Source organism: Saimiri boliviensis, chromosome 2 (assembly GCF_048565385.1).
Source record: "Saimiri boliviensis isolate mSaiBol1 chromosome 2, mSaiBol1.pri, whole genome shotgun sequence".
In the NCBI taxonomy this organism is placed as follows: domain Eukaryota; kingdom Metazoa; phylum Chordata; class Mammalia; order Primates; family Cebidae; genus Saimiri; species Saimiri boliviensis.
The window spans coordinates 231,705,560-231,777,648 of record NC_133450.1 but is presented as its reverse complement, the minus strand read 5'-3'; the positions used below and the strand labels follow the sequence as shown (position 1 = coordinate 231,777,648).

At 43.7% G+C, this 72,089-nt stretch overlaps 1 protein-coding gene across 2 annotated transcripts; it reads left to right on the top strand.

The window, feature by feature from the left end:
- The first annotated feature begins 24,393 nt into the window (after positions 1-24,393).
- Positions 24,394-60,879, top strand: FAM240B (family with sequence similarity 240 member B). 2 transcript variants are annotated; one of them, XM_039475194.2, is made up of 4 exons: positions 24,394-24,449; positions 34,183-34,276; positions 51,061-51,206; positions 60,273-60,879. In XM_039475194.2, exons 3-4 carry the CDS (start codon positions 51,064-51,066, stop codon positions 60,364-60,366), a joined length of 237 nt encoding a protein of 78 aa, XP_039331128.1. In that variant the 5' UTR covers positions 24,394-24,449; positions 34,183-34,276; positions 51,061-51,063; the 3' UTR covers positions 60,367-60,879. The 2 variants fall into 2 exon arrangements, with proteins under 2 accessions (XP_039331128.1, XP_074248550.1); XM_074392449.1 differs by lacking the exons at positions 24,394-24,449; positions 34,183-34,276 and adding an exon at positions 35,283-35,399.
- Positions 60,880-72,089: the final 11,210 nt, after the last annotated feature.

Below are 72,089 nucleotides of genomic sequence, written 5' to 3'. Positions count from 1 at the left end.
CTGTGTGCATCCCTGCAGAAATGTAATTGAATGAATGTAAAATCACTCCAGGTCACATCTTGTTGGGTTATTTTCATCTCAAATTGGGCCCTGTGAGGCTGCCTACCCACTCATCATACACCCATTTTCTTCTTCACCTTCAATCTTTTTGACCTTACCCTGCTGAAGTGAGCCCCATTCCTCCACTCCCAACCTTCCCATGAGCCCCCTCAAAAATCCCCATTCCAAGCCTTGGCCTTTCCCCACCTGTCCAATGGACCCTTTTGTATGTCAGGCAGGGGAGAAGAGCAAAAACGCCTGCTTAAACGTTGGCTAGTGGGGAGAGGTCAAGAAGAAAGACACCTTGTCTCTGCCTACATAGGGGAGGGAAGAGAAAAGAATGTCTCTCTTTCGGTGGGAAAGAGAACGTGGTTCCAAGACAGGGAATATGGCAAGGAAGGTATTCCGTTCCAGGAACTAAGACTGCCGCTAAGTGATTGGTGATCCACCATCCTCAATTCCTGGCAGTAAAATAGAAAATTTACTGTATTTCAGATCTATTTTGGATTAAGCAGGTTTCTGATGCTTAACAACTATTTCTTACATCCTTTCACTGGGGAAATGTGTTCCAGATTTTATACAAAACGCTAATAAATCAGGGACTTCCACACGGAGAAAACTGGCACTATAAAAACACCAACCAGCCCCGTCATTCATCAGCCACACATTGTGGAAATTTACTCCTACAAATAAACCAGTTATTCATAAATCTGAAGTTAAATCCAGCGGGTAGAGGGCTTACTGCTCCGCACTATAGCATCACTCTTTAGAATCTTATTACTGTGTATCCGGCATGTTGTTATTTAGCTTTTCCCATTTAGGGCTCAGCTGCTCGTTTAGTTCATGAGCACTTGAAGGCAACGGACCACAGCTTCACCGCAAGGTCTCCACAGCTGTCAGGACAGTGTCTTGCCTCTAGTGCAACTGTCTATTCACTTATCAATTAATTTCTTCTATGAAGCTGTTAATCAGTCCATGTTGTAGGTGGTGCAAAAACAAAATTCCTAGCAGCTCCCCATCTCGGCTCCCAGTTACTCACTCTGCATATTGAGACAAAAGGCAGAGCTCAGATGCAGACCGGGCTGATGCAGTCCTTCCAGACCCAGACATTCCCAACTCCAGGACGATGAACTTGCAGCCAAGCAGAAGACAATACAAAACCAACCTGCACAGATGCCAACCAGGGTCCCTGCAGGAACCAGGGCAGCACACAATTCTAGAGAAATCGTGGTAGGGCCTGACTGAGCGTAGAAGTTCCAGCCATTCACTGAAACAACCTGGACAGCTACTCAGGTTACACAGCAATGCTGAGGGATTCTTGGAGGGGTCTAAGGAGTCTGGAGTGGTGTGATACGAACCTGTACGGTGGGAATCTGGGAGCTGGTCATGGTGACTGGCTGTTTTTGAGAATCTGGGCAGGTGTAAAACACAGTGCAGGAAGCCCCAGGCACCCGACATGAGGTCTGCAGAGAGCATTCATGTGTTTCAGTGACGGCACATCAAGGGGAGAACGGCAGGGCCGTCCTTCGCCTCATCACCCATTCTGGCATTGCTGATGCTCAGAGCTCCGTGGGCTGTGTTCTTTAGCCATTAATGCTCACCTGGCCACAGTTTTATTGGCTTCCAACCCTGCATATCCTTTTCACCTGCTGGGCTCTCATCCCTAGTTCTTGGCTTACATTAGTCACAAATGCCAGTCTAATTAGATATTGCTTGTCCAGCCATGATTCTCAACCTTGACTGCACAATGGAAACACCTGGGGAGCTCTTTCCACATTCTCATCTCAGGCTGCACCAATTAAATCAGAATATCTGGTGGAGGGATCCAGATACCAATATATCTTTTTCATCTTCCCAAATAATGCATGTAGGATTGCTGTATTTAGTCAAGAAGAAAACAGAATGCCAAGCTAAATTTGAATTTCGGATGAACAAAACAAGAAATTTATTATACAACACACCCCGTGCTATTTCATGTTTTCCCAGGTTTAGATGTTTTTCTCATGATTGCACTATGGTGATACGTTTGGGGAAGGAAGACCACAGAAGTATATCCTATGCACTCTTTGGGTCATATTGAAACTAAAAATATTATCTGTTCTTTATCTGAAGTATAATTTACATGGGATTGCAGCATTTTATCTGCAAACCCTACAACGAGCAGCCAAACAGGAGAGCCACTGGAATTGAGGAGAGAGAGCCAGAGAGGAGATTAGAGGGATCAAGCTGCCCAGAAGCACTGCAGAAGACCTGGAGCTCAGCAACTGTCTCTTCTCAACATTTTACCAAACAGCACCTGAAGATGTCTAAGGATCTAAAGCTGTAATGCACGTTTTCTTTTTAAATCCTAGTAAAATGCTTTGTGGTCTGAATTTTTCACCGAATCAAAAGTTTGTTGATTCTGTGCTTAACAACACATCTAAGACACAATTTAATGTGAATATGCAGGAATGAGAAATAAGAATCTTTGCCCAAGGGAGCCAAATTTGGGAGTTCTGACTCACTGAGCAGGGGAGGAGCCAGTGAGAACAGAGGGAGTGTGAGGGACTGTTGATAATTCTGCAATGCCTGGCATACCTTACAAACTTTATGACTACACACAAATACAAATACACACACAGACATATGTGTCTTTATGTCTTCACAGACATATATATGTATATATTTTTTCACTTTCAAACTGATGAAACATCAGTGTAATTTTTTTTTTTTCTGTTGAGTTTGAAGCAGTTGTGGAGATTTGGGTAAATTCCTCACAAATCTGGAGAGGATGATGAATAGGAAAACCAACTCAGCAGTCAACTTAACAAAAATCTATTTGATAAGACAAAGTATAAGAGAAATATCTATAAGTCCACAATGATACAAATAAATGATCAAATAAATAAATTAATGGAGAAAAACAGGCAAGTGTTCCATTCAGAAGAATTCCAAATGGTTTGTATAGATATATACCCTCAAGAAGGACAAATATAATTCTCACTCCTTAAGAGTGAGTTCATCAAAACAATTTCCTTCCAAACGCACACAAAGGAAACAGGAAACTAGTAACGTTATAAGGGAGAAACCTGCCAATGCCACGTCAGCCAGGTTAACCTCCACAGTGATTCAGTCCTGTTGACAGAGTGTCCCCATGAAGTGATGTAATGAGAATGATGCTTTACTCTAAGGTCTTCCTCCTCAAAATTCATAGCCTTCATCTAATAATGAGAAAAACCTCAGACAAATTACGATAGAGGGGCATACTACAAAATTCCTGACTAGTACTCCTCAAAACCATGACAGTCATCAAAAGCAAGGAATGTGTGAGAAACACAGCTAAGAGGAGTCTTAAATGTCAGGAAGTATCCTTGGAAAGATCTTGGAGCAGAAAAAGGACGTTAGGCAAAAACCAAGAAACTGAATAAAGTATAGACTTTAATGATTCTTCCATGTTGGGTCATTAATTGTGGCAAATATACCATGCCAATGTCAGATAATAAAAGAGGAAAACAGGTACAGGGTAGACAGGCACGCTCTGTACTATCTTTACAACTTTCTGTAAACCTAAAACTATTCTACACACTAAAAGCCTAGTTTAAAAAATCTATTCAGCACGTAGTATATGCTCATGCTGCCCTACTCCTCGCCTCTCATTAACTCATGGATTTGGTATTTCCAGAGAATAAGTCACCACTCTGGAAACAAAGGTCCCCTTGCAAGGTGGGCCACAGGGCATGGGAGAGCAGAGCAGGTACACAGAGCATGCAGGAAAGAACATGGCCAAGATTATAACCAAGTACAAGTCCCTGTGGGAACATAGAGAGAAAGAGGAATTCCTGCTGTGGAGACCAGGGAGGAGCCCGTGGGGGAGATGGCCAGCATTTTCACTGCATCTGGGAGAATTGGTGTGATTTCAGCAGGCAGAGTTAGGCATCTGAATATCATTTAACCTAAGGAAGAGCTGAAGAAACTAGAGGTATTAGATACAAGTGAAGACCTCAAATTGAGCAATGACCTAAGAGCTGACTTTGAATCATTGTGGGATGCTCAAATGGAGGAAGAAAGCATATCTGTGATAGCTGCATTAAAAGACAATAACAGAATGGACCAAAGAATAATTCCAGAAGGCAGATTTGAGCTCCATAAAAGAAAGACATTTACAACAATTTAGCACCAAACCAAATTTTATTTGAAAAGATAAAGAAACCCTCCCTTTGAAAAATTAGGATGGATCCAACAGACCAATGAGAAATACAGAGTGTCTATACTGAACCAGAGATCTTGCTACATTTACACTCTTTAAAAACATGATGACTAAGTCAGAATTTTAAACGTTACAATGCGTATTTTAATTATAAAAATATTAAATATAAATGGTGCATAATAGTCTATAAAAACAATATATGAGGTTTCTCTTCAACGAGCAAGTGAAACATATGGAAGAGAAATTCAGCCAAAATGTATTCCAATAAGCATCAATCAATTGTGGAGTCTCATAAAAGAATAATGAGAAGGAAATCGAAGTCAGATGAATAACAACAGAACGGCCCACTGCTTTGATGACGAACTCCATAAAAGCGTGTCATGTAGTCATATGAGAATCCTGAGAGCAAGCCTGGCAGAGCAAATTAATGTCCATGTAAGTCAGAACATTCTACAGAGATCTTGGGGAGCAATATCTCATTGCCATCGATTAAGTACCATTGACAGGCATATTTCATAAGGATGACAAAGTCATTGACATGGGGGCAAAATGTATTGTGTCACCATGGTGTCACCATAAGGCTGTGATGTATTCTAAGCACAGGCCTTGCCCCCACTCTTTCCACAAAAGGCACGAACTCATTTTTCCAATGAATTAATACAGAGTCCCTCTCCAAGAAAGAGTGTAAATCTGCTGGCTTCTACATCCAGCTTATTCATCTCCTTCCCTTTCCTACAGGAGGGAGGGGAAGAGCCGGACACTGTCCCGCCAGGCCAACTGCCTTGGGCCTCTGGGTCTAGTTCCATGAGGTTGTCAGTTCCAAAGAGCAGGGTAGGACTGGACAGGTCAAGGTCCAGTCACAGTTTGGTGTGCTGAAGAACAAGATAGAATTGTTTTTTAGAGAATGTTGAGGAAAGAAAACATAATTCTAGAATTGCCCATGCCCGTATGATTTGAAGAAAATTCGTGTACAGCAGTGTTTCCCAACTAGGGGTGATTTTGCCTCCTGGGGAACACGGAGCAATGTTTAGGTTGTCACACCTTGAAGGAAGGAGTGTCACTCCTGGCATCTGAGTAGAGGTGAGGGTTACTGCAAAACATCCTGCAATGCACAGGACCCCCCAGCACAATCACACAATCTAAAATATCCATGCCACTGAGGCTGGGGAACCCTGCTTACAGGGAAAACATCCTACAGTGCACAGGACCAAACAATTACGCAATCTAAAATATCAAGAGGCTGGGGAACACTGCTTATAGGGAAAACACCTTACAAGGCACAGGACCCCCCAGAACAATTATCTAACCCGAATATCCATGCCACTGAGGCTGGGGAACCCTGCTTACAGGAAAAATATCTTACAAGGCACAGGACTCCCCAGCACAATTATACAACCTAAAATATCAGTGATGCTGAGGCTGGGGACCGCTGCTTACAGGACATCTCGGGCTTGGGCTTGAAAGCCAAACAAACAATATCGTTTCCCTGGACACATACCACCTGCAAGTCACGTACTAAGCAGCTGTTCATTATTACCTGGGTGTTTCCTCCTTCCTCAAATTCAGGGAAATTCTTTCCTGGCGGCGGCAACTTGTGCCCTCTGCAGCCACGGCCCCCTCCATCGAGCGCGCAGCACCTGAATGACGATCTTCCATCACTGGGTGGGGCTGACGTGTGACTCGGCCCCCGCGCACGCGAGCAGCCCTTCCACCGCCTCATCTCAGGCCCACGGCACGACCAGACAGGGGGTCCAGGGTAGGAAACACGGGGTAGGAACATCAAAAATGAAAGTCGTCAGTAAGTCGGCTCGTATCTCCAGAAAGGATCCCCAAGTCCTGCAAGAAAGATGCGTCTCAGATGCCAGACCGAGAAGTTCACCCCGCGTCATGGAAACACTGGGAAACCACGAGTCATTTCCAACAGGGGGAATAATACGGAGAAAAAGAGCAATTGTACGAAGAGTAACTAAGGTAGATTTATACTATTTTGGGTCACACTTCCTTCCACCCGCCCTCTCCTATTAACAAATATCCCAGGAAGATATAAATTATGCCTTTTCTTCAGTTACACTGAAATCTCAAACTTTAAAAGCTAAGAAAGAACATAGATTGATTTTTTTGTTTGTTTTTATTCATGGGAAGTCATTAAAACAAATACATTTTCTTCTCTTTATAGTTTTTCATCATCATAACTAAATATGAAGTTTTCCTTTGTATCCCCTTTAATAAGACTGCGTTAGGAAATCCAACATGTGAAACAGTGCTGTTGGGTTGTGTTGATTAAATCACTCGTGGTGCAAATAAAATGCCTCCCCTTAGGGAGCAAATGTGCAGTCATGGTGCCCTGGTGATGTAACTAGACCAGATTTTCCCATTTGATGGGAGACCCTCATTTTTAGGCAATGTTCAGTCACTTCTCTAATTTCTCCCTCTTAAATAATCTTATTTAATTCCGTCAAAATTACGTTCTTTATCACCAAATACAATCTTTAATGTGGATATCTATTTCACAGATCAATTTTGAGCAGAAAAAGTTAACACTACCTACCAACTGAAAGGGCATAAAGTCATTTCAAAATGAAAGCAGTTTCAGAGCGAGGTAAAGGTTTTGATTTATTTCAACAAAACTCTATCAACCCATTGTCCAAGCGTCTATCAGTTTCCAGTACATTAACATAGGAAACAAACCCACAAAATCTGGTATTCTCATTGTAATAATTATGACTTTTATTCAGGAATTATCTGGTGGGAGATGCCATGCGTGGTCCTAACGTTCCACATGCCAGGGTGTCCATATCACACCCTGACTGCTTACATGGTGGGGAGGAGAACCTCAAATTACCTGGTGAGTCACAGAAGTGGAGGCCATGTGGGAATCTTATGCATTAAATCAGGATGGCATTTTATTTATCTCAGACCCCCTGTGCTATGACGAAGCATCTGAAACAATTCCTCTGTAAGTACGGATATATTAAAAAAATAAAATATTTATGACTTAAGAAATGATTTGTGAATGCACCTATTATTTCCTCAAATTGCAAATTCCTCAAGGCTATGTAGCCAGCTCCTATAGTGTTTGCTGAAGTGATCTGAATTTTAACCAAAAACTCCTCCTTAAGTAAAATCGAGTCTCGTTAATAAGGGCAACCTCTTACAACAGAGCTGAAAACTCAATAAACCAGAAGCTTACATAAGTGGGTATTACAATTTCTTCTGACTGGAGATAGCGCCAGAAAACTCACTTTTAAAATCCTAGCTGAAACTATTTCTAAATGTGCACTTGCAGTCTGGAGGAGCCTAATTGTGCCTTTCTTTGGTAACACGTCTGCACAATAATGTTCTACAAGAGAAGAGAGCAGAGATTTCTCCATTCTTCTCCCACTGTCTCCCCTCTATCTAGCTGATAGAACATGAAGAAAACCTTAACTGGGAAATGGGAAGGAGCAGATGGGTGAGGAATTCTATGAATTCAGGTGAAACACAGCAATTAATAGAGTTTTAAAGTCCCCACCAGAGCCAATTGTGTTCGGCATTTTTCAAACTAAAATAAAGATATCTTGTAGGATGGCATTGATGTCTGGTGGGCAGAGTTAATTCCATTATTCATGGAGGTGGCTTCGGATCTGTGGATTGAGATGAAGTAAGATTTTTCTTGGCCTAAATTTGGGACTTGTGATCTGAAAAAGTCAAGTATAAATACAAGGACATCGGTTCTCTTCCCGGAGTATAGAAGCATTCCCAAGCCTACACATATATAGACATATTTATAAATATCTAAACCTGGGCCAAAAATAAAAAGTATCTCTGCACCCTGGAGCTCCTTTCATGTTTATTTTCTGTCATCTACCTATAAACTTTGTGGAAGAGTAGTCTAGTTCAGAGGTTTGCATATTCCCTAAGAGAATTTCTAACAGCTATAATCTGTCTCACATGGTTTAATTTAATATCTAAAAAATTCCATTACAAATTAAAATAGTTACAAGGAATGTAATTTCTCCTGGTCATATTGACATTTATAAATAAAAGATATATCACTCTTTTAAATGTATTCAGCTAAACATAAATACTACATGGAATCATATTTACCTTCACTTATTTTTTTAAAAAGGCATGAACAAGCCCTTTAACAATTAAAATATCATTCTTTTTTATTAATATATAATAGCTGTATGTGTTTTCTGTGATAATTTAATACATTTGTATAATCAAATCAAAGTAACTGGGACATCCATCACCATAAATATTTATCTTTTCTTTACGGTCAGAGCATTTAAATTATTCTATTCTAGCTATTTTGAAATGTACAATGGATTAATGTGTTAACTCTAATCACCCTACTGATCTGAAATTGTATTTTCCTTCCACTTCCTACATGGCATTTAACATTAATATTAATGTAATTTACTTTTATGCTTGAAAGTCTTTTATGTATAGCCCTATCACCCTCCTCTGCAACGAATATATAAAGTAGACACAATTTGAAATGTGTTGATTTTATTTTCTGTGACCATGGGTTCCAACTGTGAAGAACTTTTCTTCTGGATTACATTAATATTACATGTATTATTAGACCATAACCAATCGGTCTGAACAACATGAACACAATCTACATTGCAATTAGCAATCTTTAAACATAAAAAGTAAGTATTTATTTACTGGGAACACATCTCAATGAAGTGAAGGGTGACTGCACTAAAGGAGATACTGAATTTCCTTTGGTTGCCAGGAAGATTTTGTCAGCTGGGGCGGTGTACCAGAGCAAGACTCTGGATGGGTCAGGGGGATTAGGAAAGTAGAGTAAGAGAGGAGAACCTTCAAGCAGAAGTACCTTATTTTGCAGGTAACTATTAAAAGGTATCAATTTTAGTACCTGCAGAAATTGAGGATAGGGAAGTTAATTTCTTGCAAATGATCTGTCTCTGTGTCTCCCATGAAAAGCTCTGCAACTCCCCAGGGAATGCATACCCCAGTTTGACGACAACTGGTCTAAACCAGAGAATCTCCAGCAGCATGAGGTTTTCAACCCAATGCATTCTAGGAACAACATATTAGAACTTCTCGTTGAATTTATCTTTATCAAAAAATGAGGTAATAATTTTACTTTACTAACGTTTAATATGGATTGACACTGGCTCTACATGTCAGAAGGACTCTGGTTTTCTGAAGAAGAGAGTGGAATTCACATCACTTGTTCACTCTTAGCATTTTAACATGCTAACCTGTGCCTAATTAAGTGGATTAATACACCTTATTATTTAGTTTAACTAAACATGAACATGAACAAGTAAGCTTAAAGAGATATTTGAAAGAAACCAGGGATTGAAGATAATTCTAATACGGCAAGCACAAGCAACTAAAAAGAAGTTGAAGCAGTAATGTTTCACTGCCCTTGAAGCCCTGAGACTGTGCCAAGCCCAATTTCCCATCCATCTGCTCCTAATTCCCAGTCCAAAAGCTCATCAGCCTAAGGGGAAGGCAGCTTAAGTGATTTCTACCTTCACATCTGGCCAGCTCCCTCCATCCCTAACACCAGATTCAGGTGCCTGACTCCGATCACTCACTTTCCTGTTCCACTACAGTATTTGGTGTCTCCTAGCACAGAAAACAGCACTTTACCTTCTCGCCACCTACCCAGGGGCCTCTTCAACCAGGTCACAGGTGATGTTCCTAGAAGGTGGTCTCTTCCAACTGCCTAGGAATCACACTACCTGACCCTCCACTAAATGGGCACTTTACCATTTCTCCTCTCTCTGCAGGCCTCCAGCTCCTCCTACTCATCCCCATGTTCAGCTCAGGGCCTTACTTCCTAACCACTCAACGCTGAAGTAGTCAGAAGAGGGTGTGCACATATTCCCCACTTCCCGTCCACTCACATGCTACCTTCCTGCTGACCCCTGCACATGGAGTCCCCATGCTGTAATCTAAATCCAGCCCTGCCCCCATGCCCTAGATCCCATTTTTTTTCTTGCCCACTCAAGTACAGTCATGCACTCAGTCAAAAATGGGCTTCATATATGACAGTGGTCCCGTAAGATCATCATCCTTTATAATTACTGTACCTTTTCTGTTTGGATACACAAGTACTTGCCATTGTGTTATAATTGCCTACACTATCCAACATTCTAGACGGATTTATAGCCTATGAGCACTAGGCTGTACCACATAGCCTAGGTGTGTAGTAGGTTTGTGTAGGTCCACTCTGCAATGTTTCCACAATGAAGAAATTGCCTAACAATGCACTTCTCAGAATATGTCGCTGTTGTAAAGTAATATATGACTATGTATTATTTTACCTCTCTCCTTCTTATCCCCCCGCACACACACACAATGATTGCTATTGACAAAGATGCCTTTCATTTTTCCCACTATTTTTTGAAGCTTCACTGGGTTTGGGAAGGATGCTGTTTGCCCTCTGCCCTTACCTCTTCAGTGCATATGGACCCTACTTCCCCCTGTCAGCCACTATTCTTCAGCTAAGGGTTTGCTTTCTTCTGCCTCAATTTTGTGCCAGCCACCCACTGCAGGCCAAAAGTGCCAGTAAATTCACATTCCCTGGAACACCCTCCAATCAGCAGCTGACAGGTGTTGGTATATAAACACCAGATCTCCAATTCCCCTCAGCTTGGACAACATGGCCGGCATTGGGGGTGTCCCATTCCCAAAGCTTCCCTGCAGGATTAAGCACCATTACCCAAAATGAGAGCTGGCGTGGTAAATCCTCCTTATAAAGAATGCTGTTTCCCTACTCCAACTTCCTACTCCCCTGTCGATGTTCCCTAAATATCCCAAATGAGCCCAGACAGGAATAGGATCCCAGATCCCTCTCCAGATACGGTTCCAATTTTCCATTCCCCTTTACAACAAAACTCCTCAAAATCGTGGTCTCTTGCCGGTGCCCACTACTCCTCTCTTCCAACTCTCTCTTAAACCCACAGCAACCAGGCTTTCCTTCTCACGTCCCACTGAAATGGTTCATGTAGAGGTAACAATGGCTGCCATGTTACTGAATCCAGTGGTCCACTCTCTGGCCTCATCTTAGCTGGCCAGTCAGCAGCATGTGACCTAGATGATTCTTCCCAAAGCATTTTGTTCAGTTGGCTTCCTGGACACCAGGGCTCCTGGTTTGCTGCCTTCCTCACTGGACGCACTTCCTCCATCTTTTTTCTTGGTTTCTCATCTTCCTGACCTCTTAGATTGGAACCCCCAGGGCTCAGCGCTGAGTCTTCTTTCCTTTACCTATATATCTACCTTCAAGTGTTTAACTACATTCTACACACTGAAGACTCCTGGAAATTAGATCTTCAGACATGATTCCTACTCAACATTCACTGGATGCCCAATAGATATTTTGAACGTAGCAGTTCCAAAACTGAACCATTCCTCAAGACCAACTGTGGTCTTTCCCACCTCAGCGGATGAACGCTCCCTTCATTCCAAGGCCCACACCAAAACTCTTCAATTCAGCTTTGGATTACTCCTTTTCTTACATGCAACACATCCTGATCAGTCCTTCACAATATTTACAAAATGTGACTCCTTCCAATTCAGCATTATTCGTTACCTGGGTTATTACACCAGCCTCCGAAGCATTTTCTCTGCTTCTACTCTGTCTTCCCTAAAGTCTGTTCTCAACACAGCAGCAAGAATGATCCGTTTATACTTAAGTCAGATCATGCCACTCTTCTGGTCAAAGATCCTCCAGCAGCTCCTCTTCTCATTCAGAATAAAAGCCAAACCCCTATCGTGGTCTTCAAGGCTCAACGCAGTTGAGTCTCTCTGATTTAATCTCCAACTACTCTCATGCCCTTGAACTTCATTCTAGCCATTGACCACCTTCCCTCTGTGAACACAACAGCCTGTTCCTGCCCCAAGGGTCTGCATTTGTTGTTCTTTCTGCCAGAGATGCTCTTCCATTAGATTCTGCTTCTGTTATGCTATGATATTTACTTATTTATGCTGCTTACAATCTGTCTCTCCTGACGAGAATGTTGGTTTGCGTTTTCACAGCTACAGGAGGGCACCTGGAAAAATATCTGATATAGAGCTGATATTCAATAACAAGAATATGGGGTGAACGGATTTTTCACCTCTTTTATTCCCCAACATCCTAATTTCCACTTAAAATCTATTACTCCACTGCCTCAAACATGCCATCAACCTGTTCACACTCTTGCCTTCGCTCATACAATTTTCACCATTTCTGAAATCCAAACCATCACCTCATTAATATAGAATCCAAGTTCACATCCTTTGTGAAGCCCAAGCAGAAGTCGTCTCTCTCCTTTGGCTTCTAAAGTCCTTTTACTTTGTTTCTCTCTCATGTACAGCAATTATTTATAACTGTTGTAAAGTCCTCAACAGTCTTATTTGCTATTGCTTGAGTGTGTGTGTAGTTTTTGTTGTGTATGCAGCGCCCGGCACAGGTTCTAGTGTCTAAAGTGTATTAACAGATGTTTGAAGAAACAGTGGCTCAGAGAGGTGAAGTGGCTTGCCCAGTATCACTGAGCCACGTCAGACAATTTTGAGACCTCTGTTCGAGTGTCCTAACTCTAAATTCAGTGGCCTTTTTACCTCCCCCAGCTTACATAATCTTTTTTTTTTTTTTTTTTTTTTTTTTTTTGAGACAGAGTTTCGCTCTTGTTACCCAGGCTGGAGTGCAATGGCGCGATCTCGGCTTACCGCAACCTCTGCGTCCTGGGTTCAGGCAATTCTCCTGCCTCAGCCTCCTGAGTAGCTGGGATTACAGGCACGCGCCACCATGCCCAGCTAATGTTTTGTATTTTTAGTAGAGACGGGGTTTCACCATGTTGACCAGGATGGTCTCGATCTCTTGACCTCATGATCCACCCACCTCGGCCTCCCAAAGTGCTGGGATTACAGGCTTGAGCCACCGGGCCCGGCACATAATCTTATTACCTTCAAAAAGAGAACACACTGCTAAAACCTTTCCATTGCACGGGATGTTAATAACCATCGTCTGGACTTTTGCAGTAGAAGGAAAGGACCTGAATTTTTTCTGTTTAACCTCAGAGAACCCATGAATACCTAAGAACTTTCCAGAATTCCCAAACTTTAATATGCATACAAATCACCCGGGCATCTGTTAAACTGAAGAATCTTCAGTAGATCTGGGACAGGGCCTGAAACGCTACAAGTTCATAGTTAATGTCACTGCTGTTGATGAGAGTGAAGTTATACACAACCATTCGTAAAGCTCAATTCCCCAGTTTTCCTAAGGAACAAAGAAATTAAGCCAACAGTTTACAATCTTGGCTGTGTGTTGGAATTAGAAGGAAGCTTTAAAAAACCACCGATGTAGAGGCTGGGCGCGGTGGCTCAAGCCTGTAATCCCAGCACTTTGGGAGGCCGAGGCGGGTGGATCACGAGGTCAAGAGATCGAGACCATCCTGGTAAACATGGTGAAACCCCATCTCTACTAAAAATACAAAAAATTAGCTGGGCACGGTGGCATGTGCCTGTAATCCCAGCTACTCAGGAGGCTGAGGCAGGAGAATTGCTTGAACCCAGGAGGCGGAGGTTGCAGTGAGCCGAGATCGCGCCATTGCACTCCAGCCTGGGTAACAAGAGTGAAACTCTCTCTAAAAAAAAAAAAAAAAAAAAAAAAACCACCGATGTCTGAGTTCTGCCTCCTCGGATTCCAATTTAGTTGGACTGGGAAGCAGTCTGGACGTTGGAATTTTTTAAAACTCTCAGATGATTTTAGTCTGCAGCCAAGGTTGAAGACCACTGTCACAAGTGATTTGCTTTATGACTGCAGCGGGAACGCTGAGGGCAGACATTGGGACCACATAATTCACTGGCCAGTGTCCACCTGAGACCAGGGTAGACTCACCTTCAGAGTTGCTACCCCTCTGCCAAAAGTGATGATAATTTAAAAAAAATACTCTCCTCTACAGCTGCTATGAATCAGGCAGTATTCTGAATACTTTTTAAATATTATTTTATTAACCCCCCATAACATGCAGTACAAACTATTATTATCCTCATTTCACATTGAGGAATAGAGAGATTAATTAGAGAACATAATTCAAGATTCCAAACCAAGTAGTATGACTCTTGGGCTCACACATTTAACCAGGAAACTCTACTGCCTCCCCACCAAGAATATTCTGTAGATTCTATTAAAAGCTGAACTGAGTTCTGCGCCCCCTCCAACCCCTTTAAATTCATATGCTGAAGCCCTAAACCCTAATACTTTAAAATTTGACTATATTTGGAAATTGGGCATTTGTAGAGGTGATTAGGATAAAATGAGGTCATTAAGGTGGGCCGTAATCCAATACGACTGATGTCCTTATAAGAAGAAGTTTGGAAGCAGGATGCATGCGTTGAGGAAAGATCACCTGAGAACGTGACGGCAAGGCAGCCATCTGTAAGCAAGGAGAGAGCTTGAGAAGAAAACAAACTGGCTGACTCCTTGATCTGGGACTTCCAGCCTTTAGAACTTTGAGAAATGTATCTCTGTTGTTTTAGCCAACCAGTCCGTGATATGTTGCTATAGCATCCCCAGAAAATGAGAGCCCTAACCTACTGCAGTTTGCTAAGTACAAAAGTTATATGGCTGATGTAGTAACTGAATCAGTCCCTTTCTTTTCATTTGCACCTGGCAGAGCACGGAAGTACTGCAGATATCCTGAGTGCTTCACAACCCCCGTCTGATCACTCACCTGCTGGGTGGGCTATTTGAAGAGCCTCCAGTTGGCATACCAAGCCCGGCCTTCTCTCCTCTAATTCTCCCTTCTCTCAGGGCTGATGGTGTCATCCATCTTTTACAGATCTCCAGTGGGTTCCCATGGCTGCAGAGGATACGTGATACCATAGCTCAACATCCAAGACCTTCGCAATGTGGCTGACCTGCCTTTTATGCCTCCTCTCCTCCCTACCTCTTCCCCACTATCCTCCCTTCATCTACCCCCCAAACGAAGACTCCATGTTCCAGCCAAAACGCACACTCACTGTCCACTGCCATCCTGGAGTGCTCCTCCCTGACCTCTTCACTTCTTTGGTCAAAATCTTACTTTTCTTACAAGACCAAACTCACACATGCCTCACCACATGAAACACAGAGCACCGTATTTCACCAGCATCCCTCTCTCCTCCCCTGTCCTCCAAGGCACCCTGTGGAGACCTCATGACATCACCTGTCACAGAGAGACTTGGGATTCTAACAGTTGTTCCATATGAGCTCTCTAGGGTCAAGGATGCATCTTATTTCTCTCTGCTTCATGGGCACTGGGAACAGTGCCTCACACAGGTGTTTGGTAAACATTTATGGACCCAAATTTACTAGGTATAATGCACAATTATGTTGCTGAAACACTGTCCTTTTGCAATGCCTGCAGAATGCTCAATATAGCCTTTAATGAGAGTTGTGTGAACCATTTACTGATTCACTAATCAAATCTCAAAAATAACTAAAGCAGCCAAAGCACAAGATAAGAATATAAGCAAATTATCCAATAACCAAGACTTTCCCTCTCACTCTTGTACGAGCTGAGAATTGATTATGGCACATCTCTTTTAGAATCTACAAACTGGCCCAAGGGGACAATGAACCCGTAAAAAAATATGAGGAAGGCAAGTGTTTGTGAAGCCATTCCAGCACAGGACTGGACACATTTCACACCAGGAATGCAGGATGTGTTCTCTCTCGAGATCATGTCATTTCTGAGTGTAGCCAAGGCCTGGAATCCCTGCCTCCCTTCTTCACTTTGCATTTTCTCAATTTCAGGCCATTAAGAGCTGAGAAAGGGGTTCGAATATCACCAAATGCAAAATGTACTGAAGAAGCGGTTTACAATGATGTATGTTCTCAAGAAATGCAGCCTCCGCTTTTGAAGGAACTTCTTCCGTGGTATTTGTCTGTCTGCAGGCCTCCAGACGTTTTGACCTTGACTAAATCAGTGCTGGCTGTCTAGAAGTGACCCCTCCCTCCCGAGCATTTCAGCTGCTCTAGTCAATTTTCCCTCCTCACTTTGCCATGAGCTATTGTGTTTTTGACCTATCAGGGAGGACAGGACGGCCTTAGAGATCTTTATGGTCCCCTCTGTGTTTAGCATCTAGTAATTAATTAGTGAATATCTGTTGAATTTAAAAGGAAAAAATGCATCTAGATGAGAAAGAGTTCTAAATTGCCATCATGCCTGTAAGTCAAAAATCAGGCTTTCCCCACCCTGACAAGCCTCTGCTTCTTCAAACAGGCCAAAGGCCCCAGCCAGAGACTAGGATCAGCAGCAGGAATTATTATTAGAAAATGTGTCAATGCAGATTGCTTGTATATGATGGCTGCTTCAAAAAATCAATCAGCTTCCAAAATATCAACAGCAGCTTTGAATATTTTGTTGGGATTTTGCCTTTATTTCCTCTGTGATCATTCTGAGCTGAGCAGAGAGGAAGGGAAAAGGGATTGCTGGGTTTTTTTGCTCTCAGAGTTTTTTTTTTTTAGATTTCATATTCTTCTCAGTGACTATGCACTTCCGAAAGCAAAGTTAAACCATGATACATTAATTCCTCTTTTTTTCAATTTCTCCCAAATACTGCAGGTGAATTTATACTTAGGCAAAAGGAAGCCAACAAGTACCCGAAACTGTGCTGGGCTCTGGGGAAACAGTGGGAAGGCTAGTGTCTACCGTTTTCCAGAGGACAGAGAAGAAAAGCAGTGAACACGAAGGAATGCTTTGGAATCTAGTTGAAAAGTACAGTGAAAAGGGGTCAAAAGAAATGCAGATAGAAATCTGAGAGAGTATTTTTACAGACACTTTAGCCCAGTGGGAGAGAGGAGATTGGAAAAAGTGTCAGGAAGAGGATTCCTCAAGGAAATTACATCTGGGCAGAGCGGAATTAATTCTACATTCAAGTTCAGCAGATCATCTGGCCAAGACATTGAAAGAGAAATATAAAGAGCTAATAAACATATGGAGAAAATGACTAATTATACTGACAAATGTCAATCAAAGTATCAACAAGATATTATTTATTGCAAATATGATATTAACAAAATGAAGCTCTTTAGTGATAGCCAGAGTTCACATAAATATGAGAAATGAACCCTCCTATACATTGGCAGTCAGTCAGGGTACACATTGGGCAAACCGTTGTCAAGAACCATGTGGTAATTTTCTGTTTCTGGCATTTGTTGTCTTTCTGGGGTAATGAATTAACAAAAGTGGGGGTTACATAGGTATATGTGCTTATCAGACTCAACAAGCTGTATACGTAAGATGTGTGCGTTTCACTGCTTATAAATTATACTTCAATAATAAAAAGTAAAGAAATCATACATTAACGGATTCGCCAAGCTAAATGTACTTGGGCATTCACTACCACATTATTTGTAATAGCCGAAAGGTGCAGATAACTCAGGTGTTGGCCAACATGGACCTAGTATAATAAATACAATTTATCTATTGAATGAAATAGTAGGCAGTGGGTTAAACGAATGGCAACGAAGAGGGTACACGTAAATATCAATGAGAGCAGTAGTCTCTCAAGTGTAGCACGCATCAAATCGCCCAGAGCGCTTGTGAAAACATGGATTGCTGGGCCCCATCGCTAGAATGCCTCATTCAGTATGTTTCGGATGGGAACCAGGAATTTGCTTTTCCATTAAGTACCCAGGTGATACTGATGCTGTGGGTTCAGGGAGCACATTTTGAGGACCCCCGGGGTTAGAGGAATTCCTACGGGGTATTACTTCATCAGAACAGGCTCATAAAGCCTTCCTCGTCTCTCACTCCCTCTTCTTCCTCCGTATTATAAGATTTGCCATCATCATCATTATCATCACTGCCATCGCCACCACCACTGATAGAGCAGGTGCAGGGAGAGGCAGAGTGTGGCTCATGCACACACCCCTCTAAGGAGAAGCCTTATCTGTCTCTTTCACAAACCTAAATGACTTTGTTTCTAACTAAGCCCTGAAATCATCTGTTTATGCACAAAATATCTTAAGTGTATAAATCTATTCTTTGTAACCACAGAGTCAACCGCCCTTTCCAGGAGACCTGCACCCCCGCCAGCTGCCTGTCAGTGACTCCTTCCTGGACCCAGGATGCAGGACCCGCTATTCTAACCTGACCAACAGGACCCTGTACGGAGGGCCAGGCCTCTTGACAGCTTCTCCACTGGACTCGACTGAAGCTGCTCACCGCGCCCATCTTCCCTAAGAGCTTCCAGGACTGCATGTTCTCATCTCCTCTTGGAGAGTAATGACTACCAGGCAGGGACCCTCCTTCCTGCCTTACTCCTTCACCTTCATGTCTTCTTAGCTTCAGACTTCAACTCCTTCAGAGACCTCCCATGACCGAGCCTCACTTTCCCACATGTGCACACACTAGTCCCCCTCTTGCAAAAAGATCTCCTCTTTTTAACACACTAACACACTAACAGCATTTAACACACTAAATGTTACTTCAATTTGTGTGTCTGTCTGAATTCCCCCTAAAACATAAACTCCATGAGGGCAAAAAATCCCATTTTTTAGCTGACCATAGTATTCCAAGAGCCCAAGACTGATGTTCCACAGCCCTTTCTTTAAAAATAAAGTAGAATAAATATTTCCTCTTATTTTGAGACAGAATCTCACTCTTGCACAGGCTGCAATGCCATGGCATGACCACAGCTCACTGCAGCCTCAACCTCCCAGGCTCTCAAGTGACTCTCTCACCTCAGCTTCCCAAGTGGCTGGGAAGTGCATGCCATCGTACCTGACTAATTTTTGTATTTTTTGTAGAGGTGGAGTCTCACCATGTCGCCCAGACTGGTCTCGAACTCCTGAGCTCAAGTGTTCCACCCGCCTCAACTTCCCGAAAGTGCTGGGATTACAGGCATGAGCCATGACACACAGTCAAGAAATATTTCAAGAAGAAAAATCTGGCACTGAAATAAAAAAATGCAGTAAAAGCTTCAAATAGTGCCTAAGGAGTCCTGATTAAATGTCTACTTTCTACCTCTCCTTTAATCTTGATTCACAAATTTTATATTTTTACAGACACCAAAAATGCCAATCTTTTGATTATTGATTAATGTTAAGAGGCTTTGGCTGGTCAGAGTGTCAAAGGTTTTATCCGACATCACAGTAAGATCTAAGTCTTTTTCATTATTTCACAATGCATTTCAGACCCCTGCACCAGATGACGGAGGAGATTCTGTCTGGAATTCCCACACCTTTGGTTTCACGTCCATCTCTTCGGTGCTTCGCATCACGGGGGGCCATCTAGCTCCTGAAGGATTCTGCCTTGGATTCCTTCCTCGGAACTAGAATCCCCGAAAACACTGCAGCAACTTACAAAATCATACCATGAATTAGCAGATCCGCTGCAGCCCTGATCATCTGAAAAGCAGCATCTTTGCGACATATATTCTACCTTCCGGTGAAAATTTCTGAAAAAAAAAAATCATCTAATTTGATATGTTCTGCATTACATTTCCATTTTCCTTTCATACAATGTAATCTACTTTCCTTTGGTTTTTAATGTCGATGTTCAATTCTTACATATTCATTCTAATGGGTTTTTTTCTCCACTGAATTATTAAGAGCTGTGAGCTGTAGAGGGACACACCGTACGTATATACCACATTTTGTTTATCCATTCGCCCATATATAGTTGGAGACTTAATTGGCTTCCACCTTTTGGCTGTTGTGAACAGTGCTGCTATAAACATGGGTAAAAGTATTATTTTTAAACTGCTAATTTCCACCAAGGCAGGTAAGAACCAGCGTACATCCATTTCAGTTGGAGAACTCAGAACAAAAGAAACACCTGATTACCAAAGATTGTACTTTAGGTGAAAAAGTCAAAAGGTTTCTGTCTTCCTATGACCCCCTTTAGATGGCTCTACCCTTCCTCATATTCCAGCCTCCTGCGTACACCCCAACAACTGTGGGTTCCACCTTTTCCTCTGGCTCCCTCACGCCTTCTACCAGAACTCTTCATTCAGGAATCTGTATTTCTGAAACCCAGACAGCCTCAGTTCCAGAGCAGCCCGAGGTGATATAAGCAGTGGGGATGGCCGTGCCCAGAAGCTTTCAGACACAGCTCCTGTGACTGCTGACACAGCCCAGGGCTCCTGTGTCATCTGTCCCGGCCTCGCTCCCGACACTCACTTACTTCCAGTTAACTCCAACTAACTGATGACATCCAGTATCCAGTGACTAGAAATAACCTGAGCTATGGATTGGAAGCCAAGCAAAGGCAGTGTTTATATGGGGAGAAAGTGGTTGCCTGGAGAGGAAAAGCTATTGGGTGACTTTTATTAAATTTCTTCTATTTTTAGAAAGATTAAAGGAAATAAATCATGACCTTCACAAAATCCTTTCTCCTGAAATCTCTTATTATGTTGACATCCTATAATCCTATTACAAATTACAAACGAGGTGTTTGGGTGCAGAGCAGGCCTGGGCCCAGATCTGTGGGTGGCGGTGCTCAGCTGCATCCCAGGCTACAGGCAGAGGGTAGCTTGTGTCCAGGCTCTTGGCCTTTCCCATCTTGTTTCTTGATGCCTTGAGCCCAGTCTAGGGCAAAGAGACCTTCAGATACAAGAAATGTGTGGCTGCAGCTGCCTTGGAAATCGTTCCTCAAATGCACTGATGAAAGGAAAAAATATATATATATCTCATACTGTGGTAGCGATGGGAATGTGTCCTGAAGCTACCACGTCAGGTGACGAACACAGATCACTCAGCTAGGGAGGACCACGTGCAACTGTGAGACTGGATTGCAACACGCTAATCAGTGTTCCTCCGAACTAAAGAAAATGTGTAATTTTTCCGTCTCATTGATAAATATTTCTAACACTTTCAACGTTAAGTGGAATTGACAAGTGATGAGTGGAGTATGCTCTTCCATTAGTTTTAATATTTTTTGAAGATAAGTTTTACGCCTATGTGAATTGCTGCTAATATATTTATTTTAGGTTGTGAACTTCAGTCATAAAAAAATAATAAAAATTTTTATGTTCCAGGCTTCTGTTTATGATGAATTTGCCATTATAGAAGACCCACTGGGAAACTGTAAAAGATATTTTATTTATATTTTTGTGGAGGTATTACATATTCTTAAAATATTTTGGTCCTCAATCATTTTCAGGCTCAGTAATTTTTTTAAAGCTGGCGAGAAGAGAATTGCAAAGATGATGAAGGAAAAATCAGCAATACTATGGCCCAAAAGCTTCAGCTGAAAACCCCCATCTGGGCCTCAGATATGGTCACTGATACAGATAGGAGCTGGGGCTGGAAAGTCACCTCCTTCCAAGGCCTGGGGGCTGGACCCTGTCTCTTGTGTCAAGAGGGTCCCAGTGCAGTCCGGGGAAGCTGCTTCATGAAAGACAGTCAGTCTTATCCAAGATCAGGATCCAAAAGGTTTATGGATTTAAAAATAAAAGTGAGAAGCTGAATAGACAATATCTGTCATTATTTTCAAATAGATATAAACTATAAAGAAGAGAATATTGCCTAGAGGCATTTAGGGGGAAAAGATAAGTTTGTATTTCACTGGAGAAATAGTTTATTTGTTCCCAAATGGGGTTTTTTTCCTGTGGGCTAGGCTAATATTATGGTTAAATTGTAATTAAAAAAAAAAACACAAAACAGGCAAAAAGATGATTCTAGCAGATGCCTGTTTGGTTGTAGTATGCTTTCAAATCTGCTAGCATCTGTTACATGTCACAACCCCGGCAATGTTCTTTTTCCTGGTGACACTAGCCTTTTAAAACACTTGCGTTAAACATTTTGTTAAACCATAATTGTTGGAGTTGAAATCACACAGAAGGACAAAACAAAGAAGGAAGCGAGGGAGGGAGGAACGGTGGGAGGGAGGAAGGTCTCTCACTATACGCTTTAAAATTCTACCTACCGGGTTTATTAAGGCTCACTTTGTGACCAGCCAGTTTCCCTGGTATTTTATCTTTTAATCTCTAAATAAACAAATGAGACTTAACTGAGCAACACTATTAAAACACTGTCAGGCTCCAAGGCAGTAAGACTGTAGCCTCTCAGATCTCATGGCAATTTAGAGATGATGGCCAGGAGGCATCGAGGGGCTGGGCATGGCTATTCTTGGTCACAGCATCACTGCCTGGGTCCCTGAAGATGCCAGCAGCAGTGAGCTCCGTGTCCTTGGGCAGTTTCTAGTCTGCCCAGCCCTCATCACAAGCCAGGACCATGAGCACCATGATCGGCGAGATAAGAGAGGGAGGTCGTGAGCCTTTCTGGAACAGAACATGCCAGAACTGATGCCTATGTCCTCAGGAGCTGGAGGTCGGTGTGCATGGAGCCTGAAGCCACAGGGACTGTGACTCTAGAGGTGTGTGTAGGTCCCTGCCCATCTCCACGCTGGCTAACAGCATCTGTGCTCCAAGGACCTCCCTGGGATTGTCTATCATTAGCTGACAAACTCATGCCATGATCATTATTTTATTATTTGCCCATTCAATAAACATTTAGAGAGCACGTGCTAAGTAGTTAATAAAACAAAGTCCTTACCCCTGTGGAGCCTTCACTAGTGAACGCATTCGTTTTATTTTTGACGTTATTACCATCATGATTATTACTGAGACTCCCTAATCTGAGGATGCTGGTGTCAGTTCTACACCTGAGTGAGGCCCTTATGTGTCACTCACTGTAAGTCAGAGGACTGGGAGTTCGTGCTCCCCTCCTAAGCAGGACGAAGCCCCCACAGATAGCGGCTGTTTCCTTCATACCCATGTGACTTCTGTTTCCTGTCTGTAAACCAGAGAGAAGGTGCTGGTCAGGGAGGCGCACCGGTTTCCCTCTGGTTTCGTGGGTAGTGTCTTCCCACGGGGCTGTGGTGAGAGAGAGGCTCGGGCCACACATCCAGCTTCTGTGGTCCAGCGTGTCTTGGACACACCAGGACAGGGTGACTGCAGAGGATCATTTGGTGCTGTCTTCTGTCAATCTAGTGGAAATGTGTCACATATCAGGCACAAACCCCAAATGTGAAGAACCAGCGTAGAATTCATGAGAATTCAAAACACAAGTATCAGCCTTGGCCGATACACCAGATAGAAGTTCGTTCATTCCTTCCCTTTGTGAGGCAGCCCTCAAGAAGGCAGACCCCACGCAGCGCAGAGTAAGCCAGCCAGAGAGGAAGGAGGATTCGCAGCATCAGAAGCAAGGTTGAGACTTCCCTATTCCAGCTTCAGTAAGAGCTGAGAACCAATAGGTAGCCCCCTGGATGAGACGAGGCCTTTCTGCCAGGCAGCTGGTGAGCAGGACCACTCCTCGCCACTGCTCTTCCATTTTTGCATAGGACCAGCAGTGCTGGCCCTCGGGAGAGAAGGCAGGACCTTTAAACAGAGCATGTTGCAAAAACACTTCCTCCCTTGCTCCTATAGACATTACCCAAAGCTTATCCTACTGGAGTGGTCCATAGGGTTGCAGCCTCTGCACCTCTGATTCACTGGCTCCTGAAGCTGTATTGCCCTAAAATATAGCAAAGGCAGAGCAGGACAAAGCTCTGCACAGCAGAGAAGGCATTCTCGGTGGCCTTTTTCTCCCCCACAGCAAGAAGCAGCCAGAGTTCAGGCATAGCAGAGATTATGGTTTTGCACTAAAAAATGTGCAAACAAGCCCCAAGGCTCCCACCCCTCAGCAAGATCCAGGACGGGGATTGATGGACCCCAAGAGACATGAAATCAGCAGCCCTGTTAATAGCTGCTCCAGACCCCAGGGCAGCCGGGACCACTCTCAAAGCAATCTGCCCCTGCTTCACTGGCTGGGTGCTGAGGGTATAAATCAGCACAATCTTTTACAAGCAGTTTCAAGTGCATATCAAGAGCTATCGTGCTTCTCAAAGGCATAAGAATGATACAATGGACTCTGGGGACTCAGGAGGGAAGAACAGGAAGGGTGAGGGCAAAGACTACAAATCTGGGTCAGTGTATACTGCTCAGGTGATATGTGCACCAAAATCTCACATATTGCCGCTAAAGAACTTACTTATGTAACCAAATGCCACCTGAATCCCAATAACTTAAGGAAAAAATAAAAAAAAAACAATTTCTAATTTTTTTTATTTTCTTGAGACAGAGTCTCACTCTCTCGCCCAGGCTGGAGTGCAGTGGTGAGATCTCGGCTCACTGCAACCTCCACCTCCCAGGTTCAAGCAATTCTCCTGCCTTAGCCTCCTGAGTAGCTGGGACTACAGGCGTCTGCCACTACTCTTGGCTAATTTTTGTATTTTTAGTAGAGACAGGGTTTTACCACGTTGGCCAGGATGGTTTCCATCTCGTGACCTTGTGATCCACCCTCCCCGGCCTCCCAAAGTGTTGGGATTACAGACACAGACATGAGCCACTGCGCCTGGCCTAAAAAATTTTTGAAAAGCGCTATTGCACTTCTCTGCTCCTCGGCCCAGGGACCCCACTAGAAGGATGGTGAGGATGGTGGAGTGTACCGCTGAGCGTGCGGTGACCATCTTTCCCTGGGATCTTACTGTGAGTCGTGACTTACAGACACCCAGCCACTAGCTTGCTTCCCATTCAGGACCTTGTGTGTAAAGGTTTATTTGATTGAAATTATGGCTTTATGCTCTACTTAGTTTAGTCTAAATTAAGTATTCCCAGGCAGTGGGTCTCATCAAGGATGCCCTTTAGAATCAACAGAGAAGCTTTCAAAATCTTTCTTTTCCTGGAACCCATTCTCCCAGAAGGTGATCATTCAATTTGTTTGGGGATGGGACCCAGAAATGAATTTTAAAAGGTCCTCATGTATTCTGTGTAGCCAGGACCGAGTCCCTGTTCCATCTACAGTTAAGCTGCTGTGTTAAGGGCACTGGGGTCAGATCTAAGGAATGAGGCTCTGTGAGGTGAGCATCAATTTTCTCAACCACAAGGGGAAAAGAAGCAGAAATGGTGGTATGCAGATCCTAAGGTCATTGCGAGGGTGACATTAAGTAATGCCAGGCATTGCTGAGCTCAGTGCCCATCTTATAGGAAGTGTTCAGTAGAGGCTTGACAAATAATTATAATTTCTACTTAGGAACATGAGTCATTTCTTCAGGGATAAGTTTAATAAGGATATTTCCCTTCATAGAAATATTACCAGGACTAACTTATGTGAAGGTAAGGTTGTTTGACCTTCCCAGGGGCTGACGGTTCCTGAATGTGAACTGTTCTTTACTCAGAGTTTCCCACCGTGGATGCCCAAGTGATTGGAGTTGCTCTCTCTTCAAAACATGGTTGTTCTCTGTCAAGGCTACACACTAGAATCACCTTGGGTGTCTTAAAAAACAAAAACGAAAACAAAGTGGGGACTGCCCAAACAGTGGAGTCAAAAGGTCATCAAATCCTCTCCCCAAAAAAACAACGATGAAACTGGACACAACTGTAAAAAGAACTATCATTTGAGGAGCCTGGACATCAGTCAACAACATCAATCAAATTGAGAAGCATTTATTCAAGAAAAACTACTAAATGTAAGGAAAGGGCAATGGGAGTCTGTGACCTTCTCCAGCTCTACCCACACAGAGCGTTTGGGGGAAGCCAGCAACTTTGCTGCCAGAGGGCACTCCTTTGATTTCAAGTGGAGCTCCGAAAATTCAAAACAGAAGCAATCTTGGTTGCAAATCAGCAGGGAAGACCAACAGTACAACTAATCTGAGATTGCAGTGCCGGGAGGGGCAAACGAAAGAATGCCAGACTAGGAGGAAATTAACAGTGAGATCCAGCAAGGCGCCAGCCATAGGGGACTTTGGTGAGCTCAGACGGTCCCCGATGGTCTGGAGGCATGAACACAGCCAGATCCTGGAGCAGGACACCAGAAAGAAAACCAGCTGTCCATTTATCCATGGCTCATGCTGGGGCCATGTGGATACCAAAAGAGACATGAGTAATGTGGCAAAAATCAAAAGCCGGAGAAACACCTGTGGACTGCTTTGATTCTGAATGCATTCTTCAACCACACACAGATCCTTCAGCAAACAGTGCAACATTTACTGGCTCAAGGTGTCTGAGCACAAACCATGCCCTATCATTGGCTGACCACTAAGCTATGCAGACAGAAGAGCAACCTGTATAAAGCCAGGCTTAAAAATAAAAGCAAGAATGAAAATTAAAACCTGAGCCTAGGCATTAGCAATCACACACCATAGGAAAGAAAGACTCCACAGATTAGCCCAAGCTAGTTAGTAAACAAACATGAACACGGTCTCAGCCAGGTGGGGTGCGGTGGCTCACACCTATAATTCTAGCACTTTGGGAGGCTGAGGGAGGAGGATTGCTTGAGGGTAGGAGTTTGAGACCAGTCTAGGCAGTGTAGCAAGACCTCATCTCTAAAAGAAAAAAAAAAAATTACTTTAAAAAAATTAGCCTGCCGTGATGGTATGCCCCTGTAGTCCTAGCTACTTGGGAGACTGAGGTGAAAGAATCACTTGAGCCCAGTAGTTTGAGGCTGCAGTGAGTTGTGATTATGCCACTGCGCACCAGCCTGGGTGACAGAGTAAGACCCTGTCACTAAAAATAAATAATATTTTTTTTGAGATGGAGTCTCACTTTGTCACCCAGGCTGGAGTGCAGTGGTGTGATCTTGGCTCACTGCACCCTCTGCCACCTGGCTTCAAGTGATTCTCCTGCCTCAGCCTCCTGAGTAGCTAGGATTACAGGTGCATGCCACCACACCCTAATTTTTGTATTTTTAGTAGAGACAGGTTTCACCATGTTGGACAGGCTGGTCTCGAACTCCTGACCTCAAGTGATCCACCCGCCTCAGTCTCCCAAAGTGCTGAGATTACAGCCATGAGCCACCGCACCTGGCCTAAAAATAAATAAATTTTAACTAAAGAACACAATTTTATAACTCCCCACGTCAACGCTGGGGACAGAGATTCTGCATCCCCAGAACCTTGCACAGTGACCAGCACAACCCAGGTTCACAGAGAAAACGTTTGTTTAATGAAAATGAAATCCTAATTGCTTCAACCCTAATGTCCACTCCACCAGGCAGCAGTCCCAGTTAAGACTTGACCACCTCCCCTCTTTTCCAAGACCAGACCTGAGACCGCCTTCTCTTCTTCAGCATCTCTCTCTCCCACAAACACTCTTCTTTCAAATCCAGATAATTTATGGTTTTCATTTCCCTGCTTCTATTCAATTTCCCTTTAGAGTATGTCACCTCTGATTAATAATCCCTATTTGTCATCATTATTACCTGTCTTACAAGATCCGTTTCTCAACCATCACTTCTCATCCTCTTCATTTTGTCCTGCTTGAGAACACTTTCCTGATTTAAAAGCTGTTTATTTACAAGATTTCGTTTACAATTTTTTCAGGTAGGGCAATGGATACGCACACTCTGAGGATCTGCATGTTCAGAAATGGGGATCTTTTGCCATGACGGGTATAGGATTTCTGGATCCTGGTTCATTTCCCTCAATGAGCTAAAAAGTCTAGCCAGATTTATTTTCTCTTCTAAGTAACCTGTTCTTTCTCTTCAGAATCTTAGCCAGTTTTTTCCTTTGTCCTTATACTTCAGAAATTTCACCAGGATGTTTCTAAGTGAGTTTCTTTGGTTTTGTTTTTCATTGATTCTACCCTGGGGATCAGTGGTTTTATTCAATCTAAATCACGATTTTCTTAGATTAGAAAAAGTTGCTTCTAATATATGCTGAACAATTACTTTACTTCTATCTGTTCCTTTTTCACCTTCTGATTCTCCCACTATTCACAGATCTCAATTTTCACTCACGCTTTCCTTCCTATCATTGGTCAGTTTTATCCTCCAAAATAGCTCTTTGGATCTCCTCAGTTACCATGCACATTTTTTTTTTTTGGTTTGTATACTAATTTCTTTAAGATTCCAGAAATCATGCTTTGTAAATGCCAGATTTTTTTCTACAGCTGTGTCTTCTGGAGAGGTCTTTTTACTCTTTTGCACGGAGTCTCCTCAGGCTCTGGTAGCTGCCCACCTGTCCCGCACGCAGGCGGTTTCACTATGTCTGTATTAGAATTGACTAGCAGCAGCAGTAGTTAGAAAGGAATGGTTGGGATTTGCATTTAAAACTCACTTTCACAACAAGCACACAGCTCTTATCTTGGAAGCTGGGTGGCAGTAACAGCAGTTGGCTGAAGTTGGTACAACCTTGGCAGGTCTGCTGAATGGGCTTGCTCAGCTTAGTCTTCCTCCCACAAGCTGCTGAGTCCGTTTGAATAGGCTGTTACTTCATTTGGTGGACTAGTTTACCACCTCTATGAACGCCAGGCTGTTTGTGCCCCAGAATGTAGCAGACCAACTCTGCCTTCTAGCGGCTTCATGGCCCCGGGGAACCATGCATTCATTCAACCCTGACAACCCCCCTTACCCCAGCATCACTGACGTCCAGCCAGTCCTTGGGCTGATGGGGTCCAGACACCTGGGAATATCTCATTTGCCCCTACTTTTTCTTACATGCCTTCAGGGATGTTAAATATAACTGAAAATTGCACACTACCAACTCTCTAAAAATATTTTATTAACTTATATTTTCACAGCCTAATGTGGTAGTATTTTTCATTTATTTCTTTCTAGGGTCAAAGCTATGGACTTTTTTCCCTCATTTTTTTTCCAATCACAAAAGCAATATATGCCTATCAAAAGAAAAAGCAATACACTTTTATACAAAGAAAAGATTAAAATTCTCCTATTTGCCCATACCTTTGAGATAATCACCATTAACAAACTTGGAATAGAAAAAGAAACTTTCCATTTTTATACACATATACACATTTCATATATACATATATAATGTATATATATCATTTGTATTGATGTGCATATAAATACATTCATTTTACCAAGGCAAGTTCATATAACTTATATACACATGAATATTCTTTTATTTTTAGTAGAGAAATAATAATTATACATATTTATAGGATATAGAGTGATATTACACATGTATACAATGTGTAATAATCGTATCAGGTCAATTAGCATACCTATCCCCTTGAATATTTATCACTTCTTTGTGTTGTGAACATTCAAAATCTTCCCAAAATAAGATGTTTTATTTGGTAATCCCTAAGCCTCTTCTAGTCCTGATGTTATAATTCTATTCTGCTGTTGCCCTAAAGTCTGTGTAAGGGTGATGGGAATAAGTAAGGTAACAGGAATAATGAGTCCAGTGGTTCTCACTCACAAAAGGGGCTGATCCTGTGGCTTTCCAGCGCTAGAGCTGGGCCAAACCACTGGGAGTGTCTGGGCGCCAGACAGAACCCTTGAGTTAATATTATGAAATCTATTTTCTATCACCCTCTTCCTAGGTCTCATCTGTTAGGGAAAGCTGAAAGTCAGTGCCAACGAGACTCAGAGGCAGCTGGGAGTTGTGGAGCTACAAGCATTAGGCTTTGAAATGTTTTATGGCTTTAAACACACCCAGTAGCGACAGGCCCACTTGACATGTCTTATCTTTCTACATCAACACATTGTTAAGTTTGCATAATTCCTTTCACCAACATCCTGTCATGAGACACTGGTTGGTTTCCAATTCTTTGCTATGATGAACAATGTTGTTCCGACCACCCTTAGACCTATATCCATATCCACTTATTGATCAGTTCCATAGGATTAATTGTCAGAGATGAGACTCCAATGTTAACTTGCTATGTGAAATATTGATATATATTGCCAAGTTATCCTCTGGAAAATAGCTTCTTTAATTACAAAAGAGTGAAAGAATAACTGGATATGGCCTTTCTGGAGGGCCATCTGATGTCATTGCCCAAAATGTGAGGGGCCACACTCATTGATGCAGCAATTACACTTTGGGGAATTAGTCCTACAGAAATAATTGCTCCAGAGGCTATTTACTAAGGAGTGACTGATGCTGAAGCTACAGGGTCACTCACTTGTATGAACCTGTCAAAAGAAAGGCCGGGCACGGTGGCTCAAGCCTGTAATCCCAGCACTTTGGGAGGCAGAGGTGGGTGGATCATGAGGTCAAGAGATCGAGACCATCCTGGTCAACATGGTGAAACCCCGTCTCTACTAAAAATACAAAAAATTAGCTGGGCGTGGTGGCGCGTGCCTGTAATCCCAGCTACTCAGGAAGCTGAGGCAGGAGAATTGCCTGAACCCAGGAGGCGGAGGTTGTGGTGAGCCGAGATCGCGCCATTGCACTCCAGCCTGGGTAACAAGAGCGAAACTCCGTCTCAAAAAAAAAAAAAAAAAAGAAAAAAGAAAAGAAAAGAAAAGAAAAACTTTAGACAAATTAAATTTAACAGAGTTTAACTGAGCAGAAAATGATTCATAGACCAGGCAGCTCCCCCACCACTCCCTGCATGCCCCTCCAAACCAGAATAGGTTCAGAGCGGCTGTGAAGCTGTGTGTGGTCAAAGAGGATTTATGGACAGAAAGAGGAAGCGAAGTACAGAAACAGCTGGATTGGTTACAGCTTGCTGTTTGCCGTATTTGAACACGGTTTGAACAGTTGGCCACCTGTGATTTGCCAAAACACAGTGTTTGGTACGAGAGTAGTTTACAATCTGTTTACACATCCAGTTAGTAAACAGTTCACTGTATACGAAGAAATACTTAGGTCCAATTTAAAATAGGCAAGGAGACAGCTTTAGACTAAACTTACTTTTAAGAGATCACACCCAATTTATATTTTTAATTACCAAAAGAATGATACTCTCGTATATGCTACAACACAAATGAACCTTGACAACATTCTGCTAAGTGAAAGAAGCCAGAAACAAAAGGTTTTATGATTCCATATATATGAAATATCCAGAATAGGTAAATCCATAGAGACAGAAGGCAGATTAGTAATTGCCGGGGACTGGGAAAAAAGTGGGTCAGGTCTAACCTGAGGGCTACAGTCGCTGCTCCCTGGTCTGCAGCCACACTGCTGATCTGTGTGACCGCAGGTTTCTTCGCCTCACTGTGCCTCAGAAGAGGTTGTGTGAGGATGAGAAGAGTTAATACTTGCAAAGGGCTTAGTGTTTGGAACATGGTACATGCGCAAGAGATGGTAGGTGTTACTGTTACTGTTGTTGTTAATAGTACACTTGTTAGAGGCATGGAGCCCTTTGAGGATTTAAGGAAAATTATGAACCTTCTAAGGAAAAACAATGCACCTGTGCACACATGAGAAAGTTCCACGAGGTTACAAGCCGAGGCAGAGCCAGGGGCCTACCTAGAACCTCTAGACACCTGTGTCACCCAGCTGACACCATCAACAGGGTGCAGTAGCTGAGAGAGGAAAGTCTCCACCTGGGAAGGCTCAGCCATCAGGTGGAGGCCAGAAGAAACAAAAATGAAGGTGGGGGAGCCCTGAGAAGAGGACAGGAGGGTCTCAGAGTCAGACTCTGCCCAGGTGGAGTTTTATCTATGGCTGGATTTCCCTGGCCATTCACAGTGGCCCACTGCACCCAGGACACAGCAGGTTAGGGGGCCAGGGCTGGCGCCCTTTGCCTTAGACAGAGCTGGCATGACAGTGAGGTGACAGGGATATGGAAATGCTATCCCCTGTTCCTCCTTCCAGAAGAAGGGTCCTGCAGGGGCTCTGACCTGAGCACATGTTCTACATTTTCCACATTCTGGATGCACTGGCATTTGGAGCCCTGATTCTGGAGAACCTGCCCTCCAGGGCAAGCTCATTCCTGGAGATAGCTCATGCCTCCCTGCAAGCATGCCTGTGACATGCAAATCAACCAGTGCAGAGCCCACACCCCACTATCTCCTTCCCCAAACTCTCCACGCCATGCCAGTATTTCTCCTAAACCACCCAGGACCAAAAAACAGGCAACAGAGGCCACCCTATGGCCCAGAGCCCACCAAAGTTGTTCAAAGTTGTCAATCCTAAGGTCACCATACCCATCCCTTCCTGCAAAAACCCCAAAAAAGGCTCTGGCCCACACTCTCCCCTCTCGCCCCTCTCTGCCTCCTGACCAACCCTGGTGCTTGTCGTGTGGCCCTGCATGGCATGATATGGCCCTACCTCCTCTTCCTAGGGATCTGTGAATATCAGCTTCTCCCCTCATGACAGATATTTCCGCATCTGCATGTCTTACTCCGTCTGATTAAGACAAATCCCGGGCGCAGATGTTAATACACATTCCTCATAGTTATACTGGAACTGGTCATCATACACACAAAGGAACTGGACTCAGGCTAGCTCCGTGATGATGTAAATAAAGGGCTGGATGGTCAAGTGCTATCCACCTGTCACACGTGTTTAGGCCACGGTCACTAAGCCACTGGTATTATATCTTGCAATGCACGATGTGAAAACAGGAAGTTTGGCATGAAACATTCGGCGAGAGACCCCCAGTTCTCCACTTCCTGGTTCCTGTTTCTTCCCTCCCTGCACAGACCTCAAGTGCATCATTATCAACCCCTCTCACCACCCCCAGACCCTCTGCTCCCGGACGGACTCTTCCAGGGGCTCAGCTGTGAACGAAGATTGGAGCTGGAAATTCCCAGGGCTATGTACTCGGGAGAAGGGTTAGGTTTCTCATTTATAGCAGTGCCTATCACTGGGGAGGCTTTCCTTGGCCTGTTTGGCACACAACGTTTTCAAATAAATATAGACCCGAATCTCTTCTAGAAGCTATTTCTCTCTGTGTGCTATCTTTTTCTTTTTTTCTCTTCTTTACATCTAATCTTTTGGGTTCCAGAGCCCAGTTGGTGTGTGCACCTCTACTAAATGTAGAAGATTCTCAGTCACCCCTGAGGCTCCCCTTCTCTTTGTAGGGGGCAACCTCAGGAAGAACAAAATAAAATTCATAAAAATGAAGTGGCATAAATTCCCTGTTTCAGAATAAGGAGGAAGAAGAAAGGCCTGGGATAGTAATAGCTGTATTGACAATGGTAGTAACAGCTGCCACTGAGTAGGTGTGCTTTTGTCTTAAAAGCTATGTGGCAGGGAGGTGGGGAGTTATCTCTATTTAAATTTTTGAAATCAGCTCCCTGGTGGGATCTGAGAGGCTTCTCTTACCTGGGCTCCCCGCTCTGCTCCTGCCTTCTTTGTGACCCTGCCTGGGCCACAGGCAGCTCTTGCAGCCCCTACTCCTCCTTCCAGAAGGGTCCTGCAGGGGCTCTGACCTGAGCACGTGTTGTATTGTCTCCGGTTCTTTCGGGTAAACTCCTTTTATTAGTAGGGAAATGAATAGTGGAAGTGCTTGGGGCTTGGACAGACACATGTGCTGAACATCTCACTTTAGTAAGAGCTTGAGTCAGACAGCCTGGGTTCAAATCCTGCCACTTCTTGGCCACATGGCCTTACCTTTCTGTGCCTCTGTCTTCCCAATCAAATCAAAGATAAAATCAAGATCAGAATGTGGACACCCCTATACTTATAGATTAAAACCTTTGTTGAACTGGGAAGAGCGTAAATGCTCATTCTTTAAAGTGGAAGGAATTGCTAATTGTGCAAGATTCTATATTAGCAGATTTAGTAAGGGTTGACAGAATTGTTATAAGCCAAGTGACGTACCAGCACGTAAGAAATACTTTGATAACATTTTTCTTGGAGTCTTGCTAATGGCTTCAATAAAGACTGAGACATTGCATGTAGCCAAAATAACTTTCAAAGGAGAGAAAGAAAAGGAGGAAGGAGGGAGAGATGAAGGGAGGGAGGAAAATAAGGAAGAAGGAAGGAAGAAGGAAAGAAGGAAGGAAGACTAACATCTAGTCATCTAGTGATCTGTTACCTGATAATTATTCAAGTTTCACTATATTTTCTTAAGTGAAAATATACAGATATGTATATAACTTCACTTCTGAGATTTCATTATACTCCTCGGAAACTTTTTTTTTTTTTTTTTTTTTTTTGAGACGGAGTTTCGCTCTTGTTACCCAGGCTGGAGTGCAATGGCGCGATCTCGGCTCACCGCAACCTCCGCCTCCTGGGTTCAGGCAATTCTCCTGCCTCATCCTCCTGAGTAGCTGGGATTACAGGCACGCGCCACCATGCCCCGCTAATTTTTTGCACCTTTAGTAGAGACGGGGTTTCACCATGTTGACCAGGATGGTCTCGATCTCTTGACCTCGTGATCCACCCGCCTCGGCCTCCCAAAGTGCTGGGATTACAGGCTTGAGCCACAGCACCTGGCCGGAAACATTTTTGTTGAGTTTTTTCTCTTTAAATTGTTGCTTTTATATAGGTAGGACCCTGCATGGTAATTTCAGAATTAACTCTTCTCTTTCCTTGCCAAAAAAAAAAAAAAAAATTTATAAAATTTGGTTCTGCTATTAAATAAAGCATCCAGCTTAATGTAAATGGGCTTATTAAAACACTTTCACAGACTCAACATTAAATATCACTACAGCAGGATAAAATCTGAACATCTCTATTAGAGGAGGTTATCACGTATAATGTAAGTTGTAAATTTATAATCCACTGAACCAAGTAATGGGCATGCAATTAGTAGCATAGTCAAAGGATTTGATGAAAACCAAAGCTATTTCTGTTATCAGATGAGTGAGGATTCTAAATGTTTTTCCTAAGGACAAAATGTGCTCCTCCATCATGGGATAAGAGCCACTCTAAAATGAGAAGTCGATCTCACTTGGATGCATTTTATTGGAAAACACTCACCAGGGTCAATTCCTGCTCCAACTGGTAGAGAACTCAGCAGACCGTGATATGTCATCACCAGATTCCATTCAAGGATTAATGGCTCCAAAGAACCAGATGCCTCTCTAAGTCTTCCTGTAATGTTACACCCAAGTGTGACTCGTCCCACCATTCCAGTCCCCTTTACACACCAAGGTGCAGAGACTGGGTTTTCACAAGTCACAGGGGAATAGGGCACATGGATAATCCAGCCCATGCTCTAAATCGTCTCTCTCCGTTCAGGCCAAGTCATAGTACTCACGGGAACTGCCAAAACAGAAGCTTGCCTTCTCTGGGACGGGTGGGGCAGTAAGAGAGATGGGATTTGTTTAGAGCCATCTCTCACCACGAGGGAAGGCTACAATGTCCCAGGAAAGATATTGTCTGATTCTGGTACTAATTTGGCTCAAATGACCTTGAAAGGTTACGGGATTTCTGTAACTCTTCCACTCCATATATAAGGACTGCAACAATGTGATTTCAGGACAGCATCCGTGGCCTTCCCAAGCCAGAGCTGAGGAATCAAGAGCGGGCCTGGGAGTCTTGCCCTCCTTTGCACCTGAGCCGGGTATCAGTTCACCTGCAAATTCATCTTTAAGGTACAGTGCCTTGAGCTTGTGTTGTCAAGTGTGGGAACATCTCGCAACTTGGGCTGAAAATTGAAACAGATATCACCCCTTATATGTGTGTCATTTACTGACCACTTGAATTCATTTTCTCTTCACCATGAACACCTACCCTGTACCAGTTGGGAATAACTTAGATGAGCCAAAAGATTTTTTTTCCATCTCTGATGCTTTCCTTCTTTTCCTAAATGTCAATGATGCAGAAATTTCATGTTAAAGAGCGTGGGAAAAGCCAGAAATTAGTGTCAATCTCACAGAGCAAGGCTCTTTTAAGATTAACCAAAATAAAGATATGTTTCATTTTGGTTGATGGATAATTTAGTCCCAAGGAATGTTCATTGTAGGTGCCAAATCATGGAAGCTTCTCAGAGAGCTGATGGTGGGAGGATTAATCACTAATTTGGGGCTTTTACTTGACTAACCTGAGACTTGGGAAATTCAACTATAGAATTCCCTTTCATCTGACTTGATATAGTTAGCTCTTCCCTGGCCCCTCATCAGATAGATTCAAGTACATGAGCCTCACACAAAGTTGAGCTTCGATAAATGTTATTTGATTAAATTGATATTTAATTTAAAATTTATTATAAAAGTGAGTTCTCGTAGTCTTTAAGTATAAGTCAATTACAAAAGTAAATTTAAGAACTGCCATTGGAATTATGACTTTTCTAAATTGGTAACATTTTACTGAAAATAGCATTAATCCTCTCAATGGATTACACCATAGTTAAGAACTACATTTGCTAGGGGTGAGGCAGAGAAGCAGAATTGCTTATTTATCAAAGTCTCCTTTTGCTAAAGCCTATCTAATTGTTGATATTTGCCCTTCCCGTATGTGCAAAGCAGCTAGATATCCTCATTTGAAAGTGAAAAACCTGAAACACAAAGTCCCTGTGATTTTGAAGTTACAGATGATTCCCTTGAACTTGAGGCTGATGATTTTTCTGACTATTAGAGCCAGACGGACCTCAGTGGACATGTAGATCAAACACCTCAACTCACAGATGAGGAGACTTAAGTATCTTTTCCAAACTCTTTAAAAAAAAAACTTTTTAAGAAAAGTGAATGAAATTTATAAAATAAAAAGCATCAAACATGTATTTTAGAAATAACTGCATGTTAGCATTAATATGGTAACTATAAACCAAATAGCATTCAAAGCAAATAGGAGACACAGAAATTTTAATTGACCATTTAAAATACCTATCTACTGTTAGAACTATGAATTTTTTTAACTTAAACTATATATCTGTCCTATTAGCATTAGAACGCAATGAAACTGATTAAAGTTTATGTTTACTTAAATAATCATTTATTTTATGTTTGACGCAAAACTGAACTGAGAAATGTACTGGTTATTTCTATATGGGCACTGCTATGACTCATCAATTCATTAATTCAGCACGTATTTTTTGAGTTAGAAAAGCCAGTTGCTTTCCAGGCCCTGTCTTAAGGTGGTCCATTCAGATACGTTCTCCTGAGTCTAAGACCTGAAACTATGCTTGTCTTTTCACCAAGAGGTGAATACATTGACCCAGACTTTTCTGTCCTTAAGGAGACTGGAAGAACCGCTACAGAAAAGGTTCTACTAAGTCCACAACCATTCCGTCACTCCCATGACAGCAGAAGGCAATATGGAATTACGGAGCAAACATTTCAGGTTTTATGGACTTTGACCTGCAGTTTTACTTCCAGGAGTTTATGCTATAGATATGCTTATAGATGTGAACAAAACATGATTTGCTCTGGAATTTTTTGTAATAGACCCAAGCAGGAATTAATTTAAATGTCCATCCATGCTAGGATGGTTAATTATGGCATATCCATAAACAGATTACTACACAGCCGTGAAAAACAATGTATGCTGGTAAGGAAATATTTTCTTGGTTGAAAAAGGCAAAATGCAAAACAGTGCCTATTGTATGGTCCTGCTTGTAAAAAAAAAAAAAAAAAAAAAAAAAAAAAAAAAAAAAAGACAGTATTTTGTGCACATATTTATGCACATATATGCTTTCATTAAGATGGAAATACAAATACGACATCAAGAGCAGATGTCTTCGGGAAGTGTTGCTGACAGCAGTAAAGAAAGATGAGAAACACTTTTTAGTTTCGTATCCTTCAGTGCTTATTTAAAAGTATTTCACCACGTGCATGAAACGACATTCACATTTTTAAAAACAGGGTGTTAAAGGATCATCTTTGCTAATAGTGTAAAACTTTGTAACTGACCAAACTATGCTGGGGATTTTCTGGTGAGAAGGATTGAAGAAATGATGGCATGCAATAATTTCCACGTCCATCCACCCCAAGAAAAGAGAAACAAGTGACTAACAGCCTAAGAGAGGGAAACTGATGCCACTCCGAGCCCCCTACTCTTGCCCTCCAGGATCACTTCCCTCCACGCCTCCCCAAAAGTGCTGAGAGTGCTCTTCTTCCAGACGTCTCGCTGTGACCTGCGGGGACTGTCCCATTTAGAGCTGGCTGCCTCTCTGGGCGCCTCAAGTTTCTGAGGAGTTATACTTGATTGATGGAAAGCATACATTGTGTGGCAGGAAGATGGGACATCCCGGACAATTCTATTCTCACTCAACCAGGTCACTAAGGAGCCTTCCTTCCAGGTAGTCCATTATCTGAAAGGAAACAATGTTTCCGGAAACGCGGCTATTTTGGGAAATCAGACCCTGGCTGGGGCCCACTCTTTAAAAATATGCAGCCTGTAATCCCAGCACTTTGGGAGGCCGAGGCGGGTGGATCACGAGGTCAACAGATCGAGACCATCCTGGTCAACATGGTGAAACCCCGTCTCTACTAAAAATACAAAAATTAGCTGGGCATGGTGGTGCGTGCCTGTAATCCCAGCTACTCAGGAGGCTGAGGCAGGAGAATTGCCTGAACCCAGGAGGCGGAGGTTGCGGTGAGCCGAGATTGCGCCATTGCACTCCAGCCTGGGTAACAAGAGCGAAACTCCACCTAAAAAAAAAAAAAAAAAAAAAAAAAATGCATAGCCCGTTTTCTGTTCAGGAAACAAGTAACATCTATTAGTGAAGGCCAAATAGCCACTGGACTGGCAGTTTGGTGAAGGTGAGGAGAGATACAGCATTTTAGCCAATTTTTGTATTCTAGCCACCTTGCCTTTTTAAAAGCTTTTAATAGGAGCAAAATGTGTGTGTGTTTTTTTTTTTTAGAGAACTGATTACTTTTAGCTCTAAATTCTTTGGAGAATTTGGACTGACTGCCAAGTGATGTCAGCATGAGGGGATGATGGGTTCTTTGTCCACTAGACACACTGTGTGAAGGACACCATGTTAAGTAAGGTCCTTGCCCCAAGATAGTCAAGGGTCTAGTTGAAGGGACAAGATTTTGGTGTCAAAGCCCCAGGGAACAGACACCTGGCTTGGCTTCTGGTCCCAACCCAAACAGCCCTGGAGGCAAACCCAGGGGCAGCTCTGCGTGGGCAGAATGAGCTTAAGAACCTCCCATTTCCCTTCTAGATCACAATTGGGTCAAATTGAGCAGCCTGGATGTGACCAATAAACCCGCAGTGGTCCGCAGTAACCAGGAAGGGTGGTGTTAAACTCTGGTTGCTTTCACTTCGTTTTATTTCAACTCTACCAGCGCCCAGTGTATGTTTTTCCTGGAAGTGAAGGCAAAGTTAGCTACACGCAGAACTCGGAAGTCTTCTCCATTAGTCCATGTGGGGCTCTAAAACTAGTGACCCAAACGCCAAGTCCAGCCCACAGACATATTCTGATGCTCTGCAGTCTTTCGAAATGTCTATAAATTATTATCAAAATTTTAAAATAAATGACACAATGTTTTAAAAATAAGATTTCCAGCTGCTTTTGAAAAACTCAAGTATCAGGCAACACTGGGACCACGCCCCATGAGCGACAGTCGGTTGCTTGGGAGCTGAGTGACAGTGTCTGAAACAAGCCATGCCTTCGAAAATTTGCCAGAGTCTTCTAAACACACCAGGAGTCCGCAGGCTTCTGAGCGCGTGGCCCCTGATCTATCAGTAATCAACATATGGACATAAATTAGTGAGCCCAGGATTTCATGAAGCACTTACTGTGTCAGGCAAAACATTTTTCACAGCAGTCTTTTCCACTGAAAACTGGTTGATTGGTAAAGTACACACTGTTCCGTTTTACAGATGAGAAAACAGAGACTTAGTTCAAGTAACTTGCCTTATATAGAGGCTGGGGGGTCTCCTAACTCCCAGTCCTGGGCTCTTACCACCACACAGGGCTGAACAGCAGGACGCCGCTGACTCCAGAACGGGCTATCTCTGTGTGCACTGAAAATGTTCCTCAGGCAAACAATGGCCCTTAATTCCTAGCTGCCGATGGTGTCAGGAAGATGCATGTGCTCTCTACTTTTTATTTCAAAATAATTTCAGATTTCGAGAAAGTTACAAAGATAGTACAGAGTGTTCCATATACCTGTCTCCAGCTTTCTCTAATAGTAACATCTTACATAGCCGTGGTACATTTATCAAAACAATACAATTAGCATTGGTACAGTAAAATGTACTGTGGGATTTATTCAGATTCTCTCCGTTTTTCACTCCTGTATTATTGTCTCTTTTTTCTGTTCCAGGATCCAAGCCAGGATGCCACGTTGCATTTATTGGTGTATATACATATATAAAATTGCAGGCAGAATTCACTGATCAGTGCACGGATCAATGCATACATATACCAGTGCATCTATACACCTATATATGTATACACCAATAAATATATATATACCAATAAATGCAATGTGCTATATATATATATATATGTATAATCAATCCTATCTCCTTATTCTCCTCCCATCTGTGCTCATTTCTCAATCTCCCTTTATCTTTCATGACCTTGACACTTCTAAATGAACAGTGTTCAGGTATTTTGTAAAATATTCTGGAATTTGAGCTGGTCTTTAGTCGCCTCATGAATAGACAGCATTCTGGTGTTAGGGAAAGTACACCATAGAGTCATTGTGTCATATCACGTCACATCAAGGGACACATGATACCAGCAATGCTTAGAAACGGTAAGAGCCTTAAGCACATTAGTGGGTATTTGTTTCTCCACTGTAAAGTCACTACTTTCCCCTCAGTCACCAAATCATCCCAGGCTCAGGGAGAAGGCGACTTAACTCCACCTTCTAGAGAGAGGGGGAGTATCAAACAATTTGTGATCATATGTTAAAACCACCACAGTCATTAGTAAATTTTTGGAGACATATCTTTGATGTTATGCAAGCATTCTGTTCCTCTTTAAAATGTCATCCACTCATTTTACCACTGATGAATGGTTTCTGCCTGCAGTAATTATTACTACGGTATTATTACCGGGGTGTTCTCGTGGTAATTTTCTCTTTTCCTGATTCTTTCTACACTTACTCACTGGAATTCTTCTGAAAGTAATAGCTGTTCTTTCTCCTCCATTTGTGTATTTCAATAATTTATATCAATTTGAATTCATTCTTTGGGTCATAACTGACAACATGTTATTTATTTTGTTGTGCAAATTGTTCCCTCTTTGGATATTGAGAACTCCCAAGTTGACTAATTCTGCAATACCCTTCACCTGTTTTTTAAGCCTTTGTTACTTTGTGACACTACAAAATGCATTCAGGGTTTATTTACAGAGGTTGGAGCTCTGCATGAGAAGTTGCAGGGGGAGGGGCATAAATGGGAGAGAAACAGAATAAATAGCAATTTTTCTCTTGAAAGGGGATAAAAGTAATGTTTACTTTTTAGCATTCATTTGGCAGTAATTTCAAAATTACAGAAAGAATAATCCAAAGAATTCCTCTATAGGGTTAGCCAGATGCATTTATCATCACCGTTTACCCTGCTTGATTTATCATTTGCCTTATAAATTTACATATCTTCTCTGAATCACTTGAGATAAGTTGACACATCATAATCCTTCACCTCTAAATTCTTCAGTGGGTACTTCCCAAGAACACGGTCATCTGACATAATTACAGCACACTCATCAACTGTGGGAACTCTAACACTGACGCAGCCCTGTTATTGTCCATATTCCAATTTTGTCTGTTTATTCAATGTTGACCTTTATAGCATTTTGAAATCTAGTTTTTGAACAGATGGACTAACTAGACTGATGTTTATGATCCTACCCATCCTCCGCCCTGGAGCGGCACCCACCCCTCCTCTCCTGGGTGAGGTTCCTATTTCATTTAGTCAGCAAGGCTCCCTGACCCCACCCACAGACTGGCAGGATTGAGCTCGCATGTTGGACCTGGGTGGATCCCAAGCGAGACCCTTGCAGAGCATCTTAGAATAATGATAGTCTATGATGACAGATGCTAACTAGTCCTTATTTTTCGAGGGCACGTGAACTTCCCCCTAAATGAAGGAGGAAAGTGGCTTAAACTGTGGGAGGTGATGACGGGACTTTTGGCATCAGACATTGTGGCTTCAGAGCCCAGGACCAGCGCTTACTGGTTCTGTGACTTAGACAAGGATTTAAACCTTCTACCCCTGGCTTATTGTCTGGTTACAGGGAACATAATAAGATTTACTTCCCAGAGCTCTTGATACCATTAAGTGAGATAGCTTTGAAGATCACATTAGCAATTGCAAAATACGATTCATTGTTCACTGTCACTTCTGTGATGTCAGCACCCAATGAGTGGACATTCTGGGGGCTGTGAAATGAGCAGGTCTGGACGCTTGGCTCTCCCCATCATGAGCTCTGGAGCTTGGGGCAAGTCAGCCTCTCAGACTCACTTTCTTGCTCACAAATACAGGAAAGTAAAACCTAGCACAAAATGCTGAGGGTTAAATGAGATAGCATTTGGTACTGTACACAATGCAGATTGCTAATAAAAATATAGATGGTGATGATACTTATTATGGAGCAGATAGTACATTAAGTACTTTTCATGCTCCGTTGTCTGATGTAATTCTCAGAACAACACATTTTTCGTGTGATAAAATTAAGCTCCGTAAGGATCATATGGACTGAAAGTCACAGGGACTTATCTCATAATTGTGGTGTCCTTCTTTCCTGACTTGGTACCACCACAATCAATTCGGGCAGGCTCCGAGGGAATAAGATGGCTGAGTTATTGTGGACACGTCCAGTACAAATAAGCTTTTATCTCCCATGTTAAGTCCTTTTTGATTTAAAACTCCCAGCTACCCAAGAACTCACTCGTATTGCCCAGGCGATCTTCTCTTTCACCTGAGCCTTCTCATAAGGCCCAAATATACTGCCAGCAAAATCTGAGGTGGCTTTGAGGGATATTAATTATAAGGAGACTGTGCAGAGGGACTCAAGACTGAAATTCAAATAGCCGGACAGAATTTTGGAGGGAAAGTTAAAAAGATGATATTTTCTGAAAAGGTGCTAAACCAAGGAGGACACTCCCACATTGCACTCCAGCTTCCATCTGAGAAGGTGAGAGAGGATGGGAGGAAACTCCATCTGCTCTCGGTCCAGTGGGGCCCGAAGGTGGGGTGGGAGGAAAAGCCCATCCAAATGTCTTCGGGCCACAGCCAGGTGGAGCCATCTTACTCCCAGACCTAGTAACTTTGGACCTAAAGGTATTTTCACTGTGGGTGAAAAAGACCACCTGAGTGGAAATGGAGTGACGGTGAGCCCCCTGCACCTGTGGAAGCAGAATCTCCAGGTGAGGGGGCTCAACAAACAAACGCATTTGGTGCTGGTGTCAGGAGGAGTCTAGTTTTTGTTTGCTTGTTTATCCTTACCATGCCCGGCATGAAACTGGCCACAGTGAGCACTTTGACAGAAAGCGCTGAGACGAAAAGGGATGTGTGCCTTGATGTGATGCACAGGAGATCATCTTGGCAGGAAGTTAATCAGTTCTGCTTTGAGAAAGAATTGATGATTTGCATATCGCTCTCAGCAGATTTAACTGGATGCCTGCTTTCTCTGCACCTTGCTCTTGTCATAAGCTGCCATCTCTCTGTCCGGTGGCTGGGTGGTGTGCTGGTGATGACATGGGCTTTGGAGATGGGTGTGATTTAAATCCCAGCTCCATCACCATCAATAAGGCGACCTCCAGTAGTGGCTTGCCTCTTTGTACTTCCTCTGTAAAATGAGGATAAGAAGAGGGTTGTTGTGAGAACTGAAGGTGAAATGTAGAGCGCTTTGAAGAATAAAAGGTATTCAGTAAGCACTCAATAAAGAGCATAAAAATAAGCCAGAGAACACAGGCCTGCAGCCCACCAGCCATTAGGCAAACATAGGGTGGCAGGTTTTGTCTGACCACTTAGCGGGGTCAGACCTGCTCCTTTCCTGAACTCACTTCCACGCCCCCCTTGGTTGTAGGGCTGAGTTTCAGTCACCCAAACCAGTAGATTTCCCGCCACTGTCTATACTTTAAAAAGAACTATGGCCCTCTACCCATGAATTTATGAAAACTGGGGAAACAAAAAGATAAATGCAATAAACCTGATTTTTAGAGGTGGGAGGGAGAAGCAGACAATATTCCTAAGTGTTTATTATAAAAATAACCAGAATAACTCAAGTATGTGGCCTTCTGGACACTATAGCTATTTAAATTTGCTGCTCCTGCTTTTTTTTAAATTTGCTGTTGTCTTCCAGCCCCTGGGGATGGAAGACAACACAGTTATCTGGGTTATAAGAAAAATAAATGATCTTATATTCTGAGAGAATCTCGGGTTTAGAGGGAATTTAAAAGACATCAAGGCCAGGCGCAGTGGCTCACGCCTATAATCCCAGCACTTTGGGAAGCCAAGGCAGGGGGATCACAAGGTCAAGAGATCAAGACCATCCTGGCCAACATGGTGAAACCCTGTCTCTACTAAAAATACAAAAATTAGCTGGGCATGGTGGCACGCACCTGTAGTCCCGGCTACTCAGGAGGCTGAGGCAGGAGCATCACTTGAACCCGGAAGGCTGAGGTTGCAGCGAGAGAGGTTGCAGCGAGCTGAGCTCGCATCACTGCACTCCAGCCTGGCAACAGAGTGAGACTCTGGGGAAAAAAAAAAAAAATCAAGAGCACATACACGCTCCTCGCTCCTCTGAAAAGTCTCTTCTCTTCCATCTGCATACACATGGGGTGAAAGGAGCAAGCGGAAACTCAGAAGGCGCGTGAGTGTGCACCTCTGAAATTGAGTTTATAAACAAAAATCAATTGCACAAGAACAGAATGGAGACACCTGAATTTGAAAAGTTGCTCATGTAAAAAATAGGAGCTTAATCTTATAGAGCTTTAAAAGTAGGCCGGGCGCGGTGGCTCAAGCCTGTAATCCCAGCACTTTGGGAGGCCGAGGCGGGTGGATCACGAGGTCGAGAGATCGAGACCATCCTGGTCAACATGGTGAAACCCCGTCTCTACTAAAAATACAAAAAAAAATTAGCTGGGCATGGTGGCGCGTGCCTGTAATCCCAGCTACTCAGGAGGCTGAGGCAGGAGAATTGCCTGAACCCGGGAGGCGGAGGTTGCGGTGAGCCGAGATCGCGCCATTGCACTCCAGCCTGGGTAACAAGAGCGAAACTCCGTCTCAAAAAAAAAAAGTAGCTCGGGAAGGTTCAGATACCTAATGGGTTTATGTGTCTGCACATTGCTGAGTATATCTTATTTCTGTGACAATAAAAACACAACCGATCCATCCCACAGGGAATCACAGCGGCTTTCCCTTCTTCCCCACCACACAGAGAGAACAACTTGAGAAAGTAATGCTTTTCCACTCTTGTTGGAGCACCAGCAGGGGAAGCACCACATGCACGTGGCATATAGCTAATGCTTTTCTCTGCCTGGGCCAGGTGCAGAGGCAGAGAGCGCAACTGTCAGTGCCTAGGTTTCCCATCAATAACCCAGGGAAAGGCAGACCTCTTTTATTTCCTGTTTCCTGCCTTATTTTGATGCTTTTCTAAAATTGCTATCCATTCTGTTCAAAGAGGGCAATACCAGCGATGGTGAGCCCAGTAAATGGGAGCAATAAATGTAAAACAGGGTTTTTTTTTTAAAGGAAGGAAGAAGGTGGCATGGCTCATCTCAAACAAAATGCACTTTCTCTTACGGAAGTTCCTGCACGTTGTCATAATCCCACCTGCTGAAGTTCAGCTTCCCCAGCAGTTTTCAGCAAAAGCAGCAAGAAAAGCTGTGAAATCACATGGAGGGATCGAGCCCAACCGTCGGCACCGTGGCAACTGTCAACTTTAGTAAGACAGTCACTCCTCAGACATGTTCGGCATCACTCAGTAAATGTGATTATAGAGCCTGACCACAGAAAGCCCACAGATATAACATCCTAAGTGATGTAAGGGTGAGACTCATCACCAAGAGCTTTGCTGAAGGCTTCTCTGAACGTGGTCCGGTATTGGACCTGGGACAAGATGGGAAACGTCTTACACCCATGATCTAAGGCTTTCTAGTTCTTACGGCCCAGTAACAGAGATGAATAAGCCCTCAGGATGGGCCGATTCAGTAAGAACCAAAACATTTGGTGTCATGCGTAAACTAAACACAAGGAGACTGTATTTAGGTGTTGGTTCAAATTCAGTGAGCACTTTTGATGCCTGCCAGGGATGGGAGACGGACTGTGAGTTCCCTGGACAAGTATGTGGCATGTGAGGAGAGGCACTGAGGGGATGAATAGTGGGCTGTGTTGGGGGCACTTTCCTGCACATCACCACACCTCATCTCCACTTCAAGGCTAAGGAAATGGGCTCAGAGCAACTGAAGGGCTCGCCTGCCCAAAGTCACAACCGTGACAACTCCTCCACTGAGCTTTGTCTCCATCCTGGTTGTCAGGATGTGGCTGTGTTTTGCAGGCAGGACAGCTGTGTCTACATGACTCCTAATGGGGGTGCTGCAGCTTGGTGAAGAACTCCAATCCCAGTTGCTGCTGGCATGACAGCAGCAGCAAGCCTGGCCAGCCAGAGTGGTCTCTGCCTGCTTGGGTGCAGAAGCAGGATGGGGGCTGCCCCACGAGACAGCTTCGGAAGGAGGAAGGCATAGAGAAATCAACATAGTTCAGGGTTCCCTGTAGGGAGAGCACAGGGAGGAGGTTTCGAGGAAAGCTCATGAAGAAAGACACAGACTCTATCTGTAGACGGAGAATGCGCCCCCTAAGTGGGGCAGGTAGGTAACCCCCAGACTGCATCCAGCCAAATGCCATGTTTTGTTTGGCCAGCGTGGTGTTGGACCTTTTTGGAAAGCATGTCTTGAAGCAGAACACGTGCCCTTCAAGACCTAGTGCCACTGCTCCCAGTAGCTTCACTCCTTTAGGATGCTTACTGATCCCTGAAGACGTCTGAGTTCCTGTCTCCTCCTGAAGTCCTTCCAAAACTCATGCCCGCTATTCTCAAGCCACTCTGTGAAAACGGAGACCCCAAAAGTGCTTTTTGATCAAACAGGAATCGGAAGCAGACCTCGCATGCAAGATTCTTCGTAGCCCGATTTCCTTTGGGTTCACTCTGATTTTAATTTACTCCTTGGGTGTGTGGGCACCACCCTGCTTTCAGTTATTTTCCATAACACAGCTCATGACCCTGCAACTACAGTATCTGCTAGAATAAATCGTCTTTCCATTTCCAAACCACACCTTCCTCCCAGACAGAGAGGATGCGAAATGCCACGTGTATGTGAGCATGCTGTGTTCCTTGTCTTCATAATGAAGCTCTTTAGAAAACAATGTTCATTATTAATTTTGAGAAAAGAAGAACATTTCAGCGAGTACCTGTTTGACTAAGCTATCCTTTTTCTAAATACCAGGTACCTAATATGAACTTGTAATCTTTAGGGGTATTTTGTAAGTTTAAAATTCTGTGAAACTATCATGCATATAAAAGGCATTACCTTTTGCATACTTAAATTGCAAATTCTGCATTTAACACCTTCCTCCCAGTTAAAAGCAAGCACTATCTTCTTCTTCTTTTTTTCTGCTGAAACATGCAGAGAATTTTTATTTATCACGAATGTTAATACTTATATTTACTTGCAGAACAGCCACAGAGAGATGTGCAGGCAAGTTATTAGTAGGGTTCAACGGTTTAGCACACCTAGTACACAGCAGGTTGCTCACTAAGGAAGGACTTGTCATATTTTGCTCAAATGCCAACTTTTCGTACAGGATAGTTGTCATACTACATTTCTGCCAATTTAGGATTTCAGTCCATTTTTTGTTTTTTCAATCATGGTTCAAGGTCAGGTAGTAGGGGCCCCTCCCCCATCCCTCTCCCCGGCCCCCCCGACAACAGAATAGTATCCTTATTAGACGTTCCTAAGACCGAGCAATTCCAGCATGCAAATTGTGATAGGACGTAGCCGGGAAGATGAGAAACTGTAGCCATCATCTAGGGATAATATACTCCATCGCTGTTGCTTCTTGCAGCCTGCGGGTCCTCTTCGCCGCCCTCTCCATTAAACCCACTAACATGCAGGATCTTCATCTGCTTCACAATGGTGCTTTTACCCGATTCTCCAGCACCCAGCAGCAGCAGGCGGTGCGTGGCCCGGTAGACCTGCGTGTCCTTCTGCAGCTGCTTCTCGATCTTTTTGTCGGCCTCGCGCTGCGCCTTCTCGTTGCGCTTGTCCTCGGTCTTACTGTTCCCGAGGCAGCCCCATGGCGGCTACGGCTGGGCGCGGGCGCGGGAGGGCCGGGGCAGCCAGCACTATCTTCTTATCTTGAATTTGTATGTCAGGAAAATGAGATGCCTTAAATATTCCTGGAGCCTGAACAAAACCCACAGGAAACCTAATTGCTGTAGGAGGGCATGCATTCCACACCCTAGTTCTATGAATGAAAATGTAAAATCAGATCTATTTTGTTAGTGGCTTCTCTTTCAATGTCCAGTGGCTAGAAATTTATTAGAATTCTGTGCACCGAATTATTAGCCTGGGAAAGAAAATAAGTAAGAAATATGCCTTTGAAAGACAGAAGTGTGTGCGCAGGTCAGGCTGGAGGATGGCCCCAGGGTTCAGAGAGAAATTCCAGAGGCTCTATGGCACAGCTCCAGCTTGGCAGACTGCAGAAAGACTGTGTTTCCCTTACCCAGAAAGCACAAAAGCAATCCACTCTCAGATCCTCGATGTCCGAGATACTCCAAAGGGGCCAGCTCTTCGTATGGAAAAGATAATTTGGAAGGGGGTCATTTCGTTTAACTTGAATGACTGAACACCCATTAAATGCTTCAATGCATTGAAAACAAAACAAGACTGAGCCTCTGTTCACGAAGCTGTACCCCTCTAAGTAACAAACACCTCAGCGTCTATCAGTCACAGGAAAGGGTAAGGTCACCGGGCACCTCAAGTGGGAGAGGGCACCTAAGGCAAACTTCCTCTTTCCGAGGAGTGGCCGGGAGCCGTAGAAGAGTGCAGGCTCCAGGTCCTGACAGCCACACCGCTCTGAAGCTGTGGAACCTCAACAGGGTCTATTAACGCCTCTGAAAATCTGCTCCTCTATGTGCAAAATGAGATGTGAATTAGCTCGATTTGGCTATTCCACAAGGTGTACATATTTCAGAACTTTATGTTGTACCCAACTTTTATTTGTCAATTTAAAATATATTTAAAAATTATTTTTAGATGTTTAATAAAAAATAACAATGTTTTAAGTAAGAAAACAATGGCCCTGATGTAGCTGTGTGTGACCAGAGAGAACCCCCCACAGAGCGCCTGGCAGGCACTGAGGAAAACGTTCTCTCCCTCTTCTCTCCAGGCATCTCCTTCCACCCTCTCCACCCTGACCTGCTTCGCCGCCACCACCCACCACATGCTCAGCACAGTTTTTTCCAGGACAGCTCTGACTGTAGAAATAAGCAGGTGATTAGAAGATAGGTCTAGGAGGAAGAATGCTGGAAGCGGATTCTTAAAATCTTTATCAAATACCCAAAGCTGTTTTCAGTTTCAAGCTGCTTCTTACCTCGGGACACTTAACACACACTGTTCCCTTCATGCAGGAAGTTCTTGCTGCCTCTCTGATAAAGGCATCATATTCTATTATTATACATATAAAGAAAATATAAATTACTTTATATCATAAATATAAATAATAAATGTTATTCTCTGAAGCGTTTTCTAAACTCCTCTGTCACCCCCAATCCTTTGGGTGCCCCAGGAAAGCCCAGCTTGCGTGGGATCATAGGGACCTTGTAGCTGGGAAGTAAGAGACCAGGTCCCTTTCCCGTCTCCAGCCTGGGCTGAAGCACTTCTCTGAGCAAGAGCTGCCAGCCGGCAGGGAGGGCTCGGCCGAGCAGTCATTCTGTCCACCTGCCTGATGGCACTATAAGATCTGGAAAGTGGGCCACGCTCCGGTAAAAAGCAAACATCTTTGGGTTAAATGGGTGTCCCTTCATAGGCTGTATACACAAATGCTGAACGAGCTTGCTCCAGGCGTACCCATTTCCAAACGCAGCGGACATGTCTGGCGAGCAAAGAGGCTCTGCAGAGCAAAGAGCACCTGCTTTGAAGATGGACACACCTAGGTTCAAATGCCAGCACTCCTATTTTCAGTGATGGCCACGGGCAGATTCTCATCTAGTTTCCTCAACTGAACAGTGAGTGGAGACAGAGCTGCAGTGAGCATCAGATGGGACGGTGTGTAAAGCATGCCTGGCGCACACTGGGTGCTTGATAGATGGCAGAGGCTATCGCTGTTCTGTGAGGAAGGATGTGAAGAGCACGCTGTTGCCTGGGTGCTGGCTGTCGGTCATGCATGAGGCTTAGCACTTTTGTTGACGATGCACGCCTTCCGCATGCACACACACAACTGAGTTCACTCTTAAAGGATCGCTTTTTTTTTTTTTTTTTTTTTTTTTTTTTAGACGGAGTTTTGCTCTTGTTACCCAGGCTGGAGTGCAACGGCGCTATCTCAGTTCACCGCAACCTCGGTCTCCTGGGTTCAGGCAATTCTCCTGCATCAGCCTCCTGAGTAGCTGGGATTACAGGCACGTGCCACCATGCCCAGCTAATTTTTTGTATTTTTAGTAGAGACAGGGTTTCACCACTTTGACCAGGACGGTCTCGATCTCTTGACCTCGTGATCCACCCGCCTCAGCCTCCCAAAGTGCTGGGATTACAGGCTTGAGCCACCACGCCCGACCAAAGGATCGCTTTTTAAGAAAGCTAAAATAATGAATCACATACAAATAGAAAATGAACATGCATCAAATATTTTACTTAACTTACAAATAAGGAAAAAACTAGTAACGTATTACAACTAATTCAAAAGAAATTTTAAAAACGCATAGATGAAAAATTGATATTCTTGGGTAGAATAATTGCATTTTAGTGGACAAAATTTATTTGGATTTCTATGTTCATGAATCATTTTCATTACTGTAATTGTTCTATAATTTACAAAATTGTCAAATGTCTCAAAGATAGTGAAAAGGGCAAGCTTTAGAATCAGGTAATCTGGAAGAGTTACCAGATACCCTTTTTGGTTTTGTCTAATTCAAAATTTTTCACAACATTTTCTGGCATAACTATTATCATTCCTATTTGCAGCTGAGGAAATCGACTAAGAGTACAGGTGTGTGATGTGTCTACAGTCACCAAAAAAAAAAAAAAAAAAGTATAAATAGCAGTGTCTACTTGTAAGCTCATCTTTCTATCACTCCAAACCTAGAGTGGCTTTATTTGAAGGATTTGGATTTGCTTTACTTGTGTATTTCAGGGGATGAACAATCAATACATCCGTCGAGAAATCTTCTGCTGTGAAACTTGTCATGAGCTCAAAAGCTTCTGGGAAAAAGAAATTAGCAAACAGACTTTTTACCGAGAACTGGAGGAAGATCGTCAGGAAAGAAGCGCCCTGAAAAAGTATGTGAATTTTTTCTCTATTATTACTTTTAAAGTGGATCTCCTAGAAAGATGCCAGATATGAAGATGGAGGTAGTGAATTCTCTTTGGTGTCCACTGTTGTAGGAATGTACGTATGCTGGACATGAAAGCGTAAAGGCTGTACAGTGACAGGAGGAATTGCGAGCTCTCATGAGGACATGGGGGCAAGGCTTGGAAGGAAGGAAGAAGTTCACTGTACTCACAGATCCCAGAGAGGGGGTCACACATGTCCCACAGGGCCAGAGGGGAAGCTCCTGGTTTTGGTCAGGTGGGAGAAGAGCTAGCAAGAACTTCTCAGTCAGAGTCTTTATTGGGATTTCTATGAAAAAGGCAAGGCAGGGCAGAGTGTATAATTCAGGATTGGTTAGTTTGGACCATTCTGGTAGGCTTTGGGCTGTAGCAGTGGTTTCCAGTTGCCTGGTACCTGGCCCCAGGATAATCAAGGGCAGGGGAAATAGTGGCTCAGTGTGTGAGAATTAGAAACGGAGGTGGCTAGGGCTACAGACTTGAAACTGATTGGTCTGGAGATCGGCCAAGACTTTTGCTATCTCTAAGACAGGGCTAGTCCTAGCAGGGGCCATCTCTTCCCAACCAGCAAACGGTAAGATGTCAAAATATCATAAAACATGGAAAACATCACCAATACATTCACTCATTCAGTCTTGCAGGTATACCAGAGATTTTCGAGCTCAGCACTATCGACATTTAGGGCCAAATAATTCTTTGTTGTGGAGGGCTGTTCTGTGCTAAGACGTTTATCAGCATCCTTGGCCTCAAAGCTCAGCCTATCTGTGAGATCGCCGCACACATTGTGACAACCAAGGCCACCTGGAGGGCAAAGTCAACCCTGATTGAGAATCAATGACTTGTAGATTTGAACAAGACTTTTTAATACCAAAAAATGAGATTATGTTATTTATGTCTTGATGAATTAAAACAATCTCTTTGCCATTTCTTCTCTGTTGCAATCTCCAGCACATGTGGTTACACTGAATTTTAGGGTTAAGTTGACAGATATGTATATGTGTGAAAAAATCATTTAATAAAAAGATCCCTCATCTGTGATAATATCAAGATTCTTGGGAGAAAGATTCTCAGTCCAAAGAGTCTACTGAGAGATGAAGGTTTGCTTATGTGGGAAGACCTGTCATGTGGACCAGCTCAGTTCTTCTGGTCCTGTCCTGGTTCTCGGTCCCTAAAACAGGAAGAGGCTAGCCAGGATGTCTGTCTGCTAGGATGTCCACCGCAGGTGGAGTGGCAGTCATGTGTTCTCCACAGCAGAGCACCATGATTCCACATTTCTGTGTCTGCCTAATGCATGCTGAGCTGCAAACATGAGTAATTCACATGTGCAAAACTCAAAGTTAATTTCTAAAACAAAATCCTTTCTTAAGCCCCAGAGAGGAGCGTGCTTGCATACTCAGAGAAGAGCTCTGCCAACATTCCAGCCACACTCCTGGTGGCCTAATATACAAACCTAGGCTTTCCTACATGCTAGAAGAGTCTCATGTTAGAGCATCCAATCCTGGAGATTCTCAGGGAAGTGAAAGGAGTCTGTTGTGTGGTCCCCACCATCTTCCTTCCCCCAGTCCTGGCCCACTAGGCCACTGGAAGCCAGATCCCATCATCAGCCCTGTGCTGTATCTTCCCCTTCCAGAAAGCAAAAACTTGCAATATGATCTTATTTTTGTCAAGATAATAAAACATATATATACACATATATACATATATATAGTGTATGTATATAGTTACATAATATATAGAGAGAGAGGGAGAGAAGGAGAGAGTATATAAAAGAAAAGGATTAGAAGAAAACACACTAAGATACTGAAAGTGGTTATTTTTGACTAATGGGATGACAGATTGTGTGTGTGTGTGTGTGTATGTGTGTGTGTTCTCATATCTTTTCCAAAAATTTGGTCCTGTGCCATTTTGTAAGTAAAAAATAGTAATAAGTTATAAAAATGGCAATCAATTGCAAATGGTCCACAGAACAAACTGCATTAATTGCCCCGGAAATGACCCCCTCTCCTAAAGTTTGGAGCAGATTTCTCTACCTTCTATGACTGAAAGAATAAATCTTTGCACTTATCATGAAACATTCCGCTAGTCTCCCCCAGCTAAATGTTTAAAGACACGATCACAGCGGCCACAGGACTCAGAACCAGGATCCCACCTGGAGCTGGGGAAGCGAAGCAGCTCTCTGTGGTCTCTACTTCAGCCTTGAGGCCACCCACCAGAGCCAGCGTGCTTATCAATTGTGAATTAAAATCCTCAAAAGCCTTTTTAATTTGGTAAACAATGAAATTAAAACCTAGCCATTTTACTTTCGTTTTTGCTGAAAAAAAAAATGCAAATACATACCTATCCCACGTGAACCAGGTTTCACAAAAAACCTTGAATTTTTAAATGAAAACCAAAATGTCAGGACATTTGCTTAAATCCCCGCTGATCTGAGCAAATAGTTTGAAACACTGTCGTAACAAAATAATAATCTCCCAGCATATACTTGCAGACCAGTGAATCTCATAGACACCCGAGTCCCTATTTCAGCTCTGTGGACCCTGCCTCCCCCACCTCCACTATAGGCAAATGCCCACCCTCCAATGTACACATACAGGCGCACACACCTTTTTTATTCTACCCTCCATTTATATATAAAAAAAATCCAATCCACTGTACAATCAAGTAATGTTCTAAGTGTCTGAGTGAGCGGTAGAGACAAAAAACCTCCAAATCCCTTTGCTGAGAGGAGAACAATCCAATAATGTCTCATGCTCCTCTCCCTCTGCTGAGCTAACCTGGCAAGATGCTGCACCAGAGCCAGGTGAAGGGTGTTAAACACACACCTGTGGGTTCAGTGACTCTGGGAAGGAATCCAGGAATGGGGAGAATCTGTTTTTCCTTGGAACTGATGTTCTGTATCTGGCAGAGGCCTGGGGGTGAGATCACAAGGCAAAGTGGGTGGCCCCAGAACTGGAAACTTCTTTACTTTCTCTGAGTCCGGATGGAGAAAAGCAACAGAACATGGATGGGTTCATCCCCCAAAGAAGCTGGAAAGTGTTTGCAAGCAACTGATTGAGGTAATTGGAGGAGTCGAGGCTGCGTGGGCATCCTCCATGAGCATACCTCCTGGTTTGCCTGGGGCAGTCTGGTATCATCATTGACTTCAGTCCCTTTTATTTTCAAAAGTATCTCAGTTTAGATCATAAATCTTATGGACACCTAAGTGCCCAGCCGATAGCTATAACTAAGAAACTGAACAGTGAACAACTAGTTTTCATGCAAGAAATGTCGTCTTCAAAATACCTCTTCATAATTTAGCAGATCTCAACAGTGTCAAGTAGACGTTAAATCTGGGGGGAACATCAAGCCTCACCCCAAGACCACTCACCTCCCTCTGCTCTGAAACCTGCTTATCAATTATATCAACTAAGATGTTTTCAGCTTCAGGCAATCAGATATTTGACTCAAAATCTCCCAGCCAGATGAAATTACTATTTCAAACTTTTTATAAGACAAGAGTTAGTCTACAAAGAATAAGCAGAAGAGAGAAAATGTTTAGTTAGATTTTTTATTCAAACTAAAAAGATAGGAAGGAAGCAGCTGGTAAGTTGAGTTGGTCAAATCAGTATGCCAAAGCTTGCCAGCCTGTGTGGATGGACCGAGCTCTGACCCTTGACCAGAGACTCAGCCAGTGAGCTACAAGCCACAAGGAAACCAGATGCAGGCCCGCCTCTCCCCACTATGCGGAAACAATTGTCAAGGCATGCTTCCTACCCATGAGAATGGCGTAGGCGCAGCAAAATCGTCACGTCACTTTTCATACTAAAGCAAAGGCGCAGAGATCAAGATCGGAGTTCTGAGATCTGAAATGGGAGATCAAGAATTCAGTCAACTCTCAATTCCTTGAGGACAGGGAGCATTCGGTTGCTCTTCTTCACATAGCATGGTAGCCACAGAAGCGCCCCACTCGGAGGCCCTCCAGGATCATTTGCTTTGGAAACATAGCTGACTGGTAATGCCAGTGGCTCCCTTTCTGCATCTACCATTGTGGGTGAGCCAAAGCCATACCTCCCCAGGCTGCCCCTAGCCAAAACTGAGGGTGGCAGAGGTGCTAGTTCTAGGCAATTCCTGCATGACAAGGCTTCTCCAAAGGCATCCTTTGCTCAGGGACTCCCCACCAGCCCGGCCCAAGCTTCCTCAGAACTGTGCTGTGCGGTGGGTTCTTCCTACTCAATCGTTACTTCCCCGTCTCTTCACAGATGTCAGACCAGTGCTGATGTCTGTAAGGCTCTTCCTGACTGCTTCAGTTCCCTCCCTCCTTTATCTTTCATAGGCGTTTCCCACAAATCTGCTTCTTGGAGGACCGAAACTGACACATATGTTTAGTGCCTAGCATATGATAGGAAAAATATAATTGTGGATCCAGTTGTCCTCACGCACTCCAGGAATAACATTATGATCATGACTTCAGAATCTCACAAACATTATCCTGTTTTCTAGGTAAGCCCCAGTCTTATCAAGGAGAATCTGTGCTCCTAGAAATTAACAACTCCTTCACAAATCAGAAGACTCTAGGACAAGAAACAGTAAACATGACTTGGTCTCCATTTGAAAAGTGAGGTCAATATTTTTAAGCTGAAGGTAAAAATGTTCTCTCTGAGCTTTAATGCCAATCGTATGGCTCTTTTGATGTACCTGAATTTGTAGGCCAAGTTTTAAGCATTATCTTCCTCCTACGGACCTTCCCTGCTGCAAAAGGAAAGCCCCATATATAAATCAACATTCATTAGTTTACTGAGAACCCCAAAATAAACAGAAGCAACACAGTAATGAAAGATACTGACCAAAAAGGAGCAGCAAATTGTCTAAATATTCATAAGATAAGATTTAAAAGACATTTGGGCAGATAGAGACCTGAATTTGTTACCATTTAACAATAGCATATAACTGCTATAAAAAGTAAATGAATATGTTATCAACTCCAGATTCCTAAATTTTTTTTTCCTAGAATGAATGCATCACACCAAATGTGTTAATTCAGGTCCTCTAAGAAGCAGAGGGCAAGAGATTAGATGTGCATGAGATTTCTTGGAGGAAGCACCTGTGAATGAAAACTTGGAAGGAAGCTGTGGTGTGTTGATGAATGTTTAACCACTGGCTCTCTGGAGGAAAAATGTATGTGTGTATATACATGCGTATGTTTATAAATCTGACTGATACGAAAGCTGTGTAGCACACAATTTATAAACAATAGAAAATGCACAATGTTCTTTATTATAAAGCCCATATAGTCACCTGGTTCTCACAGAGAATAATAATGAAAAGTGTTTTTATTCATTTTTTTGCCAACCTTTTGTATCAGGGCCAACTGATGGTTGAAATTCAACCATAATTTGAAGAAATTATGCAACAAATAAATGCTTGATTACTATCCAATTCAGCAAAGAAGTCAATTGCTTTCTAGTACTGGAAGAATATTTCCTCAACTTTTTTTGCTATTTATAATGTATTAGCTACAGACACGGCACACTTCTAAATTTAATCCATGTTAAGATTTTGTCCATCATTTTCCTAAGTCTAGACTAAGGGTCAGGAACGTTTTCTGAAAAGAAACAGACAGTAAATATTTTTGACTTTTTAGGTGATATGATCTGTGTTGCAGCTCTTGAACTGTGTCATTGTAGTGTGAAAACAGCTATAGCCATATGTAAATAAAATACGTAAACAAGTGGGCAGGGCTATATTTCTTTCTTTCTTTTTTTTTTTTTTTTGAGATGGAATTTCGCTCGTTACCCAGGATGGAGTGCAATGGAGCGATCTCGGCTCACCGCAACCTCCGCCTCCCGGGTTCAAGCAATTCTCCTGCCTCAGCCTCCTGAGTAGCTGGGGATTACAGGCACGCACCACCATGCCCAGCTAATTTTTTGTATTTTTAGTAGAGACAGGGTTTCACCTTATTGACCAGGATGGTCAATCTCTTGACCTCATGATCCACCCGCCTGGGCCTCCCAAAGTGCTGGGATTACAGGCTTGAGCCACTGCGCCCGGCCAGGGCTGTATTTCAATAAAATCTTATTTTCAAAATGGGTGGCTGGCCAGATTTGGCATTAGGGCCAAACCTTAGTTCAGACAATGAACAAAATGGTTCATCAAGTCATGCTTGATTTATACTGTTTGCAACTTCCATGGTGTAAATATTCCCACCACAGTCTGTTTCAAGCTACCGATGAGATGTCAATGAAGACAAGTTCATAAGAGCTGTTTGGCAGTAACCCCTCATCATGTAGTACTTTCACCATACAGGTGAAATCGACCTAAGTAACCTGATGAGCAGAGATTGTTGTAAAATGCAGTAAAATCATTCGGAATAATGAATTTTGCATAGTCAGTGCCCTTGTTTTAATACAATTTCATTAGAACTTTATATAATTTACTTTTAATAACGTCTGTATTTAATAATTAGCTTAAAAAAACTCCTGAAAAGTAATCCTCGATTCTCATGAACTGTTACGAGCCAGCTTCAGCACAGCATGAAGCCAAAGAAATGACGGGAAGTCATCAGACTGTGCTGCGGGTCTGACCTCCATGAAGGAGAAAAAGAAGGAATTAGGACTGGGAAGACAGCAGGGCAGCCCTAGTAAGCTTTGGGCAGAGTAACGAGGAGTCAGTGAGCCAAAGCCACCTGCTAAAGAAGCTCTGCAGCTTGCTGGGAGGGGCCTGCGCTGATACCACGGCCATGCCCAGTGGCTGTCTGAGAGCAGCCTGCGAGAAGTGTGGCCTTGGCATTGATCTGAGGCAAATACAAATGGAAAGAAGCTGCAGCCACCAGTCAGCTTTGCCACCACACCCAGTAAAAGTTACAGTCCCTTTTGTTAATGAATGAATCCACATTAGGTTAAGAAGTCCGTCAAGTTCAATGAAACACCCAGGCAGCAGCCCTTATTAGTAAGCTTTAAAAGATCCTAGGTGACAAAAGTCATGTACTTGAAGGCAGATTTAGTTACAGAGGCTTTCAGGGATGCGTTACCAAAAAAAAGCTTGTGAAATTGGGTATTCTCCAGGTTGAGGAGGTGGATCACAAATTAAAATATAGGATGAACACTTAATAACCATGGTGCAGAAATATAATTATGAAAATTACTAATCTGTAGAAATCAAAGTAGAAGGTCATATAAGCTCAATAAATCATCCCTTTGTAAGTACAAGATACTCTGACCAGTGGTGCGGAGCGGACTTCCCTACACGTGAGGAAGCTGCCCACTTGTGGAAGAGCAGCAGCCCCGTGCTCGACAAACAGACAAACTATACTTTGATGTCATTCATTTCTATTTACAATTGAGGCAGAACGAGGACTACAACCACTGTCTTGACACTACTGCCCCATGTGCCTCCTTCTCTGGCAGTATTTCAACTTTCGGTCCCCGCTTGCTCGTGTGTTTATGCAACAGCACCACCCAGCAACGGGCTCGCGCGCCGGATTCTTTCCATTCTTTCCGGGGCCCATAATTAAGCAGAGTTGTAAGTAAGAAGTTTTCCTGAAGCCAATCTAGTAATAGGTGCCTAGAGCCTTCAAAATATTTATACCTTCTAAGTGGTATTATTTTGCCTCTGGGAGCCACTCTGAGGAAAATAGACTGGGATACAGAAAAAGTATTAAGTATTATACTCCTTGTAGGGTTATTTATAAGAATGAAAGATGAAGGTGAATTCAATTGTTTTAATTCTTTTCTGTTAATTCTGATTTTCCTGAAGTACACACATATTATCTAACCCCCAGAACCTCAGAGCATGACTCCAGAATCTTCCCATTCTTTCCCAGGCCCATAATCTAGCAGAGTTTAATACCATCCCCTTGGAAGTTAGGATTTCACTATATGAATCTGAGGGGAAACACGAATGTTCAGGCCAGAGGAGATTCCAAGTCTACTGTTTGAATATAGATATATAATGCTCCAGCACCATTTGTTGAAAAGCCTATCCTTCCTCTATTGAGTCGCCTTAACCTCTTGTCAAAAATCAACTGGCCATGTTACTGTGTATTTATTTCTGGACTTTCTATTCTATTCTGTGCTATTAATCTATTTGTTTATTCACTGCCTTGATGATGGTAACTTAATTAGATTAAGCCTCAAATCAGGTAGTGTGAGTCCTTCGACAGCGTTCTTCAAACTTCTTAAGGTTAATCTGCTTTTGCCTTTCCATCTAGAAGTTGGAACCAGCTTGTTGATAGCTATAGAGAAGTCTTTCTATCATTCTGATTGGCATTATGTGGAATCCATCTATCACTTTGGGAAGGATTGCATTTGGGATAAAGCCGTCTATTCAGACATTGCCCTTGTGACTATTCATTTTTTTCTTTCTTCATTTGTAAAAAGCCTTGGGATTTTTTTTTTTTTTTGAGACGGAGTTTCGCTCTTGTTACCCAGCCTGGAGTGCAATGGCGCGATCTCGGCTCACAGCAACCTCCGCCTCCTGGGTTCAGGCAATTCTCCTGCCTCAGCCTCCCAAGTAGCGGGGATTACAGGCACGTGCCGCCATGCCCAGCTAATTTTTTGTATTTTTAGTAGAGGTGGGGTTTCACCATGTTGACCAGGATGGTCTCGATCTCTTGACCTTGTGATCCACCCGCCTCGGCCTCCCAAAGTGCTGGGATTACAGGCTTGAGCCACCGCGCCCGGGATTTTTAAATGATTATTTTTCTTTAAGTTCTGGGATACATGTACAGACTGTGCAGGTTTGCCACGTAGGAATACGTGTGCCGTGGTGGTTTGCTGCACCTACCAACCCGTCATCTAGGTTTTAAGCCCCGCATGCATTAGATATTTGTCCTCCCCTTAACACAGGAACAGAAAACCACAAGCACTGCCTGTTCTCACTCATAAGTGGGAGTTGAAGAATGAGAACACAGGAACGCAGGGAGGGGAGTAACACACACCAGGTTTCTTTTAAAATACCCTTGAGAAGAAAAAGCCACGGTTCAGTGGACCAGCCTAGGTGGAGACAAATGCACTGAGCATGTGCACGGTTTCCCCTCCGCAGGCTCAGAGAAGAATGGAGGCAGAGGCTGGAGAGGAAGCTGAAGATGCTGGACAACCCTGATGAGAAGGAAAAGCCGGCCAACACCACCGACTGAGCGCTGCCCGCCTCACTGACTTCAAAGATAGCAAGTGACCAGGGGCAATTTTCTAGGGGAAAAAAACTAACACCCAAGTTATGCTGACTTACTAAACAGGACGCTCTCCATTTGTGCTTCCATTTGCTAGGGGATTTACATGTGAAACCTCCCCCAGTGCTAATGGGAGTTATTATCCTGCTCAATCCCCTCCGCACAGAGGACAGGATGACCGCAAGTGGGATAGGACGCTCAGGCTATTTAATAAAAAAGCTCTTGGAATTAGCACTCCCCAGGACTCACGGACCCATGTAGCATAATGTATTTCCACATTTCCTTCTCATTTCAAAATGTTTCAAGTCTTGAGACATTTGGAATGTTTTATCTAAGCTTATGGAGGGCAATGACCTTGATGAAAATTTGGTTTCCCCGGGTCTCCTGGAAAAGGAGTCACACAATCTTGTCCTTTCCCTGCTTTTTATGAACGCAGAAATGTAACTGCTTGCAGAAATAAAGCTATTATTATAAAAAGAATTTAACAATGTGGCTTGAAAAGGAGCTCGATTAATTTATGTCTTCCTGTAAATGTGTTGCTTTTTCTTCATAAACGGGTTTAATTAGAAGCATGCAATGAACACATGGCGATAAACTTGGTTGCAGCACCCTGGAGGTCAGTCCCCTGTGTGAACTCCCTTCACACCTGTCGGGTTAGCTCTCGAGTGGCATAGCAGGTGTCCAGACACATTCTAGAGTTTAAAGTCACCCTCACGTTAGCCTCCTCTCAGGTCTCAAACACGATTGTAGGGCAGGGGGCCTTCTATGGGGGCAGTAGTGATGGGGCCACCACTGCTCGGCTTCCTCCCTGCAAGGCTGCAGCAAAGGGATAAAGACTAGGGGGCCAAGAAGCACAGAGGGCCAGAAGGACATGGAGGGTGCAGTGAGGGCATAGTTTGAGATGGCGCTGAACAGGATCCCAACCCTTGCAGATGCCATGTGCTGGCATAACTGCTTCCTTCTGCTTCCACAGGACTCTAAACGGCCTCATTTCAGCTGACAGAGCCACGGGTGGCAAGAAGGGTTGGAGACGTGTTCTACCCGCCCACTGTGATGAGATCCGGGGTGCCCTGCTGGCCCCTGCCAGAGGCTCTTATTCAATTCAGATGCAACAAATTAGCCGTAAACTATAGCTGGGAAAATCTGCACAAAGGTCATGGAGGGTAAAAAAAAAAAAAATAATAGAACTTAAGCAAGGACAGAGGACCATGGGAATGAACATCTGGAAGGCTACCACATCTGGAGATCAAGGAAAAGGGAAACCTCCCCAAGAAATGGATGCTTTAGCTAAGGTCTAGACTGTGCACGTGTACATCAGAACATCACGGTGTACACCCTAAATATATAGAATAAAGAAAGAAATACAAACAAATAAGAATCATCCAGGAAACTGTGTCACGGAGGATGTTTTGGACAGAGGACAAAAGCAAGTGTGAAGAACCAAAGAGGCTCAGGAGATGGTGCAGGGGGTGGGGACCTGAGGTCCCTGGGGAGATGTGTCTGTAGCCCAAAGACTGGGGAGGAGCCTAGTATATAGGAGAGGGAGGGGCGAAGGGGCCTCTGGAGCCAGAAAAGAAACTCTGGATCTGACCACAGGGTAACAGCAGGCCATTGACAGATTTCAGGCGGAGGAATAAGCTGATCAGATGCGCATTGTGAACTTTTTCAAGCACACATATACATGTTTATGTAACTTCGTGTAGGTGCACAAATATGATCATATCGTGCACGCCGATTGGGCTTATCACAGGTTTTTACTAACCTTTTCTCTCTCATCTCTGTGGTCGGAACTTAACTCCCTTCCTTCTCTTTCTACTCCCTACTGTCAGTGACCCCCACACCTCAGTGACAACCTCCGCTAGGTTACTCCACGTTCACATAAGTCTACAAACACACACACACTTGAACACACACTCACACTATACATCTAAAAGGCTTTATGTGGATGTGTTCATGTGGTAACATCTTACAAAACAGGATCACACTCTTTTGTGTATCTTGTGTTCCTCACACAACCATGCTTCATACAAATGCACCCAGGTGAATTTAATTCCAATTTACATTTTTAATGTGGTCGTATTATCCCATGATGTGGATGTTCTGTAATAAAGTTAACAATTCTTTTAGAGATGGACAGTCACATCATTTCCAGGGTTTTGCATTTCAACAATGCAGCAGTAAATAATCTCGTCTGGAGGTCCTTTATCACAGGAGTTTGATACTGGAAAATAGATTCCCAGGAATGGAAAGTTCTAACACGGTATTTGCAGTTTTTACTTTTAACATGCTACTAGAAGGCTTTCCAGAAAGGCTGGAGAAATTCCCATTTGAACCGACAGTTTATGAGAGTACACTTCTCTCCATATTGCTGCAAGTATTAAGTGTCACAGCTAGCTTAAATTTTCTGTAGTCTGAGGGGTGTTGAGTGACATCATAATTGGAGTCTCTTCATTTGGTTACAGATTAGGTCAATTTTCTCATCTGTGAATTGCTTATGCATACTTTATTGCCCATTTTTCTAAGATGTGTCTTTCATGTCAATGTGTACAAACTCTTAATATATTATATAACTTAACCTCTGGATTGTCATTTGCATTAGAAATCTAGCTTGAATACTCACAATTAAGTTTGAAAACCTTGAAGTTATCAAGGCAGAAATAGACATATTTATTTATATAAAGATGAAAAGCTTCTATGTCATAAAATGTACCACAAGCAGAGTAGCTTTGGCAGATTTGCAAGTTTGAATGATCACTCCACTGCAGCTGAGAAAACGGATTTGAGGGGAGATGGCAGGAGATGGTGGGAGATGGATCAGGAGGTTGTTCCCAGGTCTCCATGACAGAGAATGGACGTGAGCAAACAGAATGGATAGATCTTGCTGGTTAGATCTGCAGGGGCGTGAGGCACGGAGCATCTACAAACACAGATATTCATTTATTTTACCTAGCATTTATTTAACATGGGCTAAGGAAGAAGAATGTGAGTCCAAAGAGACAGCAGAGCTGGTTTTGTTAACAGCTCCACTACGTACTAGTGGGGAACTCAGACGAACCCCCTGAGCTTTGGTTTCCTCATCTGGCGTCATAGGCATACCATCATCTGTTTCTTGAGGTGGTTGAAATCGAATGAGCAGGTATAAATGCTCCCAGAGCAGAACCCGGCATAAGGTGGGCCCTCAGTGCACCTGAGCTCTCCGCCTCCTCTCTCTCTCTCTCTCTCTCTGCTCCCTCCTGGCTGGGCCCATGGAAAATGCACGCTCGCTCCTTCTGGGCAGCAGTTACAAGGCCTGTTTGCCGGTCAGAGCCACCTCCCCCAGACACCATGAGAACTGAAGCAGCGCAAAGTGCAAACCAGGCACAAAGCCAGTCCTCCCAGGACGACCACAGCAGCAGCACCACGAGAGGGTACTCAGGAAAACTGCTTTAAATTCACAGATTCCTGGGCTCTGCTCCCAGAGATTCTAGTTCTGTTGATCTGGGGTGGGGCTCGGTAATGGTATTTTTATCACGCTGCCCAGGAAAGCAGATGCTTAGCCAGACTTGGAAACTGATTCCTCAGAGGGTGCAGAATCTAGCGGAGAAGACAAGATGATATAAACTGCGTCTGCATGGTAAGGTCTTTCAGAAGAGCACTGGGTGCCCCTGGGAGAAGCATGGAGGTCTCCCAGAGAGAGTAAGATCAAGCCTTGAGGTAGAGGCCAAGGGCATCCCGGACACAGGAACCAGCTGTGTAAAGGCAGGAAGTGGCCTCTGTGCTGTCCCTGTAGGGAGTGGAGGGGGGCGAGGTTGGGGTTAAATGGGGAAGGCCCTTGAATGCTGAGCTAAGGAGTTGGGCTTTGTCACATAGGCAATGGAGGCTCATCAAAGGTTTTTAAGCAAGCAAGTAACGTGCTAAGAACCTGTCTTAGTGTCTTAGTCAAACAGCCCTGGCAGCAGTGCAGAGAATGCACTCTACAGATGTTAGGGATTGTCTTTGTTAAAACTATGATGATCCAAACAGCTCTATTTGGAAAATACACCCTTTATGTGATCCTCTACTCTGGTCAAGGTGAAAGTACAAAAATAAGGGTGTGGTTTAAGTGATGAGATACAGAGACCAAAGCATTGCAATTGTACCTTATGCTGTGGCCCAAGACAAACACGTTTAAACTTCCAGTTCTCATTTCAAACTTGGTAGCACTTTTCCTTTAATAACCTTGTGTGAAATGCAGACTGAAAAATGGCAAAATTATTCTACCAACTTAGAGGCGACCTCAGCTGCTCAAAAAACTTTACTGAATTGAAACCATAATTGTGTTTATGTTGACAAAGAGTAGCAACAACAGATCTTTCTTTCTTTTGGACAGCTACACATGATTCAGAATTAGTGGCAGAAGAAATTAAACCAGAAAAGGTCCCTTTTTGCAAAGTCATCTAATCTAACGAAATCAAAAAGAGCTTTTGAGTTTCAGACCAGTCCACAGGTCCTCAGGCTGGTTTTGGTGCAGATGAGCTGACATGCAGGTGCCCAGCCCAGGAGACACAATGGCAGTTGGAGGCTTTGCTATGGGAGACATTACAGATGGGGAGAGGGGGAGGGAAAGGGAGAGAGACACTCGTTAGTAAAGATTTACTGTCCTAGGCATGTGGACGAGATGGGTAGCACCCAAAGACAGTTGGGCAAATCAAAGGATTATTTGCAACACGGAGCCACCTCCCCCAGACACCATGAGAACTGAAGGAGCACAAAGTACAAACCAGGCACAAAGCCAGTCCTCCCAGGACGACCACAGCAGCAGCACCACGAGAGGGTACGCAGGATCGAGGCGCTCCAGGGCAACTGTAACATTTTCCTTGAAAACATGCAGATTCTAAAGGAAGAAGATAGGACTGTCCCACACTGAGAATCTCCCATTAGCTTAGAAAATAATGCGTTTTATTTGAAAATAAATAACCTGACTTTTTCTGATTATAAAATATTTGTTTATGGTAAAAATTCAGAAAAGGAAAAAGTGTAAAGATTACCCACATTGCCACCACCCAGCAATAAACACTACTAATATTTTGAACACCATGTAACAGCTCTCTAGTCATACCTACACAAAAAGATTGATAAATAATTTTTCAAAAGCGAGGACTTACCGTAGATTTTTGTCACCTGTTTTTCCATTCAGTAACATATTGTGGACATCTTAAAATTGATAAATATAAATCAACATTATTTTTTGTTGGTCGCATAATATTTAAATGTGAATGATTTATTTAAACATTTCCTTTTTGCTTTCTTTCTTTTTTTGAGACGGAGTTTTTGCTCTTGTTGCCCAGGCTGGAGTGCAATGGCCTGATCTCGGCTCACTGCAATTTCTGCCTCCCAGGTTTAAGTGATTCTCCTGCCTCAGCCTCCTGAGTAGCTGGGATTACAGGGCCTGCCACCATGCCCACCTAATTTTTGTATGTTTAGTAGAGATGGGATTTCACCATGTTGGCCAGGCTGGTCTTGAACTCCTGACCTCGTGATCCACCTGCCTCAGCCTCCCAAAGTGCTGGGATTATAGGCGTGAGCCACTGCGCCCAGCCAACTTTCTGGGTTTTCACTGCGTTTATACATCCATACACACATGCTTATCCAGTTGTGTATTTTGGATAAAGTCTAAAAGTAGAACAGCTGTGTTGAAGGCCAGCCACAGAATAGACAATTCGTGGCTCACAACCACCTCTCCCAATGCCGGGGGCGTTGTGGATGCTGTAGGTTGTGCCTGATCAGTGCCTAGTGCCCCCTTTCCCTTACAACAGACTGTACCAGGCAGAGAGGAGGAAGACACCCAACTCAACTCACCTTCTCTGCAGGGAGGGCAGGGCAGCTCCACCCTTAGGCGCTTGAAACAAACCTGACCAAATGAAGTGCCACAGCCTTCTGGTGCCAGCGATTGGCTCAGGGATGGCCCTCTGGCCCGATTGAGTCCAGGAAGAGCCAGGGTCCAGGCTTGGGCCGGAGCTACAGGGAAGGAGATTGCTGGCGCTTCGGGGTGGACAGTAAAGACGATGGAGCCTGGAGCTGCTGCCAGTCACCCCGGAGAGTGTTCCCCAGGAATGAAGCCAGCACAGGAAGGCACAGCTCAGGGAGAGAGAGAGATGAGAGAGACGCAGAGAGTTTTAGTCCCTGGACCTAAGCGATTTGGAGCCAACTTCATCTCCTAAATCTTTTTTTTTTTCCTTTTCTTTTCTCTCTTCTCTTCTCTTTCTTTTCTTTTCTCATTGTAGTTGTCTGTCTCTTGTAATTTAAAATTCCTGAATGGGGCCGGGTGGGGGGCAAAGGTAATTCACTGGGACTGGCCCCAGTACACAGGCCTCTGCCCCAGGACCCTGGCTGCACCTAGTGATCCTTCCTGCCCGGCCATCGGCCATACAACTGATCCCGGTCTGGACGCTTGAGCGAGCCGGCCCGGTGCAGAGACCCATGCGCTCAGAGACACCGCGCCGGGGGAGCAGGGAAGAGACGCTCCTCCCCGGCGCTTGCTCTGCCAGCCCAAAGCTGCCCGGGCTCATCTCCTCCTGTGTCCTGGGGTCTGATCACCCCATGTCAAAGGAAGCATGAGTAGTCAACTAAGTGTGACAAACTCTGGAGTAAAGAATAGAAACAACTGCATTTTTAAATATTCTGTTCTGGACTTCTCAGAGTCACTAGCATGCTAATGCACATCAGGACTCTCTGAAGGCCGGTGTGGTCAGAGAGCGCAGAGCCCGAGAGCTGGCAGCCCGCAGGCTTCCCCGTAAGAGCTGGAGCCCTAAGGCAAGTCGCTTAACCTCTCTGAGCCTCCGTTCCCTCCTTCCTAAAGCACCTACCTCATAGGGCTGCTGTGAAGATTACCTAGGCCAAGTGCTTGAAAAGCACGGGAAATACAAACAGTCGGCAATAAATGGTAGCTGTTAGCATTTTAGCCTGAACGTCTGGAGTACCCTCTGTCTGAGGACTCTTCTCTTCCTGGCTGGAATTCCGTCTGGCCTCCACACTGACCTCTTAGTCCTGCTGGAGCTCTCTGTGGGTGGGCTGCAGTCACCCTGCGGGATGGGGTCTTCCTGGGGGCTGTTCTTCTCCCCTGAGGTTGACTCAGGACTGGCCTTCAGGGCACTTTTGTCGTTTCAGTCTCAGAATGTTCCATTCAGAATGAAGTTTTTTGATTGGAACGGTGTGCCCTGGAGTAACCGAAGTAAATGGAGGCGTTTGGCATCCCCGACCCCACACGCTCTGATCTCCCGAGGGTGGAAGAGGCAAGTGGGCAAGAGAGGGGTCTGGGTGTTGGCACTCGCACTGCAGTTCAGAAGGATCCCTCCGCGGGGGTGGTCTTCAACACAAGTTCCCACCAGACACCCTGACTGTCAACTTCTGCCGAGGGGTCCTTACTTTAAACAGCTTTTGTCTGGTTTTGGCTGAGCTGCACACCGCACCCCCACCCCCATATCAAATTATGGAACAGTTGTTCCCAGGGAGAACATCCTTACCTCTTCAGACACCACCTTGATGCCCCGGAGCATCGCCCCGAGTGCAATAAATATGGGGCTGACTCCTTAAGAGTCACGTCCATTCCCAGGCACAGGTGTCCAGGGAGGCCTCCTTGTATTTGAACCAAGGGTAATGCCTCAAGGTCAAGTCAAAGCTGAACCTTCTCATGACCTAGCAGCAGAAAAGCGGCCAAGTCAGGAGGGCACATTGCCCTCCTTTATCCTTAGGCCCTTTTTTGAAAGACCATTGGAAAATATATTAGAATGCAAGAGCCCTCTCACTGGGTGAGCACCAAAGACTGAGCAATGTGGTTGGCAGGGAATGTTTCCTGTTATTCTGGTATTAGTATGTCTCCTGTGACTTTCCTCTGGTTGGCATTTGCCTGGATTCTTTTTCCATCCATTTCCACTGTCCTGCATTGTACACAAGAATGAAGCACTGTGGGTGAACATCACACTTCGTCTCTTGGATTCGCCAGACAGTGAAATGCTCCCAAGTGCAGCGCAGAACAGGGTTCCTGGCAGGTTACTCATACACTTCTACCTGTGATGCTGAGTGAGTATCTGACCACCCAGAGAGATCACTTTAATTCCCATGTTTGATCTTTCCCGTCAAGTCACGCATGGGAGAACCATGCCAAGAGATTGAGTTTGGGTGTTAAAATCTGCTAAAAAATGAATAAAAGAGGTTAAGGGGCTTTTTACCAAGTATGACCTGGTAACATTTCTCTTTCAAGACTTTTGCAGGGCTAACTTCACATTTTTAAGCACATATGTAGTAATTAACAGTCAACCGTTGATGTGCATCTATCCATTGTGGAGTAGTGGGTGGGAGAGGGGCAAGGAAAGGAACAGAAATCTACAAATCTGGCTTTCACCGGCTGCTTGCTGGGACAGTGGCCAAGACTCAAATGCAAATAGCCAATTGTTATTTGTAGAGACTGGGGATTAAGGGCATGGGCTTTGGCGTCAGGCAGATCTGGGAGCTAATCTCAGGGCTGCCACTCATTAGCACATTATCTAACTTCTGTAAGCATTAAACACCAGTTTCCACACCTTGGGGATGGGGCGATAATTCCACTTCACAGGAATTTGGGGAGGATGTCCTAAGAAAATGTACCTGACCTACTTTAAAATCAGAGCCTTCGTTCTTGTGGAGACGTCATTGGGAGAATGAGGAGTCAGGACTCGGAGTGAAGGGGATGTTTTGTAACATACATCAGAGAAGACTGGCATCCAGAATATCCTGAGAGTCACACGGAAGGAGCAGATAACCCAGGGGAGGAACGAATAAAAGAACCAAATGGACACTTTTCAGAGGTGTATACTCAGGTGACCATGGAACACAGAAGTGTTTAACCTCACTGACAATGGAAAATCCCGGTCAAAACAGAGAGCTGCCACACGCACGCACAGGACAGCTAATGTGAGGATAACTGGAAGCACCATGTGTTGGAGAGAGTACAAAGCATGGGGCTGTGAAATGGTGCAGCCACTTTGGAAAATGTCTCAGCTTTGTCTGCTGGAGTGGAGGATGCTGCACATGGCCTATGGCCCAGCAATTCCTGTGGACATCAGGAAGCATGTGCAAGAGAGTTCAGGGCAGCACTGTTAACGATGAGTTACAATGGCCATAATCTGGAACTCGCTCAGATGTTATTCGACAATAGAGTGGAGAGGTGGATCCTTTTTCATGCAGTAGAATGTTAAATAGCAATGAAGATGAATGGATCCCTGCTGTATGCAGCAAGATGGATGAATTTCAGACATTGAGCAGATAAAGCTGGAGACAACACATACATTCCATATGTTTGAAATTCATAAAATGCAAGACAAAATTCAGCTTTGGAGATGCCTATTTGGTGACTGGCAATCAAATAACAGGGAAGTGATTACCTTAAATGTCAGGGAAGTTATTACCTCGCTTTTGTGAGGAAAGAGGGGTTAGTGGCAAGGAAGGGGGATGGGCATGATTTCTGGGATGCTAGCCATATTGTATTTCTTTTTGAATTTAAGTGATGGTGTATCAACATTTGCTTTTGGTAATTCACTCAGGTGTGTATTTTTGTTTCGTATTTCACAGTAAAGGGGCTGTGTCATATTTCAGTATGTCATATTCCAGTGTGTCATATTTCACAGTAAAGGGGCTAAAAAAGGAAAATGCACGTCAAACCTTCAGCACCGTGGAAGTTTTCATTAAATGAGATACGTATTTGTTTCAAGAATATTAATCTGAAGATGTTTAATTAGAACTGCAAAACGAAATGAAGCATTTCAAACTGTCAACTCTCCTTCTAGTTGTAAAAGTCAAGAGTGAGACATAAGGTACCTGGCCTAAGAATGCATCAGGAAACACAGCCGTGGGGTCACCTTTCCTGGAGATGTTAATCAAACCCGCAGGTTGTAGGCAAAGGCAAGGCACGGTGCCTTTGCAAGGCCAGCAGAGCCCAGGAGAATTGCCTAGCTTGAGAGGCAAAAATTTCTAAGTGCGGAGATAGCATGGGCATTTTATTAAATCTCCCTGATGAGTCTAACCTGCAGCCAGGGTTGCAGAGCCTGCACTAGTGCTGAGGTGAGAGGCGGAAGCTGCTGTCAGAGTCCCCCAAAGAGAACAGCTTTCCCAGGGGTGGAGCAGAAGGGCTTTTAGCAGACCCCAAGCTGTCAGTTTTGTGGAGCAGGCTGACATGAGTAGAAATGGGGGTGGCTGACCCCCAACTCTGCCTCCTCTGAATGAAAAGTTGAGAGAAGTTGGTTTCTTGAGACGGTGGCACTTCTGTGCTCACGAGTACATCCCTCTGTCCCATTTAGGGATTGATCCTGGGATTAATTTTTCAAAGAAGGGCACATCACTTGGTTCAGCATCCTCCTGGACAGCAGGCCACATACTGGATGCACAGACACCAATGGTTCAAATATAATTTTCAGACCTCCTGAGAAATTCTGACTTCTTAACTGAAAATAGAAAAGTTGCAAGGCATTTCAATGATGTAACAGTAAATGAAAATGCCAGTTTATACATTTATGAGCCTTTCTCAAAGCACGTGTGCCTCTAGAGACAAAAGACATAGAATGAAATGAAGTTAACAGAGACAAATCTGACATGGGGCGATGTGACACACGTCCCCCTGTTTATTGTGCAATACGGCACACACACACAGGACCACAGGACCCCGAGCAGGCCAGTGATGCCTCTTCCCCTGCCAGGAGCACGAACTTTCTGCATTGCTATACCCTCCAATTTTGATTTTAACCACCCAGAGTTAGCAGCAGATTCCACAGACCAAAGGGCAGGATACTCAGTAAGATTGCTCTCATTTCAGATGCCAGACACAAGTTTTGGGATCCCCATGCTACCCACACTTCTGACCAAATGTTGTAAGTTCAGGAGGTTCCCATAACTCCCCTCAGTTTTATTAATTTACTAGAATGATTGACAGAATTGAGGAAAGCACTATGCTTAGGAATATCAGTTTTATTTTAAAGGAAGGTGCAGGAGTTTTATTATGTTGGAGGTGCATCACCTTCAAAGCATCAATGTGTTCACAAACTGCAAAGTGCCGCTGAGCTTTAATGTCCAGTTTTTATTGGCGTTTCTCTGCAAAGGTATAATTGACTGAAACACTGGCCATGTGTGTGATTTCAGCCTCCTGATCTCCGCCCCTCCTTGGGGGCCAGGCTGGCTCGAAGCCCCAGCCCTGTAATCACATGTCTGGTCTTTATGGTGACCAGCCCCATTCTGAGTCATCTTGTTAGGATAAACCAAGGCAGTCAAATGACTTGGAAAATTCCAAAGACTTAAAGTCTCTCTCCCAGGAACTAAGGGTGATGGCTAATCAGATTCTTTATGATCCAACAAGTCTTATATTCTGGGGCCCCATGTCCAGAAAGAGAAAAATAAGATCCTGCCACCTCAAAGGCAGCTTTCATCTAAGAGCCATATATGAGAGTATTTAAGCCAGCCCTGCCATGAAATGGAGCTCTAAATCGAACAAATGCTCAAACACAGAATGTTCTTTTAAACTAAAATGCTATTCACTGCAAGCGTGAAGCATCCTGCCACCCCCCAGGCTGTGGGCTCACGGGAAAGAACCAAGCAGTTTAGAGGATACCCACGGGACCAGCACGCACCTAAGGAGTTTGTATAAATGCAGATAACAATGCAGCAATTAATAGTAAGGAATAGTTTGATTAGGTAATACAGAATCCTTC

Excerpts from the sequence above, each read along its gene's own strand:
- FAM240B (XM_039475194.2), top strand. The coding sequence starts at position 51,064 with ATGAACAATCAATACATCCGTCGAGAAATCTTCTGCTGTGAAACTTGT. Across the intron at positions 51,207-60,272 it reads GAAAGAAGCGCCCTGAAAAA|GCTCAGAGAAGAATGGAGGC; the intron begins GTATGTGAATTT and ends TCCCCTCCGCAG.